Below are 72,089 nucleotides of genomic sequence, written 5' to 3' on the forward strand. Positions count from 1 at the left end.
CGCCTTTATCCTCCTGCGGCCGTCACCGCTGTATTTTTAAAAACGCGGTGGCGCGCGGCTTATTTTTCTCAGGTTTCCCAGGTTTAACCATTAGCACTTATCTGATGATGCGGCCGCCGCGCGGGAAACTCCGATAAAAACGGAGAAACTCCCCGCATTTATCCGGGTAAGTAGGAGAATAAAGGCGGCTGCAACAGTATGTAGTTGGTGCCTATGGAGACTGTAGGAGACGATTGCAGAGGTACAACCAGGTAGACATGTTTGGGGAAATTAAACCATGGCTTTAATTCAGCCATAGCTTCATATAAACCATCTTAAAGCACACAAATAAACAAACAGCCTATCCCTTTGCAAGGGCTCACTAACTTCCCAGTTCCTACTTGCAGTGCTGGGAGGTTATGCCTCTTGCCAACCGCTGACCCCAAAGTCCGAAGACGTACCTGTAAGCAGCAGGCTCTTTATGTCAGTTTCCGGATCTGGGTTGGTGTCCGTTGGTGGGTCACCCTCTGGCAGGCTCCAGGGTCCGCTGTGCCCTGGAATAGAGGGTCTGGTTCCCTGGGAATCTCCTCTTGGATTATACTCCCTCTGTGCTCAAGAGTCCTATGCAGTTTGTGCAGCAAACATTTAAAGCTGCTTGATGAGCCAGGTGGAGACTGGATAATTGACTCTAGCTACAAATCAACCAGTTCCCTGCTGGACGCATCAGCTACAGACAGGCTCTATGTGTTTCCCTTTTAAACCGGGGAAAGGCCCTGTCACAGAGACCAACAGCGTTCTTTGGAATGTGATCTGGGTACTGCAGATGAGATCTTGATTAGTGTACCCATTTTCGGGATTTACAGTAACGGCAGAACCTGTGTGTTGCATGTAGGGACACATTTGAAGAGATGAATTTTCACCAAGCTGTGAACAGTACAGTGCCTGCGCATTGCTCCAGAGAGTGGATGACCGGGAGCTGTGGTTGCATTGTAGCAGTCAGGATCCCACCAACCAGATGGGTGGTCCACCTGCTGCAGACTGTTGCAACCCACAAAAGAGCCTGAACAAAGGGAATGACATGCTAGGAGTAGTACGATGATCTATGCCTCTGCAACTGCATGATCGGGGGCCTGAATTTTACCTTGTTATAAACTCTGCACTAAAGGATCAGAGGCTTTTTCTTTGGCAGAAACCCGAACATTTAAGACATTAGTGACATCACAGACTTTATTGTAGCTTCAGATATATATATATATATATATATATATATATATATATATATATATATATATATATATATATATATATTGTGACAGAAACCAGGGGTTGGTAATAAACTCCATATACAGGGCTCCCAGGATACTGAACAGTTTCTGTCCTGTCTAAGCTGAACAGGGCAGCCTCGTGGTACAGGCACTCCATTCCACAGTTTGTCTGCTGCCTGTTTTCTGTCACCTGTCATGCGGATTAGAGTTCAGGTATATAAGACCTGTTTCCTGTTTCCTCTGAGCCCCGCCCAAGAGCCTGGAAGGCTGCTGAACTGCAGAGGGGTGAGAAAGCCTCTTTCCCAAATCGCTTCATTCATTCTGTTAGTTTGTCTAAAGACTGCAAAGGTACTTATTTTGTTGGTGGAAGTGGACAAGCCACTTCCAACTCTGAGTCAGGGACATCTAAGTTTAAGTTATCGCTCAGACGAGCAGCTTTTTGTTTGGCTTTGTTTTCTGTTTAAACTGTGGCAGTCTCAGTGCCTGGGACTGAATAAACCAGGCATAGCCTGTTTAAAGGAACAGTACGTGACGTCTCATCATTTAACCTACCCTAAAAGACCGTGTTCTAACAGTCCCGGACAGACGGCGGAGCCCCGGAGTAAGCCGTTTGTCACATATGGTGGAGAATGCGGGCAGAACACTGAAAGGTCTGGGGGTTAAAGAACTTTAAAAAAAAAAAAAAAAAAAAAAAAAAGAAGGTTTTTTTTTCTCTCTCTCCAAACAAGATGGAAGACGTGGTGAGTGCGCTGGTACGCAATGTCGCTGTCCAGAAAGACGCGAATGAAGCCCAGCAACAGGCGAGTGAAACCCAGCGACAGCTGTTAATAGCCCAGCAAGAGACTAATGCAAACCAGCAAGAGACAAACCGCCTGCTGAGAGAGGAGCAAAAGCGGTTCGCTCAGGGCTTACAGCAGGAACTCGAGATCCTGAGGGGGACTATCAGTAACCTTCCACTGGCAGAGGCAGCCCCAGTTCCGAAAATGACCAGGGCAAGCCACTACCTTCAGAAGATGGGACCCTCGGATGATGTGGAAGCCTATCTTCTCACGTTTGAACGCACGGCACAGAGAGAGGGATGGCCAGAAGCTGAGTGGGCTGGTCTAATCGCACCCTTCCTAAGCGGCGAACCCCAGAAGGCTTACTTTGATCTAGAGCCAGCCGAAGCTAACGTCTATGCAAAATTGAAGTTCGAGATCCTCGCCCGCCTCGGCGTAACCACGGCTGTTCGTGCCCAAAGGTTTCACGCATGGTCCTTCACGATGGATAAAGCCACCCGAAGCCAGATGTATGACCTCATCCACCTCGCCCGGAAGTGGCTACAACCCGAGATCAACTCAGCAAGCCACATCGTGGAACGGTTGGTCATGGACCAGTTCTTGAGGAAACTTTCCTCTGCCTTACGCCGTTGGGTCAGTCGGAGTGACCCCCACAATGCGGATGAGCTTGTGGCCCTTGTAGAAAGGTACAGTGCAGCAGAAGAGCACCCGCAACCCACAGTCGTGGAGCAACCCCACTATCCGAGGTTCCAGGACTCTTCCAGAGACGGTAAAAGGGTACCGGGGTTAAGGGGCGCTGAAGAGCGGCGACCACCTTCACGCCGCTCCAGCAACAGTGGTTCGCACACTAAGGGCAATAGCCAACATGGGGAGCCGGGAAAAGGCTCTAAGTGGGACACAGACTATGTACCTAAATGTGTAAATTGTCATGAGAGGGGCCACACAGCAAAAATCTGCCCACTAAATGATGAGCCCATGCAATGCAACAGCGTGGAACCTTATTCGCTGTTGTCCCAATGTATGGGCCCTAGCCCAGAGGACCCCTTGAATAACCATCTGTGGGCATTTGTAAAGGTTAATGGTAAGAGGGTTCGGGCACTTCTTGACTCTGGGAGTATGGTCACACTAGTGTCCGAATACCTATTGCCCATTAAGAAGAAACAGGTAAACAGTTCACAAAGAGTGGCAATTTGTTGTATACATGGGGATAATCATGAATATTCCACTGTTGATGTTTTTTTTGAAACAGAATTTGGTTCTTTAGATTTCAAGGTGGGTGTTGTACCCAAACTGGCACATGATGTGTTAATAGGGACCGACTTTCCCCATTTTCTAAAAATGTGGTCCCCAGCTCAGAATAGCGCCCAGAGTTCAATAGCAGACCATAACGAAGTGTTAGAAGAAACAAATCCTTTCCCTTTTTCAGAAATGGAGGTTGACGAGGGCCCAAATAAGAAGGGGGAAAAGGAGGAGTGCTGTGAAATTCCCTTCCCCATCACTACTTTGGTAGGGAATACCCCAAATCAAGATGTTGATCAGGCACTTACCACCCCAGTACAGGATAAGACCCTCGCTGACCTAGAGGTCAGTCCTGGGAGTTTTAAGAAGGCCCAGTGGGAGGACCCCACATTAGCGGTAGCAAGGGGAAATATACGGGACCAGAATAGTACTCATGGCCAACCAGATAGGTCACTTGCTTACCCCTACTTCGAGGTAGAGAACGACCTAGTATATCGGGTTGATAAAAGAAAATCAGTTACAACTAAACAATTGTTGGTACCACGGACATTCCGTAACGTAGTATTACACCTCGCACATAGTCATCCATTGGGGGGACACCTAGGGGTGGAAAAGACAAAAGAAAAGGTTCTCCGAAGCTTTTATTGGCCTGGGGTTCTGGCAGAAATTACAAACTATTGTTCCTCATGCCCAGAATGTCAGATCACCGCCCCGTTCAAAGCATACCGCAGCCCATTGGTACCCCTTCCCATAATAGAGGTACCATTTGACCGGATTGCTATGGATCTAGTAGGACCCCTAATAAAGTCTGCTAGGGGACATCAGCATATATTGGTAATATTAGATTATGCTACCCGATATCCGGAGGCAGTTCCCCTATGTAGCACCTCTGCTAAAAACATAGCAAAAGAGTTAGTACTTCTGTTTTCCCGGGTCGGAATTCCTAAAGAGATCTTATCTGACCAGGGAACACCATTTATGTCCCAAGTAACAAAAGAGCTATGTAAACTCCTAAAAATCAAGCATCTCAGAACCTCAGTCTATCATCCACAAACAGATGGTTTAGTGGAAAGGTTCAATAAAACCTTAAAGAGCATGTTACGCCGGGCGGTCGATAAGGATGGGAAAAACTGGGACTGTTTGTTACCATACCTGTTATTTGCCATTAGGGAAGTTCCCCAGTCATCCACAGGCTTCTCCCCGTTTGAACTATTGTATGGCCGACATCCAAGGGGCTTACTGGATAAAGCCAAAGAAACTTGGGAACACGAGGTTACCCCTTACAGAAGTGTAATAGAGCATGTTGCCCAAATGCAGGACCGCATTGCTGCAGTTCTACCCATAGTGAGGGAACACATGGAGAAAGCTCAAGAAGCACAAAGGAATACGTATAATAAGGGTGCTAGGGTCAGAATTTTTTTTCCAGGTGATAGGGTACTAGTTCTGGTTCCCACCGTGGAGAGTAAATTCCTTGCTAAATGGCATGGGCCATATGAGGTCTTGGAAAGAGTGGGAGAAGTAAATTATAGGGTAAGGCAGCCAGGTAGGAGGAAACCTGAGCAAATTTACCATATAAACCTACTCAAGCCCTGGAAAGATAGAGAGGTCTTGTTAACCCTAGTACCCCCAGGTCCGTCAGAGAATCAAGAAACTGACCCAGAGGTTAGCATAGCTGAAACACTGTCCGTGCATCAAAAACGAGAGGTCCAGAGTTTAGTGAGAAGGAACAAAGAAATCTTCTCTACACAGCCAGGTAAAACTAACGTAATTAAACATGACATAGTCTCTGAACCGGGGGTCCGAGTTAACCTTAAACCGTACCGAATCCCAGAGGCCAAGAGAGAGGCTATAAGTTTAGAGGTTAAAAAAATGCTAAAACTAGGCGTAATTGAGGAATCCCAAAGTGGGTGGAACAGCCCTATAGTTTTAGTCCCAAAGCCAGACGGTACAACAAGGTTTTGTAATGACTACCGGAAACTAAACGCGGTGTCAAAATTTGATACTTATCCTATGCCCAGGGTGGATGAACTTGTAGAGAGACTGGGCAAAGCCCGATATCTCACAACCCTAGACCTAACAAAAGGGTACTGGCAGGTTCCCCTCACAGAAAGGGCAAAAGAAAAAACAGCCTTCTCAACCCCAGACGGCCTCTTTCAATATAAGGTGCTGCCTTTTGGCTTACATGGAGCTCCCGCCACATTCCAAAGAATGATGGATAAAATTTTAAAACCACATGTTCGGTACGCTGCCGCCTACCTGGATGATGTGGTAATCCATAGTGAAGATTGGCAGTCCCACCTTCCAAAGGTCCAAGCTGTGCTCGACGCAGTTCGGTCTGCTGGACTAACTGCTAACCCCGCTAAATGCACTATTGGTCTGGAGGAGGCCAAGTATCTGGGGTATTCTATTGGTAGAGGGTTACTCAAACCACAAACACTCAAAGTAGAGGCGATACAAAATTGGCCAAGGCCAGTCACAAAAAAACCAGTAAGGACCTTTTTGGGGTTAATTGGCTACTATAGGAGGTTTATTCCCAATTTTGCAACTAAGGCAACCCCACTAACCGACCTCACAAAAGCAAGAGGACCGCTAATGGTAAAGTGGTCCCCCGAAGCCGAACAGGCCTTTAGAAGCCTGAAAGAAGCTCTCTGTGCCCAACCAGTGTTGGTCACACCTGACTTCTCCAAAGAGTTCGTAGTCCAAACCGACGCATCTGAGGTAGGGCTGGGGGCGGTACTCTCCCAGGAGTCTCAAGGGGAGGAGCACCCCATCCTTTATTTAAGTAGGAAACTAAATCCCCAGGAGAAAAATTACTCCATAGTCGAGAAAGAGTGTCTCGCAATAAAGTGGGCTGTAGAGACACTCAAGTATTATCTGTTGGGGAGAAAGTTCCGATTGGTCACAGATCATGCACCCCTTACCTGGATGTGTCAAAATAGGGAGAAGAACGCTAGGGTGACCAGGTGGTTCCTAAGCCTACAGCCCTTTAAATTTTCTGTGGAACACAGGTCGGGGCACAAACATGGCAATGCCGACGGGTTGTCAAGGATGCACTCCCTAATATCCATGGTCGCTCACCCCTCGAGGTCTGAGCTGGGGGGGAGGATATGTGACAGAAACCAGGGGTTGGTAATAAACTCCATATACAGGGCTCCCAGGATACTGAACAGTTTCTGTCCTGTCTAAGCTGAACAGGGCAGCCTCGTGGTACAGGCACTCCATTCCACAGTTTGTCTGCTGCCTGTTTTCTGTCACCTGTCATGCTGATTAGAGTTCAGGTATATAAGACCTGTTTCCTGTTTCCTCTGAGCCCCGCCCAAGAGCCTGGAAGGCTGCTGAACTGCAGAGGGGTGAGAAAGCCTCTTTCCCAAATCGCTTCATTCATTCTGTTAGTTTGTCTAAAGACTGCAAAGGTACTTATTTTGTTGGTGGAAGTGGACAAGCCACTTCCAACTCTGAGTCAGGGACATCTAAGTTTAAGTTATCGCTCAGACGAGCAGCTTTTTGTTTGGCTTTGTTTTCTGTTTAAACTGTGGCAGTCTCAGTGCCTGGGACTGAATAAACCAGGCATAGCCTGTTTAAAGGAACAGTACGTGACGTCTCATCATTTAACCTACCCTAAAAGACCGTGTTCTAACAGTCCCGGACAGACGGCGGAGCCCCGGAGTAAGCCGTTTGTCACAATATATATATATATATATATATATATATATATATATATATATATATATATATATAATGTATGCCTGCTACAAACTGTTTATTTACCCTCATATACATGATGATACTTTTTATTTTGTATCCAGCCTTCATGTTCGGATTGGTACTATCCAGTACTCTAATAGTATAGATTTATACAGTTTAGTTGTGGTATGTGATGAAGGTTGTGGATCACATAGCTTTCATAGTGAATTGATTTGTATAGACAGGGTTGCTAGACAACCATGTTCAGGAATTGTGGCCCCGAGAGTTTTGTGGGATTTTTCTCACTTTTTAATGTTCGTGTCCCCTCACTGTATATACAGTTGTGTGAAAAAGAAAGTACACCCTCTTTGAATTCTATGGTTTTACATATCAGGACATAATAACAATCATGTGTTCCTTAGCGGGTCTTAAAATTGGGTAAATACAACCTCAGATGATCAACAACACATGACATATTACACTGTGTCATGATTTATTTAACAATCACCTCATTCCCTTCAACTATTCTCCTCCCTAAAAATCTGGTATGCACCTCTCGCACCTAAGACCCCCTCCCACTTTCAGCCACCACAGACCTTGCTTCCTAATTATCCCCAAAAAATTAACATTCGTGATTAACATGAACATTCTCCAAAACAGAACTAATACTCTTTCCCTCTTCCACTGCCACCTCTAAACCCAAACCCATACCCCTCACTGTCAATAACACCACAATCTCATGAATATTTTAAGCCTGCTGTCTATGGGTCATCTTTGACTCTGATTTCTCCTTTATTCCTCACATTCAGTTCCTCATGAAGTCTTCTCATCTCCACCTCCAAAATATCACAAAGATACACAATTTTCTCACACATGATGCAACTAAAATTCTAATTCACTCATCTTGGCTACTTCTCTCTATTTTTCTTATTGGCATTCCCAACTCAATGCATCCAAAATGTTTCTGCCAGATTCATCTACTTCACTCACCGCTTCACTTCTGATGCTCACCTATCTAAATCCTTAAACTTGTTTCTCATATCCTCTAGAATAAAATTGAAAACCCTCTCTCTGGAATTCACTGCCATGCAACATCAGACTCTCCACCAGCTGTTAGACAATTAAATACTCATTGAAAACTCATCTTTTTAAGGAATTGTATCTTGCATACCACTAACATCCAATCCCACCTTCAAACCTTAATGGGATAATTTTTGGGGGTTGGACCATGCTCCAACATGAGGAATATTCCATTCCACAATGAGCAGCCACTTTACCTTTTTCTTTCATCACTCATTCCCCCTATATAATAACTCTCACGAGAAGGGCTCTCATTAACTTTGTACAATATCTATTTGTGCATGTTTGTCTGTATTTCTATGGAACTGTTTATGTAATAATAAAATCTCTATACCCCTTTGTACTACGCTGCAGAGCATTTTAGTGCTTTATGTGGCCAGGTCCCTCCTGGGTCCCCTTCTCCCCATACCTCATGCTGCGGCTGCGACCGGCAACAGAGACTGGGGAGGTTCGTGGGTGCATCCGGTGGTCAGTGGTACCAGTGCTGGAGCACCTGGAAGGTATCAGACAAGTCATCAAGTGCACCAACTCTACACTCTCACGGTGGGCAGCGCTGTCTCACACAGTTTGGGGGTTGGTTGGCCCCTATGGGCACCAGGGTGGCTAGGTGCCCAGGGCACTTCAGTACATTGGGAAAGACCCTACTAATGTGTGGACAAGGAGGTTAAACAGTGGGATACGATGTGTGGGTAAGGCCAAGCGAGGCCTGAGTTATGCAGTATGTATTATAGTGTTACCAATTGCATGTCAGTAAAACTGTTATTATATACGCTGTGTAATTATTGCATTGGGTCCTGTGACGGGGTTATCCGGAGCTGTCAGGATCTCTCACAGATGAGGCGTCACCAGACGATCCAGGTACACCCCAGGCTCCCAGCAGCGGAGGTTTAGGTCTCCTGTGAGCCGCAGGTAAAGCACCACTTACACTCAGTAGTCGCCACATCTCCCATAGGGTGGGGAAAACAGTTCTACATTTACAAATAAACAATAATAATAATGGTATTGATATTTTTTCTCAAATGTTCACTCATTTCAAATTTTGAAATTATTGGCTAGACAACATACCCCTGTAACATAAACGCAAGCCCACAAAAATATATATTTCCTGAAGTACGCACCCAAAGAAGTTTAAACATTGCTCCAAGAGATGCAGTGCGGAGAGAAATATTTCTGATGTGATCAACGCTGCCCTTTGGTTTCAATCAAGAGAGTTTTAAGGGTTCATTTGTGGCAGTTTTTCTAAGAGAACTTGGTGATGTCAGAGAGACATCTGACGGACGCCATTGCAGAAGTTATTGGAGAGCAGGACAGGGGCAGTTTATACATGGTTGCCAGCTTGTTGGCTGTGAAATGTGACCCACACATTTTCAAGACCTCCAGTCCAAGGAACTTTTTCCATTCAAACCAAAGTGCTGCATTGATCGTGTCACAAGTGTTTCTCTCTGCACCACGTCTCTTGGAGTGATTGATTGTTACATATTTTATGTAATTGAGCATTGTGTGTTACTATTCATTTGAAGTATTCTTTTGTGGTCTGCTTGTCTGTTTTCTTCTTTCAATCTATGCAAGGATCCCCCTTGGGGGAGACAAAAGTGAAAAAAAACCTAGCTCTAATAGACTGCGCACACCATTTATCTTTATTGGACTGATATTGTTTATGTTCCAACTCACATTAGGAGGTTGAATTGAGCAGTTTTTTTTCTAAGTCTAGACATTGGTAATTTGTTTTGTTTTTGCCTATTCTGGGAATCACCTTTTCACAGCCAAAGGGCACTTGTTACCTCCAAGTCAGAAGAAGTTTTAGATGTTTCCAATATATTTTTTAAAACAAAAAAAGGGAGAAAACAATTCAGATAAGGAAGTACTCAACCCCCTAAGTAGTAGTGCAAATTAGATGGGTAGTGAGGTTATCAAATTATTAATTATTTTAATGTAACTACTATTAAAATGTAAGTATTAATAACCTCACTACCCATCTCATTTGCAGTACTACTTAGAGTTTTGCTTGCTTCCCTATCTGGGATGTTTTTCTCATTTTTTTGTTGTTGCTGTGGTCACTTATCCCAGCATAGCACCACTCCTATATTGTACTATGTACCTAAACTGAGTGAGGGTCCCCTTCCCCTATTCCCCTAGCGTATATTTCCATATATTTTTTTAACCATGTTCCCTAGTAAGCAATACTGCTTGTAGTTGGTCACTGAAATGTAAAGGAGGAAGACTCCCCTTTAAAGTTTGGTGATGGTGGAGATGAGTGTGAGGTGATCAACGTTGTCAAAGGCTAAAGAGAAGTCAAATAGGATGAGGTTGAAGGACAATTTGGAGTGGTGAGCTTGGGAGAGAAAGCTGTGGATGGTGGATGGTGAGGAGGGCACTTTCAGTAGAGTGTGAGGGACAGAAGCAAAACTGGATAATGGGAAGGAGGGTATGGGTGTGGATGAAGATAGAAAGTTGATTGGGAACAATGCACTTGTGACGGTGAGGGGATAACCATTAATGGTGGCCCCTGATCCGAGTTTAAGGGTACAAGAGAGTTAGCTCTTGAGCCCAGTAACAATGTATGCTTTACATGTACTTTGCGTTAAAAAAGAATTTCTGTGTTTTTGCCTTTCCATTCATGCCAGTAATTGAGTAGTTAGGAAAAGCACACCCTTTTGAAAGCACTCGTATAGTATGATATGATAATAAATTTAAAATCTATTTTAATGATATTAAAGTAAAAAAAGGGGGGGAAGGGTAAATGTATGTGTGAACTTAATACAACTAAGGTGTATTATAGTGAATATATCACTATGGTGACCAAACATATAAAACAAAATTAGACGCTACATACATTAATGTCAAAAACTGAAACACAAGGGATATCTAGATACTGCTGCGGCACAGTTTATTCGAGCATTTGCCCGTTCTGTGCCGCAGCAGTAGCCTGGCGCGCGCCCGAGTGTGACGGGCGCGCGCCGAAGCAGCGGAAGAGCGCCCTCCGATCGGGGCGCTCTCCCTACCGCTGCCGGGTCCGCCGGGTCCCCCGGAACCCCCTGCCGCTGTCCCGCGATCGCGGGACACCAGGGCTCCCTCGGGGAGCCCCTGGACACGCGTGCAGGGGGCGCACACTCCCGATGACGCGTGACCGCGCGTCTATGACGCGCGGCACGCCGAGGGGCGGCCACTAGCAAGCCGGGAGATTTCCCGGCTTGCGGTACCGACCACACTTCAATAAAGTGTGTCGGTAGTGTAGTGAGTGATAATTCCACTGATGGTATTTAAAACCTAAATATGTCACAGTTATTCATGGATGACCCTTGGGTACCGCAATACTAGTATTGTTTAAAAGAGAAAACCTGTACTGTATATAGTGAGCAGGTAGCATATAGACTGAAAATGTCAATTTGTTAAATAGTAATTCACGTACAACCAAGGTATTTTACCATTCATTGATCATTTGCAGTTCTTTGAAGGAACAAGCATACGTGAATTACTCTACTTCTTCTTTTTCCCAGGCAGGATCAAAAACCCGTGTAGAACAAGAAGATCCAAGAAGAAACGGGGAATTCAGAGGACGGACAAAGAGGAAGAAATACGATTAAATTCAAACACTGATAATGTTATCAATCTTTCAGGGATTGAAATCTCTCTTTATCAGCAATCACTTCTCAATAGAGGTTTGGGGTTTGCTCCTGTATAAAATTTTCAACTTTTTCAAACAGTTATTGATTTACAAAAATTTACTAGGAAATTGTCTTTAAAAAAAAAAATTTCAAACAAGAGTGAACATAACATATTAATTCATGAAGATACAGATTCTCAGTCACTATTGCCAAATTCTGGTATAGATGTTGTAACTAACATAGAATTATCATCTAATGATCTTAATTTCAAAGAATGTTGTATTTTGTCAGATCTAAATTACCTTTTACATCAGCAGGGAGAACCATTAAATACATTCTCACAACCTTTTTTTAGGGACATAGATTCAGGGTACAGGAATAAGTCATTTTTTTGTCCGAATTCAAATAGAGGTCCTTTCATCACCACATTTGAGAGGTTAGTGGAAAGAGATTTACGATACTAGCTAATGGTTTCTCCTATGCACATATTCACTCTAATAATCTTACATATTCTGAAAGTGTACAAATAGATCATCTTAAAAAGAATTACAATCTTATATTCAAGAATGCAGACAAGGGAGGTGCCCTGGTTGTTCTGTCAACTGACCAATACCAACGAGAGACTTATAGACAACTAGGAGATATCAATAGCTATGAACGTTTGAAGGGTGATCCAACCCCGATGTATTTGAAAGCATTTGATGAATTAATTGATTTTGACAAAATTCTTACTGTCATTAATAGTAAAGAAATTGAGTTTCTGAGCCGTCCACATCCCGTGATTCTGGTATTCCACCATCTCCCAAAGATCCATAAGTCGCTGGTCGACCCTCCTGTTCGGCCAATTGTTGCAAGTATTGGATCTTTGGAAGATGGGTTATTGCGGTATGTGGACAGCTTTCTACAACCTTGGTTTGTCACCTACCATCGTTCATCAAAGATACAGCAGATCTTATTGCTAATCTACAAAATGTAACCTGGAACAAGAATTATAGCTGGGTCACACTAGATGTGAAACGCGTTAGAGTATACACTACTTGTGTGTTCTTTCGTTTTTTTCATGAATAAATATTAATTTTTATTATACTATGCTTGGTGATTCCTGTTATCGGAAGGCAGTGACCACCTCTTCCAACATTTTTTCATATACAGTATCAAATGTGTAATGCAAAAGGAGGAACTATGATGAGGGTTAGGGATTAACCCTTACCCTATCGAAGGGAAAAAATGGGGCTCATTTCTACATAATAAGACAATGGACATATAGTAAAAAACCCTTCTACTAGCTGTCTAAATCCAAAATCAACTAGGAGTGCAGAGGGATATAGAATGGAGTTAAATGTGGAAAATAGGCATTGCGAGTTAGAGGACAGAGTTTGTATGAGTGAATAAAAGTAGGTTTGCTTGGCAAGCAAACGGCAGTGTTAAAGGACAAGAGCATGAATTTATAGTGGAGGAAGTCTGCTTTAGAGTGGTATTTTCTCCAGTAATTTTCTGCAGTATGTGACCACTTTTGGAGGTAGCGGGTAAAGTTCCATAATATCTTTTTTAAGAATTGGTGGCCAAAATTGTACTCCATATTCAAGGTGTGGTCTTACTAATGCTTTGTAAAGGGGCATAATTATGTTTACTTCCCTTCCATCCATTGGCTGTCTAATGCAAAATAAGATCTTGTTTGCCTTTGCAGCTACTGTATGACTTTGGGCACTATTGATATGCCTGCTGTCTACAAGCACTCCTAAATCCTTCTCCATCTAGGATTCCCCTAATTAATCCCTATTTAATTTGTAAGTCGTCTGTTTCTTCTTGTTTCACAAATACATAACAATACATTTATCTCTAGTAAACCTCATCTGCCATTTACCTGCCCAAGTTTCCAGTCTATCTGTCCTTCTGGAGATAAATTACATCATGCTCTGATTTTACTACTGTAGCCCATGTACCCCCACCCAATCGCAGATCGGGTACCCTAGGGTGTCTCAAGGTCTGGCTACATGTCTCTGTGTGGTGCATACCTGCTGGCAACAGGAGGGTCTTAGTCTCCCGCTATGACATGGGGGACAACAGGACAGGTTTCTGGGGTGATGCCTTTGTTCTCCTTCAATGGTGCAGTGCCTCCATCTGTAGTAAGCCCCAGGGATATGGGATGGAATCCCTACCACAGAATCCCTTCCCAGGGATGAGAGAATCCAGTCTCCACACAAGTCTCTTTCTATTAGCAGCAGCTCTTTATTTGTCTCTTTTATCCAATTGTATACAGACAGGTATCACATAGGAACCAGCAGCCAGCTGTACTCCTGTAGGATGTCCCTGCCTCCACTCTGGGCCTCAGGGGCACCCAGAGTGGGGTTAGCTCTTCCCTTACCCCCTAGGCAGGGTAAGAGGTATTTGGTCCACCTAACTATCAGCCCTACTCATCAGGCTCTAACCTTCTACGTCACTTGCTTAGACTAACACTAGAATTCCTTCTCACTCACTTAGACTAGACTAGACCACACTAAATAGGAAGTGCACTGCTCTTTATGGTTTCAGCAGGCACCACCCGGTGTCTCTTGATTGGACACTGGGTCAGGTGACCTACCTTCACCATTTCAGAGCAAGTGCTTGAAGTGGGGCAAACCCATGATAGCTCCTGGCAAAACTGCCCTTAACAGGGATTACTGCACAAGAGGAGGATAGAAATATAGCCCAAAATCTTACCAGGGCTACACTACCTTACACAATTTTGCGTCATCAGCAAAGATGGAGCTTTTCTCTCTATGCCAACCTCAAGGTCATTAATAAACAAAATTAAAAAGCAGGGGTCCTGGTACAGATTCCTGAGGTACTCCACTCACAACTTAAGCCAAACTTGAAAAAGTTCAATGTATGACACATCTCTGTTGTCTATCCTTCAACCAGTTCTCAATCCAGGTACAAATATTTTTACTGAGTCCAATTTGCTTTAGTTTGTACACTAACCATTTGTGTGAAACCCTATCCAAAGCCTTTGCAAAATCTAAGTAGACAACATCAACTGCATTACCCTGGTCTAAATTTCTACTTACCTCCTCAAATAAACTAATAAGGTTAGTTTGACATGGTCTATCCTTCATAAATCCATGCTGACTATTACGAATAATTTGGTTTTCCATTAGGTATTCCTGAATATTACCCATACTAAACATTCAAGTAGCTTCCCCTTATTGATGTCTGGCTTACAGGTCTGTAATTCTCCGGTTTTGATCTTGCTCACTTTTTAAATATACAGTAGGCACCACATATGCTTAACGCCAACCTTGTGGTACTGAACTTGTGGAAATTGAGTTGTCAAATATTAATGTCTCGCAGGATGACACAAGGTGTGTCAGAAGAGAGAAAGTGAGGAAGACAGGCAGAAAAGTTGTGAAGAAATTGAGATTGTGATTATGGTATGATATATGACAGCAACATGGAGGGAAAAAGCACAAGAGAGACAGACTGAGTCTGTTCAGTAATATTCTCCAGCAGCTACATTTGCTGTAGGATCCTGAAAGACTGAAGTCCACCTCTTGTCTGACTCCTGCATAACTCCATAGACACATACAAATATTAACTTTAAAATGTGAACACTTTAAATGTTATGCCTACCCCTGCTATGCTTCCCCAGACTTGGGTCAAAGTTATACTTTTAAACAATCACATGACTCCCAAATAAAACTGCCCAATTGCCCATTACAGACTGGACAATTGGCAGACAAGAAATGTAAGGTAAAAGCATACTAAACCCTAATCACTAACTTACCAGATATAAACAAACACATTCAGGAAGGGGGATTGATCTCTTCCAGTGTGGTTAACAGATTATTCAGATTATTTAAATTAAGTTCCTCCCCGAGGATGAAGAGATGGTGCAATTAGTAGCAATTAGACTACCCCTGCTAAGACCATTACCTTGCTAGAAAGATTTATAAGGAAATACATTACCCATGTCTTAATGACTTGTGGTGTCTATCTTCAGAAAATATATACTGTTTGTGTGTGTGGGGAGGGGTGGGGGGAGGGGGGATCTGCAGGAGGGTAGTTTTGCTGAGCATTACATTTGAGAAAATAGTATGTAAACCTACATATATCTGGTATGAATGTACTCAGGGAACTTAGAAGAATACAATGTACAGTAGTACTCCTTTCAATGATTTCTCTAAGATGTTATGAGAAATTTTAATCCAAAATTAGTAAGAAAAATCAAGACCGCTGTTTAAAACAATGGGAACATGTTGGGCTTGGGGCGAGCATCGTGTAATATGGCCGTTTCATAGATGACATTATTATTATCTGGAACTGATGAAGAGCCTGACAAGCAGGGTACGGAAAGCACAGTGGAAAATACAAAAAAAAACATGAACCAAACCGGAGTGCCAGAAAAGAAAGGTAGGTTTTATTCTTATACAGGAATCCTCTTCAACATCATGATTTTATACTGAAAAATCCTCTCGCGCGTTTCGCGCACCAGGCGCTTTATCTTTGATAAATCAAATCCGAAGTCGGATTTCTCTATTTTTATGTGTCATATGTTTTTGTGTCATTATTAACTTATTTTGATTATCACTATAGGACTCCATAATATACCTTCTAAGATAAGCTTGCTTTTCCATCCTATGTGTCTAAGGCTGTGTGTTATTGTTTAGCCATATCATTTGTGCTACTGAGCATCTTTTGTCTTGTCTATATCTGCCTTTCTCTTTCTTTTGGAGTGACAGACAGTGGGGAGGTTTTTTGGTGTGTCTGTATGGGGTTTTTCCCCACGTGTTGATGGGTGCTTTTGAGAAGAGGAATTACTGATCTTGTGATCCTTCTGCTTTCTCTATTTTTATGTGTCATCATTTTTTGTGTCATTATTAAATTATTTTGCATTATCACTAATTTTGCTTTTTTCCTTTGTATTCCCTCCTGTGCCCTTTTTTGTGTTTAATCTAGTCACTGTACTCTTGTACACAACAGGGACCCTCTGTCATTAAAAATGATAGGATTAGAAACCATTTCTCCCTTTACATTGGGGGGTGACAGATACACGTTCCTCTGTTGAAAGTAATCTTAAAAGGTGGATAGAGAGGATGCTAGTCGGGTATTGAGGGGAAGGGCATTCCAGAGGAGTGGGGCAGTCAGTGAGAAAGGTTTAAGACGGGAGAGGGCTTTACATACAAAGGGGGTAGAGAGAAGACATCCTTGAGCAGACCGTAAGAGTCGGGATGGTGCATAGCGAGAAATTAGGTGTGGGATGTAAGGAGGAGCAGAAGAGTGTAAAGATTTAAAAGTGATGAGAATTGAGTGTGAGATGTGGGATTTGATAAGAAGCCAGAAGATTGATGACAGCAGGGGAGACACTGAGACAGATTTTGGAAAAAGTAGAGTGATTCTGGCAGCAGCGTTAAGGATAGATTGTAAGGGAGACAGGTGAGAGGCAGGAAGGCCGGACAGCAGGAGATTACAGTAATCAAGACGGGAGATAATGAGGGCCTAAGTCAGAGTTTTAGCAGTCGAGTAACAGAGGAACAGGCGTATCTTTGTGATATTGCGGAGGAAAAAGTGACAGGTTTTAGAAACGTTTTGAACGTGAGAGAAGAATGTGAGAGAGGAGTCAAGTGTGACCCCTAAGCAGCATGCTTGGGTTATTGGGTGAATGATCATACTTCCAACGTACTTCCAACTTCCATATGTGTCCTGTCTGACAACCTTTGAACGGTTGGTCGACAGAGATTTAAAAACCTTAGCTAAAGGTTATACGTTTTCTAACACACTTCATATCCCTGATAATCTCACTCCACAGGAGAGATTGGATCTAGAGGAATTGAAAAAGAACAAAGACGTTACCATCAAAAATGCCGATAAGGGGGGCGCCATAGTTGTTCAATCATCTAAAAAGTACAGAGATGAAGCTTTGAGATTACTCAATAACTCAGATTTTTATGTTAAATTAAAAACAGATCCTACGAAAATGTTTCTCGGTGAGCTCAATGAACTACTTGAATTAGGTGACACATTGTACGTCATAAGTAACAAAGAAAGGCAGTTCCTGGCGTGTGAGTTTCCCATTGTCCCTGTGTTTCACCATCTCCCAAAGATCCATAAATCATTAGAGGACCCCCCGGGGCGACCTATTGTATCTAGCATTGGATCTTTGGGAGATGGTGTTTCACAATACGTGGATAAATTTCTGCAACCGATTGTAAAAACATTACCATCATTCATACAAGATACCACAGCATTATTGGTATCTCTCAGGGACATTGTCTGGAAGGAGGGGTACAGATGGGTCACCATGGACGTCACATCACTGTACACTATAATAGAACACCAACACGGCCTTAGGGCCATTTATCACTTTCTTCAACTTTCTTCACTTTCAATTGCACAGATCACGTTTATTAATGATGCAATTCTTTTTTTACTAACACACAATTACTTTCTTTTTGATTCACAATTTTTTCTGCAGAAACAGGGCACAGCTATGGGGACTTCTTTTGCACCCTCATATGCTAATCTTTTCATGGGTTTGTGGGAATCGGAACACATTTATGGTAGCACTAATCTATTTCATTCACATATTATTTATTATAGACGTTATATAGATGATTTAATTTTCATATGGGATGGTGATCTTAATAGTGTTCAATCTTTTATTCACAATATTAATTCTAATGATTTGAATTTACAATTTACTTTTGAAACCAACGTTAAGACCATAAATTACCTTGATGTGACTATCCATGGTGATCCATCTGCAGATATACAGACGGACATATATACCAAACCACATGCCAGGAACTCATACCTACATGCAGACAGTAGTCACCCCAGGACATTGATCCGTAGGATACCAAAAGGGCAATTCATGCGATACAAACGCCTTTGTACCTCCCAAGAAACATTTCTGGAACACTCCAAAGTATTGAGTTCTAAGTTTATCTCTAGAGGATACACTCAGGAGAATATAGACATGGCATTTCTGAATGCTGACTCAATGGACCGTGAAGAATTATTGACACACAATAAAGAAAGAGATAAACTTAAAAAAGCCAAGTTCACTGACGGTCCACTGTTTATTACAAAATACAGTAAACAGGCATCGCAAATCAGACAAATTGTCTATAGACACTGGAATATATTGAAATTGGACCCCGACCTGGAAGCATATACCAGATCGGGTCCAAAATTTGCATTCAGAAAGGCCAATACACTAGCCACGTCCATCTCTAGAAGTATGTTTCAATCTAAAAAATCAAACATTAGGAATATACCAAAAGGTTTTTTCCTTGTGGTTTCTGTAAGTACTGCAAATATGCATCTTCCACCAAAAGAATACGTACAGTATTACCCAATAGCAGATACAGGATCAATACCTTTATAAATTGTCAAACTACTCATGTTATATATGTGATTACTTGTGGTTGCAAATACAGATACGTAGGTAGAACTATCAGATCATTATATGTTAGAATCTCTGAACATATCAGATTAATAAATAAACATGACCTTTTTCACCCGGTTGCTAAACACTTTGCACAATGCCCACTCGGGGGGTTAAAGAATTTTTCGTTCTTTGGTGTAGAACATGTCTCTGTTCATGTAAGAGGAGGAGATAGGCTTAATCGCCTCAACAAAAAAGAAATGTCTTGGATTTTCTCATTGAATACTTTGCAACCTTTTGGTTTAAATGTTGAATGGGAATTGAAACATTTCCTTCATGATTGATTTATCCCATACCTCCCATTACTTTGTACCATTCTTTCCCCCCCCCCCCCTTTCCTTTCCTTCCCTCCCTTCCCTCCCCCTTCCCTCCTCCCCCACCCTCCCTTTCCTTTCCCTCCCCCCCTCTCCCCCCCCCACCCCCCCTCCCTTTTTCTCCACCCTCTCCCTTCTCCTCATCAATTCATGTATTTAGATTACACATTTAATAGATTGTATGCTTTATTCCATTGTTTAGGAACATAGATGCTTACAAATTAAAAAATTCAGAAATAATATTTCAATATTTGTGTAGATTATGTATTATGAATTGCTATATCCTTTTATTGATTTTGTTACCCTTTATATATATACATTGTTTTCGTCATCCAAACTCATGGGTATATCATAACATTATTGCAATATGTTTATTAACTCATTGCTTGATCCAGACATGAATTGTGCATATATATATATGTTTTTAATATAACCTGAACACTTAGACATTGCCTTTCATATTTAGTTATAATATGAGGATTTATGGCAGAAGTAATGCTGCTCAGGTTACTATGATGATTTTTGTGTATCACCATGTTTTATGTAACGTCTATGACATGGGGAGTGTGCTAATGGACACCTGTTACTCGATTGTATTGGGAAATGGGAACAGGTGTAGCAATTTGGTAACACCCTATAAGTAGATGGTTTTAACACAAGCGGATCACTCAAAGGCCCCACGGGCTGAAAAACGCGTCAAGAGGATCCGCTTGCACATTCTGTGTGAATAAAGCTATTTTTTGAGTCACCTATCAGCCTTCTCCATTATTGCGGCTGTGCGGCGTCTTCACCCCCCTCGGGAGGATTTGCTTACTTCCATATGTGTAGCACTGCTTCTCCCCACCCCTACCTCTGGGAGATCTGCCCGTGCTACAGGTGCCTGTGGGTGCAAGTACATGTTGGTGTCCAGGAGATTCTGAGGGTCCATGATGTTGTGGGGAAACAGGACAGGTTTTCAGGTGTAGGATGCTCAGTTCTTTCTCTGTAGTGCAAGTGCCTCCATCCACCACAGGCTATAGCTTTGCTGCAGACAGTCCCCATGGTGAAACCAGTTTTTCATACACCCGATGGACTGTGTTGCGCAGGAGTGGGGGTTTCCTTAGTAACCAGGATGCTTCTGATGGCAGGTTGTGGATAGCCTCCTCCAAGATGGTGGCTCCCGTTTAGCACAGCAGTGTCTGATTTTCGCGGGCTTCCTAAGGGCAGGTAATTGTACACAGGTGTGTTTGGCACATGTGGTGAGGGTATATATATTATGTCTGTCAGTTTGTCTTTGCTCCCGCTTGAGAAAGATCCCATTCCAGGACCGAAACGTCGGTTTGGGCGGTCTATTTTTTAACTACATCCCTAATACAGATCTTTTTGGAATATTGGACTTGAGTGCAGTCTTTTCTTACAGGACACAAGAATGGTAATATTGTTTACATTATTTGTTTGAGACTATCACCTGCTTTACAGCTAATTACTTTGAGTGCAAGCTATGGATTTTTTATGTATGTATGTATGTATGTATGTATGTACGTATCAGATTTCCCATTAAGCAGATAGGCCTGTGCTTAGGGCAGCAAAATGTTGGGACAGCAAATTTCCCTTTTTTCCCCCATATACAGAGACTTCCTCACTGATTGCTGGGGGAGAGCATGGTTGCCATGGCAACATGACAGTGTGACATTACAGCGTCATTTGACACCATGACACTGAAGAAGGAGGAGAGCAGCACGAAGACGGAGCGTGGCACCAGGTACAGTAAGTATCAATGGGCGGCAGATTTGTAAATTCGCCACTGCCATCGCACAACTCAGTATGTAATTGTAAACTAACTGTATACAGACAGGTGTATTGCATCTTAGAGAATAAACCCTAAATAAGTCATTTTTCAATGTCAAACTGGGGTGTAGCTTAACATGAATCAATTACTATTTGTCGAGATTATGCTTACAGATATTCAAGCACACTATAGCTACTAAATAAAAATAGTTTAACGTCCTCATTTTATGCAATTAGTGCATCTATGTTTGGATTGGCTACTGAGCCAAGGATTAAGGATTTATACTGAACTCTATTATTAAGTAGAAAACACTAAGTATTACTAATGTTATTTCAACCTCTTGCTTCTCCCTTTCTTCTGATGTCACTTTGCCTTGCATTAGGATTTCCATGGACAATACTCCATTTCTTTTTCTCCTTCATTGTATTTCTGCTAAGGGCAGTGTGAGATAAGGGTAAAGGAAACACTTAATTGACAAACAGTTCCCAAGAAATGCAATCGGTAATTCCTTTCTAGAGAAACAAAGAAGACAAAATCTTTGCTTTAAGTATGAATTGATTAAGAAACCAATTTGATTGTTATTTTTTTGGTATCATATTATTTATTTTTGACATGTTTATTGGATTGTACTGTACATGTAGGTTACTATATTATTGTATGTACGTGATTACAAAATAGAATTAGTCTTACATGCAACAGTAATTGAGTGGATGAAATTTCATTGTGTGAAGAAACATGCCCTCTGTAAAATGTGGGGACCATTGAGCTTATTGCTAAACCCTTTGCCTAGATCTAGTTACCTGTGTGCGAGACCTCAGTAGTATTCCAGGCTGTTTCCACCTTGAAATTCCTTGCAACACTAGGTGGATCGTTCTGCTAATACCACAGCCCTCTATTTTATTCTTCAGGGCAAAATTCAGTAGGGGATCTTAAACTACTCATGTGAGTCCACACGTGTATGCTATGAAAATCAATATATTTAAATAGAAGCAATACAAATTACTACTGTATCTGGAAATCAATATGATGTTTCACTTACTGCTGTATGTGAGGTTTAAGGAATTACAACTCTAAAAATGTTAAATGAATTGCATTAATGTACGCATGCATTATGATAAACCTAAAATACATATTGTAAACAGAGAAGTTTAATGATATAAACATTGCTGGATCAGACGTTAGAACTAGAAACATTTCAGCCACTAAGGGATGATAAATCTGTACACATAATACATTTTTATTACTCAGTCCTAGAAATTAAGTCTAGGAGACTAGTGTGGGACTTCTTTGTCCATATGCAACAACTTTATATCTCCAAGTCTGAAGTCATGATCACACAATTCTTAAGAAACATAGTATCTGTAATGTATTTGTGTATGCATTCATACTGAATACACATTTCAGTAAGCTTACCCAATATGTAGTAATTTTAAACAGAATACTTTCTGTGGGAGTGTTGATGGGGTGTGATCTTGTAAGCAAGGGCTGGGGTACGATGTAAATAAGTATTATTAGTGTACATTATGACCTGCCTTTATGGGGTTGCTCCTGAAGCCATTCCTTCACTATAACCCCTACAAACAAATTTGGAAGACAGTATCTCTGCCTGTTTTTCAAACAAATGGATAATATATCAGTTTTCTTTAACACTAAGAAAGGAATAAATTCCCTTTAGCTTTGATTTGGGGTGTTACTTTCTTTTACTATTGTCTATCTTTACATTTAACTCTCAACACATCTCTTTCACTTTTAAAAACATTACCTTTCTAAAGTATTCTCCCCAGCCTGTTGATTATCACCTACCTTTCTTTCTCTGCTATTCTACTGCCCCCACCTCACATCTGCCTGTTCATTAAAGGTACTGCCTCTCTGCTTTTTACTTAGTAAAAAGTTTTTAAGACAGATGTAACAAGGTATGTCCCATAATAACTCTCTTTCCCCATAGTATATCTGTTATGTAAGCCCCTAGTAAGTTAAGGGCATTAATGGGTTACTCTGTGGGCTATTGACCCACTTATGCTCCTCCTTGATGGACAAGAGTGCGGTGATGACTCATGGCCTGTGTGTAGCCTATCAGGGATAGGAGGTGCAATCCGTGGGCCCGCCCCTGCTTGCTGAGGAAGAGGAGTATCCAAAAGTTAGTTTGGAGTCTTGCTCTGGAGAGAGAAAAGAGAGCATGGGCTGTCAGACTCTCCCATTGCGAGGATGAGCTGGCCCACTCCAGGCTCAGGCCTAGAGAATATCAAGACTCATTGCACCATCTAGAAGTCTGGGACTTGAAAAGACCTTACAGCACTGTAGGAGGAATTGCAGTGGCTGTATATCAAGATGCATAATAAAGATCCTTGTTCACTTTTCACCTGCCTGAGTGTCAGTTCCTGTGTAGAGTAGAGTAAGTGTGCAGTGGTGGGAACTGATCTCCGGAATACCCTGGAGCCCACTACAGCTGGAGGCGCTGAGTACCATGAGAAGAACTGCAATAACAAGAACCCAAAAGTCTGTCCTCTTTTCCCTGTGACAACGCAGCAGCTCAAGATTTCCTGCTCCAAACAGGTATGCACCATGACACCCCACATAGCAGTAGAATTTCCCAGAGAAGGGGGGGGGAAGGGGCTACACAGGTAATTCTTCACCTGAATAAAAGAGCAGTGGTGCCCCAGAGTGGGTGAGTGGATTTAGGCAGTCAATGGGGGGTGGGAGAACATTCCACATTGTAAAATTCTGTTTTGTGTTTGTTGTACTTGTATTGAATATATTTACGTCTGAGTTGTCTGTTGGGGGTATATTGCCTCTGTCTCAGCTGATTGTGCTTTGAGTACCTGGGGCCCATGTCGCAGCAGGCATGGGGTCAGCTGAGCGGCTAGGATTTTGGACGGTCCTGGCTAGCAGGCAATGATTTAAGCTTCATTGGCATTACTTGTAGGTGAAGCAACTTGGCATAGTTAGAACCTCCCCTTTGCTGTATGTGTAAAAAGCACAGACGTGTGTGTGTGTGTGTGTGTGTGTGTGTGTGTGTGTGTGTGTGTGTGTGTGTGTGTGTGTGTGTGTGTTTGTGTGTGTGTGTGTGTGTGTGTGTGTGTGTGCTTTATTTGTGGGATATTGCTGGGGGAGGTGGGCAAGAAGCTTTGCAGGCTCTGAAGTTATTTACCAATATTTAGTTCAAATACATGTACTCCTGTCCAATCTGAGAGGGCAAATTGAGAAGTCAAAAAGTTTATGATCAGGAATATCAGTTGTTGAACAATCAACAACAATACATTTATCAGCACAGAACTGATACCGAAATCCATTGAATTAAATAAGCAATCGCGTTAGAACTTTCCCTCAACCATGTGAAAAAGTATTCATTATTTTCTAATCCAAAGGGCTTGAAAAGCTTGATCAGCTATATAGCAAGACAGAAAAATGTGCACTTTACACCCAAAACTTCAAGAGAAGAGTAAACAATCTAGATTGACAGTCCCAAAGCAGGTATTAAATCAAGCAAAATTAGAAGCGTAAACTCAGAATTATATTTAGCTTGCAGAATTGAATTATGAATATACATGAGAGTAATATCAAGAGAACACTGTGTGCAATATTCTGAATGTTGCAGATCACACAGCATCATGCCTTTGAGAAAAGTGCTAAATTAAATGTTTGCAATGATTTACATGATTTTGGACATCATTGAAAAAAAAAAAAAAGAGATTGATGCCAGGGTAAAAGTAACACATCAAAATTAGATTATTTTAAAATTAAAGCAAATAAAAAAACTGAACTGTTAGACAGTATAATTAAAAAACGAAAAACTTGCTTAAGTGCTAGTCTAGGAAATGGATCTATAATCGGATTGGGGTTTTACAGTAGCTTTCAGGATAATGATGAATATGATCAATGTTTAGAAAAAATGGTAGTAATTGTGGTTGCTTGAAGTACAGAGGTAATAGATGACATTATTAAAACAGCCAAAAGTGACAAATATTGTAGAAAGTTTCATAGAGTATACAGAAGTTGAAACAATTATCCCTCCAAATTGATCATCAATTAAGAAACAGATAATGGTATGTTATGCAGTAATTACATCAGCAGATAATAAATGTGGCAAGTTCAGTGTAATGAGAAGAATACCCAGAGAGGATACAGTCCATGCAAGCTAAATATCAAAATGAGTAAGTTAGGAGTGTGTTTCATTTCATACTTGGACATCTTCTGTCGTTGTTCTTTGCCATTCTGAGAACAGTTGGTTATATTTTAAAAAGCAAAAATACAACTTAGATTCAGAAGAAGCGAAATTGTGCTCAGGACACTAAATACAGTACGTCTTGTAAATGTGATATCAGTGTCATTATTTTTAAATAACATATTTTTCCAGATGGCCACTGAAATATATATATATGCATTACTTTATTTTTCCATCTTTAAAGTCAGTTGTATTATTCATTAAAAGTGCACTTTGTCTAGCATAATGCAAACTCCCCACCATAAATATATATTATGCACATAATAAACCTGCTTAATATCCAGAGATAGTAATTCCACCTTTCTAAATAGCTATAGCCACATAAAGCCAGCATATTTTAACTAGATACACACTGCTCAACGATCCTGCTTGCATCTGTTTGTATTTAATTGGATGGAAAAATGACCTGTGCTGTAACTGAATAGATATTGACGTGAAACACTGAAAAGGAGATGTGTGTTAGTTTTGCCCAGGTTTACATTAATAAATGTATTTCTTACACAAGCCCCCCTCTTGCAGCCTGTTAAGTGGTATGATGTATCCATGAAGCGTGAATAAGTAAATATCTTTACTGCAAAAATTGTAACATGCTAATGGTTAATACTGTATATCACTATAAGCAAAAGAACTAAACTATGAATACGTGCTAACTTGCATCAACAATATAGGTTACTGGGTGGGTTGGGAGATAGCAAATAGGCTTCAGGGGCGAGGAAGAAAAGAAGCAATGACATCTCTGTAATAAGCAAGAATTTTCTACTCAGGACAATAAGTTCCAAGTGGCAACAGGGAAATTTTCCTCCTGTATCTCCAAGGTCCACAGACCTACTCTTCTCTGCTACAGATGCAGCTGCATCTGCCAGTATTAGACCACTTGCCTGGGAAAATCTGTGGCTATCTTGCAGTAACTCATGAGATGGTCCACAGCAGGTTTAAATGGCCCATCAGATTAACACAGCGGGGGTCCCTGTATTTGAATGGGACTCGCAGCCTGGTAGGATTCACACAGTGTGAGTCCCATTCAAATGCAGGGACCCCCGCTGTGTTAATCCGATGGGCCATTAGTCTAGCTGTAGAAATCTTGCAGAGTTACTGTGAGATAGCCACAGATTTTCCAAGGCAAGTGGTCTAATACCGGCGGCATTCCAACAGTCAGGCATGACATGATCAGAACCCATAGCTTGTGCTATTCAAGGCAGCGGCTCTAGCAGTGAGAAAAGCCAGCTACTGGATAGTTCTACTGCCACATCATACTTTTATGCTCTGCCTTTTCACTGCTCACACATGTTGCATTGACACCTTCCACCCCCCCCCCCACACCGGGTTCCTTTATAAGCATATTTTCTTCACATCAAAGTGGCAAAACATAGGAGGAAATAGAAATAATATAGTGTAGATAAAAAAAAAAGTGAAATAGGAAAATCTTTACTATTATGCACTTATGTGTAAAAGTGGTTTTCTTATATGGTGTGAAATGAGATTACCCTTTTGCTCATATCTCATGTAGTGGAAGAAAGAAGAGGAAAAAGACAGTGCAGCAAATTGAAGGCTACAAAGACAATGTATTTTCCATTTATTGGACCAAGACTAAAATAGATTTGTAGAGACTGTAGGAGGAATGTCCTCCAAACCAAGTGCATCAAAGTGCGAGATCTGATAGTCATAAATGAATAAGCAAGCTTAAGCAGATCCTGGGATAGGTAAGTAAGCACAAACAACTAGGAGTGTCTTGATTGCAGAGCTCAATAACAGGTTACCTGCTGCCAATGGTATAACAAAAACCTAATCTGAACTAACCGGTGTATATGAACATCAGTGTGAACAGCAGGTCTCTATCTGGCAGCAACCTTAGTGCAAGATATGAATATACAGTGATATAATGATGTAGTTCTTACTCACATGGGTGTTGTTTGTATGCCGTCCCAGAGGCGTGCGTCCAGCTGGTATACAATGCAGACAGGAATTCTTGTGGAAAAAGTGAAGCACAGCCGGTCCAAGAAGAAAACAATCCGGGGCTAAGCGAATGAATTAAAAATATCCTTTATTGGGGGTGCACAGCATGGTGGGGCAGGGGATATGCCTCTGACATGTTTCGCGCTGAGATAGCGCTTCCTCAAAGAGTATCCTATCAAAGGTAATGGTGTTATGCTTTAAATACCTTGCAACAACCGGATACATATGTAAGGGTGTGCTAAAACCCGGTATGTGTGTATGGCAGGTTCTCTGACGGCACGGTATAGAGGGGGCCGCCATGTTGTTGCGCAATACTGTGAGGACGCGGACAAGGTCGTAGGTCGCGCATGCGTAAGGGGAGCGCGCGAACGCGGGGCCAATAAGGAAAGGCTCTGATAATGGATGGAACTCCCGCGAGCTCTGGGGGCAATCACCTGATTCTAGGAGCCAATGAGAGGGCGGGAATTACGAGAACGGGAACAGGAAGCGTGGGGGCAGAGACCACGTTAGCAGAGGAGCTCGGGACCGAGCGAGAGAAGGAGTGTGATTGCAGGGGGTCCGTGACCCGCCTGCATAGGCCAGACATAACTCCCAGGCCCATAGGAGATTTTCCCTGAGTCACTGTAGGCTGCGGTACTGTAGGGACGCCTGGTAGTGGAGAGTATTGTCATCTTAGAGAGGGACAGCGCACGGAGTTGTGGACAGTCATCCGGGAGCAGACGGCTGGACATCTCGGCGTCCGGAGGATCCGAGCGGGAGCAGCAGACCCTTTGTGAAGAGGCGCTGGTCACCACCGTGACCGGGAGGTACTATTGTAAATTACGTGCACCAACACCGGTCATCAGGCGCTGATCCCGCCTTAGGAATAACTCTAGTAGGACAGTAGCAAGTGGCTAGCGGACTGCGTACATTAGCTAACCTATTGCAAGGACAACCCTCTATAGAGCGTGGCAGAGCCACAGTTGTACAGGACATTTTCATTAGGAATGCGGCCGAGCCACCTATTACAAGGACTCCAATGTATAGAGCATAAGTATAGTGTTGTAAGATAAGCGTATGTATATTGGGCGATTGCCACGGTTCATATAGAGTATAAGTTCATGATTGCGCACAGAAAACTTTGTTGCACGCATTGTTGGTGTATTTCTTGCCCAGGGCGATCTTACGTAACGGGCATCCTGGGTAAGTGGAGGCGCTGCGCTAGACTCATTACCCCAGGCTCCCAGCTAGCGGAGGCTCATATCTCCGGGAGCCGCAGGTTAAGTACAGCACTAGTAGTCCCTTAGGAAGGTGTTCAGAAAAAGGGCTACATTTGGAGGCGCTACTGAGATTCAGACCTGGGGTGCCCCAATTTTTTTTTTCTCTCAAATTGTGCAACCAGTATTCCACCATGTCTGTGCCCTCGCCGCTCGAGGTGCGCAAGTGGGCCCAGCGGCACGAGGTCCCTCTGACACGTGTTTTTGGCCTGGGGCATGTCCCCACCGTTCTCTCACTCGGCACTGTAACAGACCATGTCAGGAAACTCCCGCTTATGGACACTGCCCGAGTGCAAGACCACTACTATGATCGGGACCAGTTGTGGCGCAAAATATTCTATGTCACGGAACAGGTACTGCCTGAATGGTCCTGCACTGACGCCGTCCGTCGACAGCATATCGTGGAATGTCTCCGACCCCCAGCGTCCCATATGGTGCACTGGTATCGGGACGATCACCCGGATGCTGATGCAGCGGGACTCATTTACTGCCTTACCAAGGCCTATGGAGCCCCTGTGGATGTCTATGCCCTGATGGCCAAGTTTCATGCGTTGGCCCAGAAGGAAGGAGAAATGGTGTCCGACTTTCTCAGACGTCTGCATCTGGAACTGTGGACCCTGGTGAGAAAGGGCGTGGTACCGAAGGTGGATGCCGACGGATTGCGTACTACCCAGCTACTTAGGGGGCTCCTGCCCCTGCATCCGGTGTCTGTACGTGTCAGCGGCTGCCTAGTACCCGGACAAGCCTTGGCATTCAGTGATCTAATGGACCGAGTACAAGCGCATGAGCCTGTACTGCTGGGGCGTGACTTAACCCCTGGAAAGAAGGCGTTGGGTGTAACCAAGGACACCAAAAAGCCCGAAGCTAAAGCCGAGGCCTCGGAAAGCGGGGACCCAGACAAAGAGAGTTTGGAGGCCGCAACCGGTGCCCGGCACCGCCCGGTGTCGGGGCGGAACTCACCTCCCGCCCGAAGTGACACCTACCTCAGTCAAATTCAATGTTACACGTGCGGGAAGATGGGACACCTTCGCGCGCGTTGTCCTTCCCAATGGAGAACGACGTCTGGACCAGCTCAGTCTATGCCATGCGCTCCCCAGGACAGTGGAGTCGGGGCCCAGCCCTCAACGAACAATCAGATCGGACCCGCTGCCATCGTTCGAGTGGTAATAGAAGGCATCTACGCTTCGGCATTGATGGATACAGGATCCCAGGTGACCATAGTGTATCGGCCCTTCTATGACCAACACTTACATCGGCTGCCGCTGTTATCCGCTGACTCCTTGCGGTTGAGGGGGCTGAGCCACGAAGATTACCCCATCGATGGAGTGGTAAAAGTACATCTGGATATCCCCCAGCTGAACACCGGTAAGTACCACCCCATGGAAGTGGAAGCCTTGGTGTGTCCCGAGCCACAAGACCACCCTAGCGCCCCGATAATCATGGGGACCAACACCGACATTGTGCAGGCAGTGATCCGCATGTACCTACAAGAAGCGGGCGAAGCCCCGCTGCTAGCCCTCGCTGCGTGTCCGGCCCTACAAGAGGCTTGCGGTAAAATTGCGACTGAAGAGGAGCATGGGATGCTATACAGTCAAGAGTGGGGACTGACCCAGATCCCGCCCGGGAGAATGATGATCGCTGGCTGCCACTACCCGGACAGACGTCTGGAAGACCAGCTCTTCTCCTTGGAGAGCACGACGAGGGATGATCAGCGGCTTGGCTATGAACTATTAGCATCCGTGAAAGAATGGCCGGGGAAGATTCCGGACAGAACCTGGGTGTATGTGCAGAATATCTCCCCGTACCCCATGTGTATCGATCGTCGGCTGCCGCTGGGCAGAATATACCCGGTAGTACCCGAAGAGAGGGCTGTGAAAGGCCGGCCGGCGGCCGCCACTCAGGCCGTGCCCCCCCTATTGGCCTTTGACTTCGGAGACTCACCGCTAACGGCAGACTGGAAACAGAGATTGCAGACCCAACTAGGAGAACGACGAGGGGTGTTCTCCACTAGTGATATGGACGTGGGGTGCAGTCGCAGCGCAAGACATACCATCCGGATGAACGACACTGCACCGTTCCGGGAGCGCTCCCGCCGTCTAGCCCCCCGGGATGTGGAAGAGGTGCGGAGGTTGATAGCCGAAATGGAGAAGGCTGGTGTTGTTCAAGGATCCCACAGTCCCTATGCTTCTCCCATTGTGGTGGTCCGCAAGAAGAATGGGGCGGTGCGACTATGAGTAGATTACCGAACACTGAATAACCGCATGGTGCCCGACCAGTATACCCTACCGCGCATTGAGGACCTACTGAACGCCTCGACGGGAAGCAAATGGTTCAGTGTACTAGACCTACGGTCCGGATACTATCAAGTACCCATGGATCAGGAAGACCAGGAGAAGACGGCCTTCATCTGTCCACTAGGGTTCTATCAGTTCACGCACATGCCGCAAGGAATCTGCGGGGCCCCAGCCACCTTTCAGAGGTTGATGGAACAGACCCTGGGGGACATGAACCCACAAGAATGCCTAGTGTACTCGGATGACATTATAGTGTTCGGGAAAACCCTGGAGGAGCACGAGGAGCGGTTACAAAGGTATTGGATCGACTGCAGAAGGAGGGCTCAAGCTTTCCCTGGACAAATGCAAATTTTGTCGTACGTCCGTGACCTACGTGGGCCACATTGTCTCCGCTGAAGGGATTTCCACCGACCCAGGGAAGATTGAGGCCATAGTGAATTGGCCCCGGCCCAATAATGTCCAGGAGCTGCGGTCCTTTCTGGGGTTTTGTGGCTATTACCAACGTTTCATGGAGGGCTACTCAAGTAAAGCCAAACTTCTGAATAACCTGTTAAAGATTTACCCTGAGGATGCCGGTCGGAAAAATGTCACAGTGCAAACTCCTTTTGGAGAGAGGTGGACCCCGGCTTGTGAACAAGCGTTCCTAAAACTGAAAGCCAGTCTAACACAGGCCCCGGTACTGGCCTATGCCGACCCGGATCGCGAGTATGTGCTACACGTGGATGCCAGTTTTAGCGGATTAGGAGCAGTGTTGCACCAGAAACACGACACCGGGCTCCGCCCCGTGGCGTACGTGAGTCGAAGCTTGACCCCCAGCGAACAGAACTACCCTGTCCACAAGCTGGAATTCCTAGCCCTCAAATGGGCAGTAGTTGACAAATTACATGACTATCTGTATGGGGTACAGTTTGAAGTGTGGACCGACAATAATCCCATGACGTACATTAATACATCCGCCAAACTAGATGCGACCGGTCACCGGTGGTTGGCGGCCCTGGCCAACTACCGTTTCAACCTCAAGTATAAACCAGGGCCCACCAACGTGGGGGCCGATGCCTTGTCACGAAGACTGGGGCTTCCACCTGTCCGAGATGAGGAGGTGTGGGAAGAGATTCCAGGGCCTGGTATACAGGCGCTATGCTCTACAGCCGCAGTAGTCGACAATCGGATCACCTTTTCAGAACTAAGAGTAGCCAACTCATTGGGGTGCCAACCCCGGGCTGTTCCGCGGGCTTACCGAAGTGGGGACGGAATGAATATTACAGAAGACAAGATTATTCCCTGGAACAAGCTAGTGCAGTATCAAATTCAAGACCCCGTGGTAGAATTAGCCCGACAAGCTTTGCAGCAAGGGAACCCCTCTATTCTTAAGCAAGCCCTCAAAGAATTGATGAAGCTCCTGTTAAACGAGTTCCGGAAATTCGAACTGGACAATTGCCTCCTGTATCGGGTCATACCCTACCATAATCATCCCGACCGACGACAGCTATTCCTGCCCCAGATTCTGCGGAATATGGTTCTTCGAGCCCTACACGATGATCATGGCCATCTGGTTGTCGACAAAACATTCGGGTTAATTCGGGACCGGTTCTACTGGCCAAAGATGAGAGACTCCGTAGAGGTTCACTGCCGACAGTATACCCGTTGCATACAGAGGAAAACCTTACCCACTCGAGCTGCCCCCATGGCGCATTTGAAAAGCTCGGGCCCCATGGATTTGGTGTGTATGGACTTCTTATGCATCGAGCCAGACTCCAGGGCCATCAGTAATGTACTAGTGATCATGGACCATTACACCCGATATGCCCAATCATTCCCCACCAAAGATCAGCGAGCAGTGGCTGTGGCTAGAGTATTATGGGAAAAATACTTCATGCACTATGGGTTACCGAATCGATTACACTCGGATCAAGGCAGAGACTTCGAGAGCACTCTAATTAGGGAACTGTTGAAGTTGTTAAATATAGCCAAGTCACGTACAACTCCGTACCACCCTGAGGGGGATGCTATGCCTGAACGGTTCAACCGCACGCTGCTTGACATGCTGGGGACACTAACTGGCTCTAAAAAGACAGAGTGGAGCAAGCATGTGGAGACACTGGTGCACGCATACAACTGTACCCGCCACGAGTCTACTGGGTACACCCCCTACTTTTTGATGTTCGGACGGGAAGCGCGACTACCTGTGGATGTGCGACTGCGGATATCTACCAATGGGGTATCTAACAGAACGCATTTCCGATATGTACAGAGACTAGTCTGCAGCAGGCGTATAAGTTAGCGGAAAAGACGGCGGCACAATTAAATGCGGGCAACAAAAGGCGTTATGATCACAAAGTGAGACATAAAGAGATTCGGCCGGGGGATGCTGTTCTTCTACGTAATTTAGGCATTCCGGGGAAACACAAGTTGGCTGATAGGTGGAGAGATGGGGTGTATGAAGTAGAATCACAGATGCCTGGTCTCCCGGTGTACTGCATCAAGGATTCAGAAGGCCGAGTAAAAGTATGGCATAGGAATCATCTGCTCCCCATACCTCAAGTAGGGGACAACGAACTGGAAGTGCCCATCATTTCAATAGATGGAGAAGATGGGAATACAGAGGATGGCCTAGAGACTGTAATAAATGCCACCTCTGAGAATCCGATGGAGGGAACTTCTCAAAGGGGCCTTCCGGCCGCGGGGGAGCTACGGGTAAAGAGCCCCTTGGTCCAACGACAGATACGCTGACTCCAGTGAGCCAGCCGTTAGATCCAAAGAGCCCGTGCTTTGTGCCGCAAAGAGACTTTGTAGATTTGTTGAACCCCTCAAGGGCGGAATCGGGAATGCCCAGTGAAACTTGCTCTTCTCCAGAGGAGGTAGCTGAAGTGCTACCTCGCCGAAGCCAAAGAACTGGTCAACCTCCAATGAGGATGGCGTATGACCAATTCGGGGCACCCCATTATGAGGCTCAGCAGTGGGCTCGCCGCAGAGTACAGTCGGTAGTAGTAATGTTTACCGAGCTGTGCAATTTAATCTAGAGTGTCAGTAATGTACTGTGTGCGTTAACCTGTGTGTAAAGTTTTGTAGATACAGCCCAAGCGGGGACGTTGGGTTCTGCGGGGGGGAGAGTGTAAAGGTGTGCTAAAACCCGGTATGTGTGTATGGCAGGTTCTCTGACGGCACGGTGTAGAGGGGGCCGCCATGTTGTTGTGCAATACTGTGAGGACGCGGACAAGGTCGTAGGTCGCGCATGCGTAAGGGGAGCGCGCGAACGCGGGGCCAATAAGGAAAGGCTCTGATAATGGACGGCAACTCCCGCAAGCTCTGGGGGCAATCACCTGATGCTAGGAGCCAATGAGAGGGCGGGAATTATGAGAACGGGAACAGGAAGCGTGGGGGCAGAGACCACGTTAGCAGAGAAGCTCGGGACCGAGCGAGAGAAGGAGTGTGATTGCAGGGGGTCCGTGACCCGCCTGCATAGGCCAGAGATTACTCCCAGGCCCATAGGAGATTTTCCCTGAGTCACCGTAGGCTGCGGTACTGTAGGGACGCCTGGTAGTGGAGAGTATTGTCATCTTAGATAGGGACAGCGCACGGAGTTGTGGACAGTCATCTGGGAGCAGACGGCTGGACATCTCGGCGTCCGGAGGATCCGAGCGGGAGCAGCAGACCCTTTGTGAAGAGGCACCGGTCACCGCCGTGACCGGGAGGTACTATTGTCAATTACGTGCACCAACACCGGTCATCAGGCGCTGATCCCGCCTTAGGAATAACTCTAGTAGGACAGTAGCAAGTGGCTAGCGGACTGCGTACATTAGCTAACTTATTGCAAGGACAACCCTCTATAGAGCGTGGCAGAGCCACAGTTGTACAGGACATTTTCATTAGGAATGCGGCCGAGCCGCCTATTACAAGGACTCCAACGTATAGAGCATAAGTATAGTGTTTTAAGATAAGCGTATGTATATTGGGCGATTGCCACGGTTCATATAGAGTATAAGTTCATGATTGCGCACAGTAAACTTGGTTGCACGCATTGTTGGTGTATTTCTTGCCCAGGGCGATCTTACGTAACGGGGATCCTGGGTAAGTGGAGGCGCTGCGCTAGACTCATTACCCCAGGCTCCCAGCTAGCGGAGGCTCATATCTCCTGGAGCCGCAGGTTAAGTACAGCACTAGTAGTCCCTTAGGAAGGTGTTCAGAAAAAGGGCTACACATAATTGTGTAGATGGCATTGTGCTCTATGGTACAAACAAAGCCTTCCAGTCCTCCACAAAGGAGGTAGAGTCAGTAGTGACCCCTAGTGGATGGCCAAAAATGTGTATTTACATGTAAACAAATAAACTGCAAAAAACATTATTTAGACAAACATAATAAATAAAAAAATACATAAGGTATTACTAAAGGGTAAGAGAAAATTAAAAAAACACAGTACAAAAAGACGTTGGTATAGTTGTAGAAATACTTATGGTTGTGAGAACAAGTACATAACAGTGTGGAACATATAAGGAGCAGCAATCTGGCAGTAAAAAGTGAAATGGATATAAGTATTATAATAAAAATTTGTTGATACTTGGACAGAAAAATAAAGGGAGTGTAAATAATAATACTAAAGTTATAAATATAAAGTCACAATCAAGGTAACATAAATATTAAGGTCACATGTTTACAAATCTAAATTTTTTTTGAATATACAGTACATTAACTATGTATGAAGAGCAAATATCAATAGTTGAAAATGTGCATATAAGGGGGGACTCCATTTTGATTGCTGGATAACCATTTTTCTATAACTATTCTGTACTAACATTTAAGTCTCAGGAACTAACCACATGCTATATGCCATACGTAATTGTGCCGTCCAGGCAGATCTGAGAAAATGACCTGACCTATCACCCACTTATCACTAGCTGAACTGTATTTGTTCAGACTTATTTTTTTGCCCTGTAGAAACAGGAACTTCTTCCCAGCCATATTGAGCATGAGTTACACAAGAATGCATTACTCAACATACTGTCCTAAAGACTGACATTTCCTTTAACTGCCTCCAAGTTCGGTATTAAGGCCCCTTCCCAGACTATAAACTGTCTATGCTGTCTAACTGTTATTTTGCTGAGATAGACAGACTGTAAATTAAAAGGGGAAGTATGTTCTCATATGTGAGTTTTTTCTTTGCTCAAGTTTGCTATGTAAACTGGCTGTATACCCTTCAATAAACAGGAGAACAGTTTTTGACAAAGCTTCACTGTCTGACTCAATTACTGCTTTCCTCCGAGCTCGTCCACCATTTTGTTTTCCCAGATCATCAGCGCTATAAGAGTGGGCTAAATCCTCCGGAGGTTGAAGTCATCCCGAGTCGGGCAGCTGGTGTATTTTCACGCTAAAACGTTGGAGAATACAAGGGCACATTTTCACTACCAGTAATACATGTCATAATTGATACATCTATATATATATACAGCTAAACCCCGTTATAGCGCGGTCCTCGGGGCCACCCGATCCGACCGCGCTAGAACCGGGGTCGTGCTAATTTTTAAAAAAATGGCCGCCGTGCTTCTGATCGGGGAGGAGGCAGTAAGGAGGGAAGGAAGGAAGGAAGGAAGAGGTGGCCGGAAGCCCTACACGTCCCCCAGTAATGGCCCTCCGAGTCCAGCCGCAACCTGCTCCTTACCTCCCACCAACGGCATCCATTTCCTCCCCCCTGAGGCCCCTACACCTACCGGCCTAATTAGTTTTGGGCCTAGCCCACGCGGCCCTCCGAGTCCCAGCCTGCTCCTCACTCACCCCACCTACCGGCATCAACACACCCCCTCCTCCCGACACCCCCCTGCTCCCAACACCCCCCTCCTCCTGACACCCCCCCCTCCTCCCGACACCCCCCTCCTCCCGACACCCCCACCTCCTCCGGACACCCCCCTCCTCCTGATGCCAGCTCCGATCTCAGCAGCCGACACCAAAGGAAGGGAGGGGGAGTGGGAGGTGTGGTGTGCTTTGCAGTGTAGTGTGCTGTGAGAGTGTGCTGTGAGTGCTGTGTGCTGTGAAAGTGTGCTGTGAGTGTTGTGTGCTTTGAGAGTATGCTGTGAGTGCTGTGTGCTGTGAGAGTGTGCTGTGAGTGCAGTGTGCTGTGAGTGCTGTGAGTGCTGTGTGCTGTGAGAGTGTGCTGAGTGCTGTGAGTGCTGTGAGTGCTGTGAGAGTGTGTTGTGAGTGCTGTGAGAGTGTGCTGTGAGTGCTGTGTGTTGTGAGTGCTGTGAGAGTATGCTGTGAGTGCTGTGAGTGCTGTAAGTGCTGTGAGTGTGCTGTGAGAGTGTGCTGTGAGAGTGTGCTGTGAGAGTGTGCTGTGGCAGTGTGCTGTGAGAGTGTGCTGTGAGAGTGTGCTGTGAGAGTGTGCTGTGAGAGTGTACTGTGAGAGTGTGTGCAGTGTGCAGTGAGGGTGTGTGCAGTGAGAGTGTGTGCAGTGTGCAGTGAGAGTGAGTGCTGGGAGTGTGTGCAGTGTGCAGTGAGAGTGTGTGCAGTGAGCAGTGAGAGTGTGTGCAGTGAGAGTGTGTGCTGTGAGCAGTGTGCAGTGAGTGCTTGGAGTGTGTGCAGTGAGCAGTGTGCAGTGAGGGTGTGTGCTGTGAGCAGTGTGCAGTGAGTGCTGGGAGTGTGTGCAGTGTGATGTGTGCAGTGTGCACTGAGAGTGTGTGCTGTGAGCAGTGTGCAGTGAGAGTGTGTGCTGTGAGCAGTGAGTGCTGGAGTGTGTGCAGTGAGAGTGTGTGCAGTGTGCAGTGAGAGTGTGTGCAGTGTGCAGTGAGAGTGTGTGCTGTGAGCAGTGTGCAGTGAGTGCTGGGAGTGTGTGTAGTGTGGAATGAGAGTGTGTGCAGTGAGAGTGTGTGCAGTGAGAGTGTGTGCAGTGTGGCAGTGTGGCAGTGTGGCAGTGTGCAAAAAAAATGTAAAAAAAAAAAGATATATTTTTTTTTTAAAGGGGAGCCACGTGAAAACCGCATTATAACCGAATTCGCGTTATAACGGGTCGCGCTATAATGGGGTTAAGCTGTATATATATATATTTGATAGTAGGTTATAAGTTGTAAATCTCCATGAGTCTATACACAAAATAAAATATAAAATACATCAGCATTTATCAGCGATCTTATATAATCATATGGTACATAAGCTCTGACCCAACATTATTTCCTCTTTTACATATATATATATATATATATATATATATATATATATATATATATATATATATATATATATATATATATGTAACACAAAGATGATGATATATATTCAACACTGGAGAGTGTGACTCCAAAGAGAAAGCAGTATTAGGAAGCATGATTTCAAGTGAGGAAATGTTTCAGCTCCCAGTCTGTGTTGATCCCACGAGGGGCCATAGCCCCCAGTGTGTGGATCCAGTACATCTCACGACGATTAAGTATATTTTCCCTGTCTCCTCCTCTAATAGGTGCTGGAATATATTCCACAGCACTGAAGGAGAAATTCTTTGTGGATCCTGATTGACAGGTTGAAAAGTGTTGAGATACTTTTGGCTTTTGGTATGCCCTTAAGTGGACTCCTTATGGCTAATAGTGGACACTATAGGCCTCTACTTAGGGGCATACCAAAAGTCCAATTTATCAGACTAAGAAGAATTTGTTCAGATGTTTCTTAGACAATCTAGGAAACTAATATTGAGATTTAAAACAAGGGGATACAGTGACGAGGTGATCCAATCGGCATTTGAGAATGCATCAGATATGTATAGGTTAACCCTATTGCATTCTACAAAAACTAAAAATGATAAGAAAATGTATACTAATATAGACAGTAATAAGTTTACACAAGATTCTGTACCTTTATTTATTACTAATTTTAGTAAACAGGCATATCAGGTTCGCAACATTGTTGAAAAACACTGGGGTGTCCTGAGATTGGATAAAGATTTACAAAAGCTTACAGCAAAAAAAAACTAGATTTGTCTATCGTAGGGCAAAAACCATTGGTAACTACGTTTCCCCAAGCTTATTAAAGACTGAAAGAATTCCCGTAAAAAACAAGGCGCCTCGAGACTTCCATAAATGTGGGGTTTGTTCGGTCTGCAGATATGCTAAACCCATCATCTCAGTCAAAAATATGCACACTAATACCACACAAAAAATCAGTTCCTTTATTACCTGTAAAACAAATATATAATCACTGCGCTTCTCCATGTAAAGAGCATGCAGCTAGTGAAGGAAATGGCCATACAAATGTGCAAAACAGAAAGTGAATCCCTGCGCTTCTCCCTTTGGGATAGCAATCAATGGGGAATATAAATATATGTATGGTGTAAATACCTATAAGAAAAAAGGAGATTTTGGGTATACATCCTTTGATCAAATAATGCCAAGCCTGCTAACCACGTCAAGGTAAGTCTCATTAGTATGTCCCTACGCTAAATGCATACTAGTGTTATGTGAAATAAGCCCAGAAGGGGTTAAAATATCAAAGCGTATGCTTATATAACCTAGTGCAATTAAAAACTGGTATATACCAGTACAGATACTCTCATGTAAGTGAAGTGAAATAAGGGGACCTTGCTAGGAGATTTTATATATATATATATATATATATATATATATATATATATATTTATATATATATATATATATATATATATATATATATATATATATATATATATATATATATATATATATATATATATATATATTATATAAGAGAGGCTAGCTGAGGACAGGATGTCACAGGGCAAGGAAGGGACAGGAACAGGGATATGTAGAGGAGAGGGAGAGGTTGAGGGAGAGGGCAAGGAGATGAGAGAGGAGAGAAGTTGTGCCTCATCCACGTTTGTACAGGGAGAGAACCATGTTAGATGGGATGAGTGAGGAGGAGATCATAAGTCGGTATCGTTTGAGTTCAGCAGCAATCGTATCTCTTTTTGAAGAGATACAGGTAGATTTAGATTTTGTGACAGCCAGAGGTCGTGCAGTCCCTGGGCTTGTTAAAATGCTGTGCTCATTACATTATCTTGCTTCTGCGTCATTCCAGACAACTGTGGGCATAGTGGGCGGGGTCTCGCAATCTACATTCTCGCGGGCCTTTACCCAGTTTCTATGTGCACTGAATAGACATGTTAGGAATTATATTCATTTTCCTACAGAGCACACAGAGTGGCTGGAAGTGAGGAATGGCTTTTATGCCATAGCCGGGATACCATGTGTGATGGGTACAATAGATTGCACCCATGTTGCTTTGATCCCGCCTAGTAAGAGTGAGCATGCTTACCGCAATCGTAAGCACTACCATTCCCTGAATGTACAGGTGGTATGCGATGCCACGATGAAGATTATGCATGTGGTAGCCAAATTCCCTTGTTCCAGTCACGATTCCTCAATCCTGAGAAACTCATCAGTCTTCCTTGCTTTCGAACAAGGCTATTTTGGACCTGGTTGGCTGGTGGGTGAGTACATATTATGATGTGTTAACAAACAACTCTTGTTTTTCTCTGAAATGTTGTATGTAATAATGTTAACACATATTGTTTCATATTTATGCACGATAGATTATAGGTAACTCAGGATACGGAATTAGGCCATGGCTGTTGACCCCGGTGGCAAACCCTCAATCTGAAGCAGAGGAGAGGTATAATGTTGCACATATATCTACAAGATCCGTCATAGAGAGGACATTTGTGCTTCTGAAAACAAGATTCAGGTGTTTAGATAGAACTGGTGGGGCACTTCAATATAAGCCTGCTAAAGTGTCAGATATTGTAATTGCTTTTTGCATTTTGCACAATCTGGCACTCCGCCATAATTTAGAAACCGACATACATCAGGGCTTGGAGGAGGAGCATCCCGTACATTTAGCAGCTGAGCAAACAGCCTGTGGTGTGGAGACACGTCGTAATGTGATAAACACATATTTTTCATGTAAGCAAATACATATATGTTCATAGTACTATATAGATGTATTAATTCAATGTAATGATAAATACATGTGTCCAAATACCATTTACTTAGGAAACAGATGAATATGGTTCTCCCACCTTTCTGTTCTCTGCTGTGTGGATAATTGCATGTGGCACCGGTATGTCATTCATCAACAGGTTGTATTCTACTTCTTACCACTAAAAGATGTTGTGTGTACGTGAGGGAATAATGTGTACTACATCTATATTTTCTGCCATGCTATTTTTGATTATACATAAACAATAAACCTATTATGTCGATAGCCAATATCTAGTGCAATATGGTTACATACAATTTTTCTTTTGGAGTGTGACATGTGTGTCACAATGATGTGTAGACTATTGCGTATGTAAGATCATATTTCACGTATTCTATATTTTGTTTCATATCACATAGATAAGTGTCACTTCAATGGGATAAGTATTAATATTGTAATTTTACAGCATTTATAGTTATAGAGAGTTTCAGTGTCACTTTTTGCCTCAATAACCATTTTTAACATGGTTCCCTATAGGCTTAAGCTTGCTGCATGGTCACAGCTTTGAGCACAGCCAGGGTTAAGGTGCATACCCAGGCAAAAAGTGACACTGTGTGCTCATTTGCATGTCATTTCCCAGAATCCCTTGCTGCAATGGAAGTGCTGTATGCTGAGTGATAATGGGGAAAGGCGGGGTTGCAGACCTGCCTAAGACATGCAGATGAGCATACAGTTATATTTGCATATTTGCTTTCCTGTGGAGGGTTTTTGTCACTTTTTTTACTCACCATAACTTAACTTAGTATTATGGTTTAGCCCAGCGGTGCGCAAACTGTGGGGCGTGACCCCCAGGGGGGGCGCGACACTGCTGACGGGGGGCGCAGGGTTTACAGAGGCCCCGCGCGCTTCCCGAAGGCACTTAAATTAAGTGCCGGGGGAGCTGCAGGGCCTCTGTAAACCATACTTACCCGTGGCTCCGGCGGCTTCCTCCCGGCGTCGCCATGGCAACGCGGCGTCAAAATGACGCTACGAGGTCATGTGACGTCACGTTGCTATGGCAACGTGACGTCATTACGCCGGAGCGAGGGTAAGTTGGGGTTGGGGGGGGCGCGGGAGTGAGGGGACAGCCGACAGGGGGGCGCAGGGAAAAAAGTTTGCGCCCCCCTGGTTTAGCCTATCCCATAGCCTCTCTTGCATTCCCAGTAAAATCAACCCCACACTGATGAGACCCATCAAGGTCGAAACGGCTGTCTGTGGGTGGTTTTCTGGGTATGCACCTTAACCCTGGCTGTGCTCAAAGCTGTGACCATGCAGCAAGCTTAAGCCTATGGGGAACCATGTTAAAAATGGTTATTGAGGCAAAAAGTGACACTGTGTGCTCATTTGCATGTCATTTCCCAGAATCCCTTGCTGCAGTGGAAGTGCTGTATGCTGAGTGATAATGGGGAAAGGCGGGGTTGCAGACCTGCCTAAGACATGCAGATGAGCATACAGTTATATTTGCATATAAATATATATATATATATATATATATATATATATAAAAGAGAAAAAGCGCACTCCCCTAGAGCATTATCATATGATGCAGATGAAATAAAATGTATTTAAATAAATGTAAGGTAGATAACACAAACTTGCAAGACATAAAGAGTACAAGTCATGTAAAGGTATCTTTACACACAGACTCCTGGTACAAATCAGCTGAGATGGATGGGGGAGACCTTTATGTATACCCGCTGAAAGCCAGTTGCCTTTAGACCTGCTGCTGGAACGCTCACACACAGCAGAAACGACCGCAGACAGAGTCACAGTAAGAGCAAGCATCAGCTGATCAACATGAGGTGCCAGAGGCAATCTCAGTATACAGGAGTCCCTTAGTTAGCAACGGAACACCACGCACACTACGTGCTTGCGCAATGACGTCACATTTCTATGAGTTTCGTCAGCGCTTGCCGACTTCGGGCGCTTGAGTGACTGTTGCTAACAATGCCCAATAAGTGGTGGAATGTGACGTGAATAAATCTTACCCAATGTATCAATAAATCATAAAAACTCCACTAAATATCAAACATAGATGACCGAGCATGAAATGCAAATATTAAAAAATAAATAAAAAGTAGTTATAAATAGTACTGTGGATGCCTAGTAAACCCAAAGAAAAAATGAATAAAAAAATACAATAATTAAAAAAATGTGTCCTTGTGAGTCCATGAAATGTAAAGTCCAATACAGCAAAAAACGCACACTAATACAGGAAACAGGAAGCCTTCTGATAGGGCCAAAGAACTCCCCACTCCACCTTTATAGAAAAAAGAAAAGAAAAAAAGTGCCCAATCCTAGTGCATTACTGCAGAAAAAATGGATTTAATGTTCCAAAAACTCAATGGTTAAACTCACAAACAAAGAATGTTAAAAGGCATATATGAGATCAATACTCATGCTCCAAATGGTCGGCAAGAAACCGCTCCTCTGCTCAACTGATCCGTAGTCCGGTGTGACCCTCGTGAGTCTCCGTCCAGCAGGAACTCTCGGCGTCAGTGGCTCCACGTACATTTCCTCCGGGGAACATGCACCGGATGTCCCTGGTTCCAACCAAGGGGGAAAGAAGAAGGCAGATGTAGCAGGACCGTTGGTATTTACAGTCTTTTGGTTTAGATTGCGGCAAATCACCAATCAAACGCTAGGTCATCCACAGCACGTGTACCCTACGCGTTTCATCTGACAAGCTGATTTCATCAGGGGATGGACTCAGGGTATACCGACCGGATGTATATATACCATGAGTCCAAATTGATTTCAGTAAAATTTTAACTGGAGGCTCTTCTGTATAATTAACTCGTATCCAAAAGTGTAAATCTCAATGTCAGAGAACCTACGACATATAGAGACAATTTGCATGGATCTTAGAACATGTACACAAATCCTTAATATAACAAAAAAAATGCATACATACAGTAAGCAAATAATATAAACATATGTAGCCAGGTCCCCCGTGGCATAGTTGCCTTCCCCCCTTCTGCCAGCACGAAGCAGCTTGTACCTGGGAGTTGCGGCCGGTTGCCGGGAACGCGAGCGGAGCGGTTGCTAGGCACGCAGCGGGCCGGTTGCCGGGGACGCGATCGGGCCGTTACTAAACGGGTCCGTACGACTGTGTATCGACTATCGGACACTGAACAATCGCACGATCCCGGATCAATACAACCTTCCGCGCATTGAAGAAATCCTGAATGCGCTGAATGGGAGTCACTGGTTTAGCGTGCTTGACCTCCGATCCGGGTACTATCAGGTGCCCATGACGGAGGAAGACCAGGAGAAGACAGCTTTCGTCTGCCCCCTGGGATTCTATCAATTCACCCGTATGCCCCAAGGTATATGTGGGGCGCCTGCTACGTTCCAAAGGTTGATGGAAAAGACTATCGGGACATGATTCCCCGGGAGTGTCTGGTGTACCTGGACGATATCATTGTCTTCGGAAGGACTCTGGAAGAGCACGAAGAGCGATTGTTTAAGGTGATCGACCGTCTGGGGAACGAAGGGTTGAAATTATCCCTAGACAAGTGCCGATTTTGCCATACCTCGGTGACCTACGTGGGGCACATCGTGTCCGCCAAAGGGATCGCCACCGACCCTGCCAAGGTAGAGGCCGTGGTGAACTGGCCTCGCCCAGAGAACGTCACAGAGCTGCGATCCTTCCTGGGGTTCTGTGGGTATTATCGCCGCTTCGTGGAAGGGTACTCGAGTAAGGCTAAACCCTTGAACAATCTGTTGAAGATATACCCTTCCGAGACCGGGAAGAAGGCTGTGCCAGCCCGCCAACCGTTCGGTGACAAATGGGACTCTGAGTGTGAGCAGGCCTTCCTGAAGCTGAAGAAGTGTCTGACCGAAGCGCCTGTACTTGCTTATGCGGATCCCGAACAGCCATACGTCCTGCATGTGGATGCCAGTCTAAATGGACTAGGCGCCGTCCTGCACCAGAAGCACCCGGAGGGCCTGCGGCCGGTAGCTTACATCAGCCGCAGCTTGACCCCCAGTGAGCAGAGATACCCCGTCCACAAGTTGGAGTTTCTGGCTCTCAAGTGGGCGATCACCGAGAAGCTCCACGATTACTTGTACGGTGTCACCTTCGAGGTAAGGACGGATAACAATCCCCTCACGTACATCAATACGTCGGCCAAATTAGATGCAGCCGGCCACCGATGGCAGGCCGCCCTCAGTAACTACCGCTTCTCCTTGAAGTATAAGCCGGGGCCATTGAATATTGGGGCGGACGCCCTCTCCCGAAGGCCAGGACTACTCGCTACCCCCGATGATGAGGAATGGGAAGAACTTCCCGGCCCCGGAGTGCGGGCTATGTGTAAAACTGCAGCCATAGTTAATGACCAAGTGGCCTTCTCTGAGTTACGAGTGGCCGACTCTTTGGGATGCCAGTCGCAGGCTGTCCCCGCCGCCTACTGCGACCCAAAGGGGATGCACCTCACGCACGACAAGGTGTTCCGGTGGAAAGATCTGGTAGACTACCAAATTCGAGATCCGGTCGCTAGTATCATCCGGCACGCCGTTGAAAAAAGGAACCCAGCCCTTCTGAAACGTGCGCCCAATGACTTGGTGGCCTTGCTCATGCGAGAATGGGACAAATTTGAAATAGACTATTGCTTGCTCTATCGGGTGGTGCAATACCATAACCACCCAGATAGGAGACAACTAGTCCTACCTAAGAACTTACAATACCTGGTGTTGAAGTCTCTACACGATGAACACGGGCATCTCGGTGTAGAGAAGACTTTTGGGCTAGTCCGAGACCGGTTCTTCTGGCCCAAGATGCTGGAAGCGGTGGAACAACACTGCCGCCGTTGTTCCCGGTGCATTCAACGCAAAACGTTGCCTACCAGAGCAGCTCCCATGGCCCATCTTAAGAGTTCTGGTCCAATGGACTTGGTGTGTATGGACTTTTTATGTATCGAACCCGATAGCCACGGCATCGGTAACGTGCTGGTCATCACGGACCATTACACCCGATATGCACAGGCCTTCCCCACAAAAGACCAGAAGGCTATCACGGTCGCGAAAGTTCTATGGGAAAAGTTCTTCGTTCATTACGGTCTTCCAAACCGACTTCACTCCGACCAAGGGCGAGATTTTGAGAGTACTCTGATCCGAGAATTACTTAAAATGCTGAACGTCGCCAAATCCCGGACGACTCCGTACCACCCCGAAGGAGATGCTTTGCCTGAACGATTCAACAGGACCCTGTTGGACATGCTTGGAACTCTGAAGGGAACGCAGAAAACAGAATGGAGTCGTCACGTAGAAACGTTGGTACACGCGTACAACTGTACTCGCCATGAGTCCACTGGGTTCTCTCCGTACTTCCTCATGTTTGGGCGGGAGGCAAGACTCCCCGTAGATGTGCGTCTTCGAGTCTCAACGGATGGGATACACAATGCTACCCATTTCAAGTATGTGCAAAGGCTAAAGGACAGTTTGCAGCAAGCTTACCAACAGGCTGAGAAGTCTACAGCTAAACTGAATGCTGGCAAAAAGAGACGATACGACAACAAAGTCAAGTATCGAGAGTTACGTCCTGGGGACGCTGTGTTACTTCGTAATTTGGGAGTCCCCGGAAAACATAAACTGGCAGACCGATGGAGAGATGGCTTATATGAGGTAGAGTCACAGATGCCCGGCCTCCCGGTCTATCGCATCAAAGACACAGATGGCCGGGTAAAGGTTTGGCATCGTAATCACCTTCTCCCTATCCCCCAAGTGGGAGACGAAGAAGAAGAAATACAGGCCACACCGCTCAACGGTGAGTCCGATCTAGCAGAGGTGGGTCAAGAGACTGTAAATAATGAGACCCACTCTGAAACTCCTGAAGATCCTATGGAGGGACCCTCTCAAAGGGACTATTCCACAGAAGGGGCATCTCCCGGAGGAGCTACGGGTAAGGGGCCCCGTAGGCCAATGCCTACTAAGGTGGCACCAACAGGCCAGCCTTTGGAGCCACAGAGCCCGTGCTTTGTGCCTAACAGAGACTGTTCAGAGACATTTCTCCCCTCAAGGGAAGAGGCTGAGCCTCAGGACTGTACTTATTACTCCCCAGAGGGAGTTGCTGAAGAACAACTCCGTAGGAGCCAAAGGGTCAGGTACCCTCCAAATCGGGTAACCTATGATCAAATGGGGGCACCCCATTATGAGGCTCAGCAGTGTTCTCGAAGTAAGATACAGTCTGTGATTGTGATGCTCACCGAGTTATGCAACCTCGTTTAGAGTTATACCTGTGCTAAGTTATATATTTTGATGCATTTTTATTATATAATTTCTGTACGGTTTGAGTTATTTATCCCAAGCGAGGTCGTTGGGGTTTTTCACCAGGGGGAGGATGTAGCCAGGTCCCCCGTGGCATAGTTGCCTTCCCCCCTTCTGCCAGCGCGAAGCAGCTTGTACCTGGGAGTTGCGGCCGGTTGCCGGGAACGCGAGCGGAGCGGTTGCTAGGCACGCAGCGGGCCGGTTGCCGGGGACGCGATCGGGCCGTTACTAAGGCCGCGGTCGCGTTGCGAGGGTACCGGCGGCTCGGGAAGCAGGGCGCCGCCATGATCAGCGCTGTTGCGTATGCGCAGGAGGCCAGCTAGCGCGAGAGGCCCCCACACAGCTCACGCACACGCAAGGCGGGAAGGACAGCCCCCAGGGTGCACAGGGGCAGAGACACGTGACACCAGGGAGCCAATCGGAAGGCCGGATTCCCCTGCTCCCAGTTAGATACATTTCGCGGGGTTTTGGCAGCACGCAGGCAGTCAGGATCCGGACCAGCTAGGGGTAAGAGGTAGATGCAGGGGTCAGTGACCCTCTGCATTAGGCCAGCAGCCCCAAGGCCCCAGTTAGGTCCTGAGCCACCTAATAGCTTGTGGAGTATAGGGACAGGCCCTAGATAGGGACATTGCCCCATTTATTGGTAGCTTAGTCAGGGACACAGTGCCTAAGTCGTGCGGCCCTGTGAGGTGGGTTCTGGGCTCAGAACCCCACTAAAGACCCTGGGACTAAGGTGATATTATCCGCGCTGGAGGTCACCCAACGCGGTGTGGAGGACAACGTCGGATCGGGCGGATCTTCCGTGATATCGCGGTACCCGTGGCTGGAGCCGCGGGCAGGTAACCTACCATTCACGTGCACCAACAAGGCCTAATCACCAGACATAGTGGCTGCGCAGTCACACATATATACAGACATTGGTATATGACTTTGGGAGTGCGAGACATTTGGGTGGGGGTTACTGGACATAGGGTGGGGTCACTCTGCGGGAGGTTAGCGTCCGCCGTGACGCCTAGAGGTGGTAGCGTCCGCCGTGACGCCTAGAGGTGGTAGCGTCCGCCGTGACGCCTAGAGGTGGTAGCGTCCGCCGTGACGCCTAGAGGTGGTAGCGTCCGCCGTGACGCCTAGAGTGGTTAGCGTCCGCCGTGGCGCATGGAGGTTGTGTTGAGATGTGATGAAGTATGTTGTTGCATGTAGTAAAGTCAATAGTTATATATTGCTGTCTGTGTGGTCATTGTGTATTGTCCTGCGAGGAACTACTCCCCCTCTGGTGGGAGCCATCGCAGGTGGAGGCGCTGCATCATTAGTATTCGTAATATATTGCCCCAGGTTCCCTATAGCGGAGGCTCAGCCTTCTGTGAGCCAACAGGTATAGCACCAAATACCGCGTAACATTATATGTTCCTTGCACTCACGAGGTATATACGATTGGGTGGGGTGATATGACCGTTACACATATGAAATACAGTCCAATGAAATAACTAACATTATATACAGGTTGATCTCTTTAGCATAAACTATAAAGTGTACCTATCTAAAATCAACTGCTTCATTGAGTTTTTGGAACATTAAATCCATTTTTTCTACAGTAATGCACAAGGATTGGGCGCTTTTTTTCTTTTCTTTATATATATATATATTTTTTTCTTTTTATATATATATATATATATATATATATATATACACTGCCGACACAGTTTATCCGAGTGCGGCTCATTCCGCAAGCCGGGAAATGTCCCGGCTTGCGAGCCGCACTCCCTCAGCGTGCCGCGCATCACCGATGCGCGGTCACGCATCATCGGGTGCCAGCGCCCCCTGCACGCGCGTCCAGGGCTCCCCGAGGGAGCCCTGGTGTCCCGCGATCGCGGGACGGCGGCAGGGGGTTCCGGGGGACCCGGCGGACCCGGCAACGGTAGGGAGAGCGCCCCGATCGGAGGGCGCTCATCCGCTGCTTCGGCGCGCGCCCGTCACCCTGCGGCGCGCGCCAGGATACTGCTGCGGCCAAGAACGGGCAAATGCTCGAATAAACTTGGCCGCAGCAGTATATATATATATATATATATATATAAAACAAAGCGTAAAATTACAGCGTGAAACAAGTATTGAATAATCAATAAATGTGAGGGAATACCTACTTAAATAAAAATTGCCATAAGACAAACCACAATAAACAGACAGACACACAACATATATGACAAGGAAAAAAAGGGGGAATGGAATAGGGAATGGAAACAAGAGGAAAGAAGGAGAAAGGGAAGGAATGGGAAAGGGAAAGCCAAAAATAAAAGATAAAAACCACCGGAACGCCCAGAAAGCTATCCGAGCTGTCCTCTTTTGTTTTATATATATATACAGTGGTCGACAAATCCCCCAAAAATCTACTCGCCGAACCAAAAAATCTACTCGACGCCTTGCCCCGCCCCTCACCACCTAGCCCCACTTTTAAAAAATGGAATAAATTCCTAATAAGAATTATGTGTGACTAGTCTAGGTGGGTAGGTGACTGGGTGGGTAACTTGAGTAGTCTGCGTGGGTAGGTGACTAGTCTGGGTAGGTGACTGTGTGGGTGACTGTGTGGGTGACTGACTGGGTGACTGACTGACTGGGTGACTTACTGACTGGGTGACTTACTGACTGGGTGGGTGACTGACTGGGTGGGTGACTGACTGACTGGGTGGGTGACTGACTGACTGGGTGGGTGACTGACTGCCTGGGTGGGTGACTGACTGCCTGGGTGGGTGACTGAGTGACTAGGTGGGTGACTGACTGACTGGGTGGGTGACTGACTGGGTAACTGGGTGGGTGACTGACTGGGTAACTGGGTGGGTGACTGACTGGGTAACTTGGTAACTGGGTGGGTGACTGACTGACTGGGTTGGTGACTGACTGACTGGGTGGGTGACTGTGTGGGTGTGAGAGGTATGTGTCTGCTGCCTAATAGCTCCCTGAGAGGCAGGGGTGCGCGGGGGTCAGGTGGCTCCTTTATGACAATAACTACACTTACTTCTGGCGCTCCAGCAGTGCTCTCCACTGGCCTTCCCATCCTCCGGATCAGGTCCTGCCAGCCGGCACGCTTCCTCGGGGCTCACGTGACCCGGATCACAAACAAGCATGATTCTGGGGAAGAGGCATGTCAGCAGGCACTTCACTGGCTTGGGTAGGGTAGGTGCATGTTCTATAGTATTCAATAGATAAACAGTGTAACCCAATGGGAAACAAAAACAGCACTCAGGGTAATAATGCAAAAACAAATATATTTAAGAAAGACAGGAACAACAATTCCAACATTTCGGTCCTGTATAGGACCTTCCTCAGGGGGGGGTGTTCTCTAGCACGCTGTTTATCTACACTTTATATATATATATATATATATATATATATATATATACTAATACTCCTTATTTTTCCATCCATATACACCAATAGGGACCACATAGTATCCACACACACTTTTAGTTGTGCTACAAACTCTCACATTTCCACACCCACATACACCATTTATATCCCTCTCACTCCACACACACCTTGTGTAGAGCACTGTTTATACTGTGGGCTCTCCATTCATTTTTATTCACACTGATACACATACACACTCTTTCTTCACTTGCTTTCAGTTACCCTTTGACACCTCTAGCCATAAAACACATCCACACCAGGGGAAGGACAAGCACAGATAACATTCCAAGAGACACTGTTTTTAAGTTATCCTTGCTTCATTCATTGTAACATCGCCGGAAGAAGAGATCAGTGTATCTCGAAAGCTCGCACAAATAAAAGCATTTCGTTAGCCACAGAACGGTATCATCTATTTATTTTTTGATTATATATATATATATATATATATATATCTTATTATATATTTGTGAAAGCACTGTATGCCTGTCTGCATCTCCTGTGTCCCTAGGGGAAATCTCATTGGTCCCTTGGCCCGCCCGCCCCCGCACCTCTCATTGGCCTGAGGCGGAGTGACGGGCCAACACACACACACACACACACACACTCACTTTGCGCGGCGCTCATCAGGACCCACATGCACCTCATCCTCTCCCCGGGTCTCCCGGTTTCCCACGCTTTTTCCGACCCTCCCCTCCCCCCCCCGGCGCCGCTACAGTCAGCGGGGGAGTGGAGCGAGCGCCCGGGACACAGCGGGGGACTCTCACCTCCCCACGATTCTCACCACCCATAGGCCACTCTCTCACCCGGCGCTCACCCCCCCCCCGGCTCACCCCCCCACCCACACACACAGAGCACTGAGCGGCTCTCCCCTCACCCGGCGCTCCCCCCCCCGGCTCACCCCCATCCCCACCCACACACACAGAGCAAAGAGCGGCTCTCCTCCCCCACGGTGCTCCCCCCCCCACACACACAGAGCACTGAGCGGCTCTCCCCTCACCCGGCGCTCCCTCCCCCCGGCTCACCCCCCTCCCACCCACACACACAGAGCCCTGAGCGGCTCTCCCCCCCGGATCTCCCCCCCCACACACACACACAGAGCATGCGGCTCTCCCCTCACCCGGCGCTCCCCGTCCCAGAGGCCTCTCCTCCGGCTGTCTCCGCCTCTCCCCGTGAAAGGCACAGCACCTCCTCACCGGAGCATCTCAGCCTCTCCGCGGAAAAGCCCGAGGTGGAGGAGGAGGGTGGCCGGTACCCGGAGGAAGAGGAGCGCGGCCGTGTGCAAGGTGAGTAAACGCAGGGGAATGGGTTATTTAATGCGTCCAACACTCACCCTGCCCTTTGCCCCCCTGCCCCCCTGCCCTTTTCCCCCCCTGCCTTTTGCCTCCCCTGCCCTCCTGCCCTTTGCCCCCCCGGGCCTTTGCCCCCCTGCCCTCCCTCCCCCTGCCCTTTGCCCCCCCTGCCCTCCCTGCCCTTTGCCCCCCCTGCCCTCCCTGCCCTTTGCCCCCCCTGCCCTTTGCCCCCCCTGCCCTTTGCCCCCCCTGCCCTCCCTCCCCTGCCTTTTGCTTCCCCTGCCCTCCCTCCCCCTGCCCTTTGCCCCCCCTGCCCTCCCTCCCCCTGCCCTTTGCCACCCCTGCCCTTTGCCCCCCCCTGGCCTGCCTCCCCCTGCCAATTGACCCCTGTCCTCCCCCCTGCCCTTTGCCCCCTGCCCTTTTCCCCTCTGCCCTCCATCCCCTGCCCTCCCTCCCCCTGCACTTTCCCCTTTGCCCCCCTGCCCTTTGCCCCCCTGCCCTTTGCCCCCATGCCCTTTGGCCTATTGCCACCTGCCCTCTTGCCCCCCTCCCTCCCTGCCCTCTTGCCCCCCCTTCCCCCCTGCCCTCTTGACCCCCCTGCCCTCTTGACCCCCCTGCCCTTTGCCCCTCTCCCTCCCTGCCCTCTTGCCTCCCTGCCCTCTTGCCCCCCTGACCTTTGCCCCCCTCCCTCCCTCCATGCCCTCCTCCCTCACTCCCAGCCCCACCCCTCACTGCCCTCTTGCCCCCCTGCCCTCCCTGCCCTCTTGCCCCCCTGCCCTCTTGCCCCCCTGCCCTCCCTGCCATCTTGCCCCTCCCTGCCCTTATCCCCCCCGCCCCTCCCTGCCCTTTGCCCCCCCCCCACGCCCCTCCCTGCCCTTTGCCCCCCCCACCCCTCCCTGCCCTTTGCCCCCCCCACCCCTCCCTGTCCTTTGCCCCCCCGCCCCTCCCTGCCCTTTGCCCCCTGCCCCTCCCTGCCCTTTGCCCTCCCTGCCCTTCCACGACCCTTGGCCACCCCCCCCTACCCTTCCACACCCCTCCCCCCTGCCCTTCTACTCCATGCCCCCTGCCCTTCCACACCCGGGCAACTCCGGGTATATCAGCTAGTATATATATATATATATATATATACAGTGTTCGACAAACCTATACATTTGCACGCCCTGGGCGTGTGGATTTAACATCGTGGCGAGCTCATATTGGCCCAAGCAGCACACGTGTGGTACTAGGTGGCGAGTAGATTTTTTGGTGATTTGTCGACCACTGTGTATATATATATATATATATATATATATATATATATATATATATATATATATATATATATATATATATATATATATATATATATATGCAAATATAAAATATATAAAATATAAAATATATAATATATAAAATATATAAAATTGGAAGTTGCCACCAGAATAGGACCAGTGCAGAACCATACCATACTGCTTAGATACTGCAGGTTACTGTATAGCTATTTTATATACAGAAGACTTTGTTTTCTAAACACTATTGTATCTGTAAGATATGAATAGTCACGGTAATATTATTATGACCTGTTTTACTATGCATTACAGTTATATATTTACTTACCATTTTATATTAAATCCTGCAAGATATAGCGAAATTTGTGAAGTTCAAAGTCAATACTCTACATGTACAGTTCCTGACCGTAATGAAAAAGAAAACGGCTGGTGGATTTGTTAATGAAGTGGAGCTAAAAGACAGCAGTGAATTTATTACAAGAGGACAGCTGAGGGCAAGAAGTGTTAGGGTAGAGGATAAACACAGCTGTAACAGATAGGAAGGGAACATCTCAGGTGGTCAATGTTTGTACTGCCAGATCATTCATGCCCCATATCAGTACTGAACTAAAGCCCATGGCTGAAATTGTCAACCCATTTGAATAAAGTGAAATCAATCAGAAATACTATAGCAGCACAAAGGTAATTTCCATACTGCAAAACATAATTCTACTTAGACATAAATAAGATAAGCACATACAGTACTAGAGAATGTAGTGTACACCCTGTTATATAATGATACAACTGTGCAGAATGCCAGACCACATAAAGCATCTGTATAGTACACTAAAGCCTCATGCTACCCATAAAAGCCGTGTTCTGAGATATTTATTGAAAGAAAGCTCTCCATACATTTTGAAAAACCCAAACTTATACTTAAATAGCAAACTATATGACAGGGTTAGAAGAAGACAAAGAATAAATAACTTCTCACTGGGTGTTGCAGAATTGTTAAGCCTATGAAAGAGTAAATGATGAGGGGAAAAGGTTGGCCGTCTGGGGAAAGGTGAAGGATGATTCTATTGTATACTGTAACAGCAATGAATACATGATAAGGCATCCAGATAAAGTTGATGGCATATGAGTACACCACAGGGATCTAAGACTCACACAATTCATAAATTTAAAGGTCTGTCATAAATAATGCAATCAAGAAATATAGATGCAACAAATTCCAAATTGCCCCCAGTGACTGAATCTCCAACAAGTTATCTCCCAAAGAACCAAGTGATTATAAAGAGAGGCATATGACATTTGATTCCTTACATTATATATCCTGCAATTATTAATAAAAATTCATTCTGTTTTATATTTTTCTTTTTTATTTCAACCCACATCACAGAAATAGTTCATAAAAAATGTGATGCATCCTACATACTCTATATTGTGGAAGAATCCTAATTAGAGATGTGAAAAACATTTGCATATTAGCATATCAATCATAATATTACCATCAGTGACAATATGGGCAAAAGTTGGCAAACAACACAATCTCTGTCTACGATAAAGACCCGTCCATACATTTGCTGTTTCTTTGTGTCTTTTGGAAAGTTGGCATTTTTTGCAATGACCTTCCTAAAGTTTGGCTAAGCCATTGATGAAGTTAAAAATAAACCTACAAAATTTCACCTGTGTTAAAAAAGGAAAACAATGCAAGAATTGACAATATTTTTGCTACCATGTGAATTATTTTATGAATTTACAGTAGACAGCAAACTGGGACAACATTGCACATCATCGTGGGATTTACTGTAGCTGAGTAAAATATTTATTTTCCATATCCTACCATAGCACATACATATGAAAAAGATTTGCGGCTGTACTTACTGTAACTTCTTGGCAAAAATGGAAAACAATGGAAATCCTCTCCTGCGACCTGTTTAACTCCCTACTTAGTTCTTCATGCTCCTAATCACAGTTATACTGTACACTACATACTACAGTATATTGTTGCTCATGCAATTTGTAATGTTATTTTTCATTGAGAATTGAAAGGTAGGTAAAGGGTGGAGGAAGATTGAAAAATGTAAGCAGAATATTAATAAACTTATAGTGTCAAATAAATGTCTGTCCTGTTAGGTTCATAGTTATGAACCTGAAAGTTATTACTACACTATGGCAGATTGAGTCTTGATTTTGTTGTTTGGCATACTGTACTGTAGGTAACTCTAGTATGTCTCTCTTCTGCTTTATTTCATCATGATAGTAATACAGTAGCATCAGGATACCTGATAATGTACATCTTCAAAGAAACAACAGTCAGTGCATTACTCATAGCAGATATGTTTTTGTTGTTGCAATTTTAAATAGTTTTAGACCTTACATCTATAATATATAAAGGTTTTTTCATGATGGAACTACAATAAGATAGATCAGTTTGCCCTTTGGTTTCTGATTAACTCGCAATTTGGGATGATGACACAATAGGACTCAATCTGTAACATATTCAAATTTGAATTAAACGTGTATATGCAAAAATGTGCTACTATATAATTTGACCCACTTTCCTCAGAGATTTATAGTACATATTGCATAGATTGTCAAATGGAAAAAACTGCTACATAAATTACATTTTTCAAAATGCAATAATTATTTAATGAGTATCACTGAAAAGTCAAAATCTCACTTTAATTAATAGTTCTTTATAGTACAGTAAAAAATCATTAAGTTCTTCATATAAAGGGCAACTCATCTCCCCTTTCTCTCCACTCATTCCTTTCGGAATAGAGTAACCTGGTTTAGCGATCACAGTGGTTTTCATTATACAGTACATGTACAGTTCAATGGTTCAGTAATAGCCACAAGATCCTGGTCATCCCCTGTCATTATTTTGATTGGTTCTAAGAATGTTTGCATTTGTACTGTACTGTACATGTAGCCTTCAAACTCTGACTCACCAAGCTGGTTCATAGTGTTGCATGTAACATGAAAATGATGGCTGAGTTCAATCTCAGTCGGAGGAAAGAAAGAAGTGGACTACTTTTCTTTCTAATCCCTTCTATTTTACCCATACGTTTTTCCCTTTTATGACTGTATTGCTTCTGTACTGTTGATACTGGAACTAGAGATGGGCAAAATTTTCCCCATAATTAGAATCCGCCGCGGATTGGCGATTTCCTTCCATCTGCGGAATTCCGCAGATCAGTTTCAAAAAAGGCAGATTCGATTTTTTTTTGTTTTTTTACTATTACTGTACCTAAAATCTACCAGACGTATTCGGAATCCGAACTTGCAAACTGAATCCGCATCCGTCAACAGAATTATTATGGGATGAGGAGTATATCAATAGGGGTACAACCTCAATTTTAAGCTATTGTGTTGTAGGGAGGGTTAGATGTGGGTTTGTTAGGCTGCTGCTATAGTACTATAGGTCATACATTTATACATTATTTACTGTCTAGGCAGGAAGTGGGAGTGGCAGTATTTCTACCTCCTGTTTCAAAATGTTTGGAATATGCGGAATGGTTTCATCTAAAGATATTTCGCGGACTAGGATTTAAGTTGAATATGTTGGCAGATGCTATAAAATCAGCAAAGCCAAGACCAAATGACAGATTTTGAAGAATCTGGGCCGCCTTAAAATTAAGTAATGTGATGCCAATCGGATTTGGCCTCGAAAGCTTTGTGAAAATCCATGAAACCAGACTTTTACACCTTTTTTTACTATTGGACAATACACACTGAAAACTATTTATAAAAATGTAAAAAGGGTTATTTATTAGGAGACTAAACATAGCAGCGATTCAACTAGTCTGAATAGTCGGCACTCAGCACCAGAGCGTTCCACATAAAGGGAAGGAGACATAACATGGGTTATGCTTGTTGTGATATGTCTCTGGAGGGTCTTCTTGGAATCTTAAACTCTACAGTACTTTAGAAGGAAGTTCAACTTGCAGCAAGAAACTTAATTTTTCTACCTCCTCTTGGACAAATCTTCTAAACCTACTCTAAGTTTGCCCACACATTTAGTTGCTACAATCCAGGAACAGGGATTGTATTGTATTGTATGTTTTTATTTATATAGCGCCATTAGTGTACATAGCGCTTCACAGTAGTAATACATGTGGTAATCAAATAAATAACAGATAATATAAATAACAGATCATGGGAATAAGTGCTTAAGACATAAAAGTAACATTTCGGAAGAGGAGTCCCTGCCCTGAGGAGCTTACAGTCTAATTGGTAGGTAGGGAGAATGTACAGAGACAGTAGGAGGGAGTTCTGGTAAGTGCGTCTGCAGGGGGCCAAGCATTATGTATCGTGTTTAGAATATCCACAGTGCTATTCATATGCTTCTTTAAGCAAGTGTGTCTTAAGGTGGGTCTTAAAGGTGGATAGAGAGGGTGCTAGTCGGGTACTGAGGGGAAGGGCATTCCAGAGGTGTGGGGCAGTCAGTGAAAAAGGTTTAAGGCGGGAGAGGGCTTTAGATACAAAGGGGGTAGAAAGAAGACATCCTTGAGAAGAACGCAAGAGTCTGGATGGTGCATACCGAGAAATTAGGGATGAGATGTAAGGAGGGGCAGAAGAATGTAAAGCTTTAAAAGTGAGGAGAAGAATGGAGTGTGAGATGCGGGATTTGATCGGAAGCCAGGAGAGGGATTTCATGAGGGGAGATGCTGAGACAGATCTAGGAAAGAGTAGAGTGATTCTGGCAGCAGCATTTAGGATAGATTGTAGGAGAGACAGGTGAGAGGCAGGAAGGCCGGACAGCAGGAGGTTACAGTAATCAAGACGGGAGAGAATGAGGGCCTGAGTCAGAGTTTTTGCAGTCGAACAACAGAGGAAAGGGCGTATCTTAGTTATATTGCGGAGGAAAAAGCGACAAGTTTTAGAAATGTTTTGAATGTGAGGGGCGAATGTGAGAGAGGAGTCGAATGTGACCCCTAGGCAGCGTGCTTGGGCTACTGGGTGAATGATTGTAGTTCCAACAGTAATGTGGAAGGAGGTAGTAGGGCCAGGTTTGGGAGGAAGTATGAGGAGCTCTGTTTTAGCCATGTTGAGTTTAAGGCGTCGGAGGGCCATCCAGGATGATATAGCAGAGAGACATTCAGAAACTTTGGTTTGTACAGCAGGTGTAAGGTCAGGTGTTGAAAAGTATATTTGTGTGTCGTCGGCATAGAGGTGATAATTAAACCCAAAAGATGTTATTAAGTCACCTAGAGAGAGTGTGTACAGAGAAAAGAGAAGAGGTCCCAGGACAGAGCCCTGGGGTACCCCCACAGAGAGATCAATAGAGGAGGAGGAGGTGTTAGCAGAAGAGACACTGAAAGTACGATGGGAGAGGTAGGATGAGATCCAGGATAGAGCTTTGTTCCGAATACCTAGAGTATGGAGAATGTGGAGGAGAAGAGGGTGGTCCACGGTGTCAAATGCTGCAGAGAGGTCGAGTAATATGAGCAGAGTGTAATGACCTCTGTCTTTGGCAGCATGGAGGTCGTCAGTTATTTTAGTGAGGGCTGTTTCGGTGGAGTGAGCAGTGCGGAAGCCAGATTGTAGAGGGTCTAGGAGAGAATAGGTGTTGAGAAAATGGAGCAAGCGAGAGAATACAAGACGTTCAAGTAGTTTAGAGGCAAAAGGCAGGAGGGAGACAGGTCGATAGTTAGAAAGACAGGTAGGGTCAAGCTTGCTGTTTTTGAGTAATGGTATGACTGTTGCATGTTTGAAGGAGGATGGAAAGGTTCCAGAGCAGAGGGAGGAGTTAAAAATGTGTGTAAGCGTAGGGATTATAGTAGGAGCTAGAGGTTTTAGGAGATGGGAGGGAATGGGGTCAAGAGGACAAGTGGTAGAGGGAGAAGAGGAGATCAACAGCGACACATCCTCCTCTGAGACAGTGGAAAAAGACTCAAGGAAGGCAGTAGGAGAGTTAGGAAGAGGTGTAGGATGGGGGGAAGAAACAGAGGGGATGTTCTGCCGTATGGATTCCACCTTTTCCTTAAAATAGTCAGCAAAGTCCTGAGCGGAGATGGAGGAAGGAGAGGCAGCTGAGGGTGGTTTGAGTAGAGTATCAAAGACAGAGAACAGTCGGCGTGGGTTAGACTTGTGCATGTTGATTAGTGCAGAAAAGTAGGCTTGTTTAGCTTGCGAGAGGGCAGAGTTGAAACAGGATAGCATAAATTTGTAGTGAAGGAAGTCTGCGAGAGTGTGAGACTTCCTCCAGAGGCGTTCAGAGGAACGAGTGGAGGAACGCAGCATGCGCGTGTGGGAATTTAGCCAGGGTCTAGGGTTAAAAGGGCGAGGGCGGCAGAGAGAAAGCGGGGCATGTAGATCAAGAGACGAGGACAAGACAGAGTTGTACTTTCTGACCAGGTTGTCAGGGTCTGTAGCAGAGCTGAGAGAGGAGAGGGAGGAGTGTAAAGTGGACTCAAAGTCAGGTAAGTGAATAGAGCGCAGGTTTCTGCAGAACCGGGGGGTAGATGGAGGTGGAGAAGGGGAAAAGCGAGATAAAGAGAATGAGATGAGATGATGGTCAGAGAGAGGAAAAGGGGAAATGCAGAAATCAGAGAGAGAGAAGTTTTTAGTGAAAACCAGGTCTAAGTAGTGGCCATCCTTGTGGGTGCTGGCTGCAGTCCACTGTTGAAGGCCAAAAGAAGAGGTAAGAGAAAGAAAGCGGGAAGCCCAAGAGAGAGAGGGGTCATCAATGTGGCAATTGAAGTCCCCAAGGAGAAGAACAGGGGAGTCTGAGGAGAGAAAGAAAGAGAGCCAGGATTCAAAGTGAGAGAGAAAGGCAGAAGGGGGATAAGTAGAGGTAGGTGGGCGATAGATGACCGCCACATGAACAGGGAGAGGAGAGAAGATCTGGACAGTGTGAGCCTCAAAGGAGGGAAAAGCAAGAGAGGGGGGAATAGGAAGGGTTCGGTAACGGCAGACAGAGGAGAGCAGGAGCCCCACGCCTCCACCCCTGCCATCAGGGCGCGGAGTGTGGGAGAAGGAAAGACAGGAGATAGGAGAGGGCAGCTTCCAGAGCAGAGTCAGACTGAGTGAGCCAGGTCTCAGTTATAGCAAAGAGAAGCAGGGAGTGAGAGAGAAAGAAGTCATGTACAGAGAGGAACTTTTTAGAAAGAGAGCGTGCATTCCAAAGGGCACAGGAGAAACGGAGAGAGGAGGGAGGGTGGCAGGGGATGGGTATGAGGTTGGAGGGGTTGACACCAGAAGGAGTAGAAGTTGCATGTGGGAGGCGAGGACGAGAGCAAGAAGAAATAAGACAGGGACCAGGATTGGGAGAGATATCCCCAGAAGCAAGGAGGAGAAGCATGGATAGAAAGAGGATGTGTGAGGAGGATTTGTAGGGGTGTTTTTTAGTGCAGGGGATATAGCTGTGTGGTGTCAGGGGACGCAGATAAGAAAGGAGTTCATGTGAACTGAGAAGTGGTGAAGAAAGGAGAGATGGAGATATATGAATAGAGTTTGAGACATACTGAGGCTGGTAAAAAGAAGTGCATAATTTGAGAAGAAGTGAAGTCACAGCAAATATAAATGGTAAAGGCAGCATCACAGCAGTAATGATGCAGTCTGGTATTGATGATATCCTCCTTTCCAGCGTAGTTCAAATGCAGGAATCAGGGCCAGATGGGGTGTCCACTTCTTCCTCACTTCTTTTGTCCTTCCTTTTAAACTTCAGTTGTTCAATAGTCATGCCACTTATAATGGGCCACTTGGATATGGGCTGCAAGCAGACTAGCTGTTCTGACTGGGTTTATATAGGCCTAAAAAGTCACCTGACAATGTTGTTCTGTCTGCTTAATTAGCACATCTGAGGCACATTCAAACAAATGGTTTTCTACACAGGGTGTTCCCTGCCTAGGTGGCAACACTTAATTTGATTAGGGGTAGACAGAAAACAGCATTCAAATATGGATTTTACCTAGCATTGGATCACTTGCATATACTATATAATACACACAGCAGTGGATTTAGAGATGGATTTTACCTAGCATTGGATCACTTGCATATACTATATAATACACACAGCAGAGGATTTAGAGATGGATTTTACCTAGCATTGGATCACTTGCATATACTATATAATACACACAGCAGAGGATTTAGAGATGGATTTTACCTAGCATTGGATCACTTGCATATACTATATAATACACACAGCAGAGGATTTAGAGATGGATTTTACCTAGCATTGGATCACTTGCATATACTATATAATACACACAGCAGAGGATTTAGAGATGGATTTTACCTAGCATTGGATCACTTGCATATACTATATAATACACACAGCAGAGGATTTAGAGATGGATTTTACCTAGCATTGTATCACTTGCATATACTATTGTAATTACTATAACCACAATACTGTAGAACAACAAAACAAAAGCAGAACTGACTTCAGGTCAGCATCTTATTTATAACCCTTTCCTCGATAACATCTGAGAATGCTAGCAACCCCTAGATCTTCATGGCAGCCTCCAAGTTTACCAAGACAACATACAAGTGATAAAATGTTGCAAAACTTTTAGTCCTGAATCCATGTCCCCATAGCAACTAGTCAAAGACTCTTTCACAAAGAGCTATAAGAGCGCGAAACATGTTAGAGGAACACTTTGTCCTCACCTGTATATTCATGTGTGCCACATTCATGGATTAAAAACCTTGTCTTCGGCATATTATCGTTTGGTCCCCACTTTTTGTTCCTGTGCTTTCTTGCTTCCCTGCGTCCATCCGGATCAACAAGTAACTCTTTATCTACACTTACTGCCACAGGAGATGCACGCTACATAGAGCTGGCAGATGGTTACATACTGTGAGTACAACCGTCATTATCAAGATTTATTCATTATTGTGGCTTGTCCTTGGATGAAAGGATTATATGATTACTGACTGCAATTAATTGTCCACTTGTACAATAGGGGTACAGAAGCAACTGCTACCACCCTCAAGTTTATTGGATGACCAGTATATACTCACTTACTGATTGTGACCACATAGCTCTTTTTCTCTTTCAAGATTATTTGAATTGCATTGATTTTGTTTGGGTGCTGTGGTTTGAGCACTAGTGAAGACTCAGTGGTCTCTTTCTCAAACGTATAAGCAATAGTCAACAGTCAAAGATTGCTAAATAATAAAATGACAATATCAGAGCTTACAACAGTTTTTTTTTTTTAATCAATCTATTTAATAAAGTCTTATCACCAATGGTAAAGTAGTCATAATGGGCTTTTTACTATGGCAATATGTCAGCGATATTTGTACTAGTGTAGCCCTTTTCCACCTAAACAGATGGCTACTGGTGCTGCCCTTTATCTGTTGGCTCACAGGGGCCTCCGCTACGAAGAGCCTGGAGTGATATACTTACAACCTTGGTGCAGCGCCTCCACCTGAGAGGGATCCCAATGTAGTGGGAGGAGCCCTCACAGGACCCAAGCAATGAACACACACACAATGAAAAATAGAAAGGCCTTTACTGGAACACAGATATCTTATAATCTATGATGTCTATAACGCTATAAGACTAAATGTACAACTACCCACACACCTCACATGGCTCTATCCCACCACATCGTGTCCTGAGAATCCCAGACCCACAATGTTCCAACCCAAACCCAATGTGTATGACTGCGTGGCCCACTAATATGAGTGTAGTTATATTTGGTTCACTTTCTGTAAGGTACCTGCCGGGTGCTCCAGTATCTTGGCGCGCCAACAAGAAACCAGATAGGGATCCGCTGATCCAGCAATGTCCTCCATGGTGCGTCCGCCTCCGCGTGGAGTGGAATCCCGTTGAAGTCTCCCACCGTGATGATAGTCTCGGATTCTGCCACAGTAGCCTGGTCCCAGACCACCGGTATCAGGGTCGCGCAGCGTAGCAGCTGTGTCCCTGAATTATAGATAGCTACTGTAAAGTGGTGCATGGTTCCTACCTAAGGGCCTGTCCCTGTAGCAGCCACAATCTATCAATGTGAGTCGGGCCTAGCTGGGGCCTAGGGGGAAATCTGGCTAAGGGCAGAGGGTCACAGACCTCTACACACCCCTTACCCCTATCCTGTCCCATCTCCGACTGATTCCTCCTCTTCCAGTGCGCGAATATCTATCTCCTGTCTCAGGAAACCTAGCTGCGCTATTGGCTCCCTGGCGTCACATGGTATCCTTGCCACTGAGCACTATGGGGCTTGTAGTCCCCGCGGAACCTATTCCTATGGACCGCCATGTGCGCTCACTCCACTGCGCACGCGCAACCCTTCAATGGCTGCCACAAACTCTCTGTGCATGCAATCCAACATGGCGGCGCCCTACAGAGTGGCCGCTGGTGAGCCTGCCGCTACCCGGCAGCTGCAGAGGTAAGGAAGGGAGAGGTGCAACACCGGGGGAGCTGGCTACATCCTCCCCCTGGTGAAAACATCAATGACCCCGCTTGGAGGACAGCATTAACTGCATTGATTATATAATAAAAATGCAGGGTATGATATGTACAACTTATCATAATCGACTCTAAACAATATGATACAGTTCAGTAAACATACAATATTAATGACGGAGGCCAGCTTAGCTTTAGCCGGTGGCTGAGACTCATAATGGGGTGCCCCTAATTGATCGTAAGCCACTCCAGTGGGTGGACGCCTCACTCTTTGACTCAGACGAGTCTCAGTCTCTGTAACTTCATCAAATGAGATATGTTCTGTGACTTGAGGCCCCATCTCTCTAGCAGTAGGTGAATTGGACGGAACAACATCTCTGTTAGGCACAAAGCTGGGACTGCTGGGGTTGAGAGGACGGCTTGCTGAAACCGTGGATGAGGGTACTTGAGACTCAGGCCCATTACCGGTGCTCCTTCGGGAGGTGCCCACCAGTCTCGGGTTTGATCAGTAGAAGTTTCGTTCCCAGATTCTGGATCACTCTCGGTCATGGGACTGAAAGTGTCTGTAGGTTCGTTGGGCTCAGAGTTATTTACTACACTCTCTCGTTCTGAGCCAGCATCGCCCACTTGTGGTACGGGCAATAAATGGTTTCGTTGCCAAACCTTTACCCTGCCATTGATGTTACGTATGCGATACACAGGGATGCCAGGCATCTGGGACTCTTCCTCAAAGTATCCTTCTCTCCATCAGTCGGCCAATTTTATGCTTGCCGGGAATTCCCAAGTTACGTAAGAGAACAGCGTCTCCAGGCTGAAGCTCCCAATAGCGAAATTTATGATCATACCTCTGCTTGCTATTGGCGTTTAACTGGGCTATGGCCTTTCTGCTAAGTGATAGGCTCGGTGCAGACTATCTTGTAGTCGCTTCACATAGCGGTATTGCGCCACATTGGATACCCTGTCGGTAGATACCCTGAGGCGGATGTCTACAGGCAGTCGAGCTTCTCTCACGAACATCATAAAGTAGGGCATATACCCCGTAGATTCATGCCGAATGCAATTGTATGCGTACACCATTGCCTCAACGTGCTTGCTCCATTCTCCCTTTTGAGAGTCTTTTAAGGTGCCTAACATATCAACAATGTTCTATTGAATCTTTCAGGGAGAGCGTCCCCCTCAGGGTGATCGGGAGTCGTTCTAGACTTTTGGATGTTTAATAGCTTGAGGAGTTCCTTGATTAGTTTGCTCTCAAAGTCTCTTCCCTGGTCAGCGTGCATTCGGTTTGGCAGACCGTAGTGCACAAAATATTTCTCCCACAGTACTTTGGCTACTGTGATAGCTTTCTGGTCTTTTGTTGGGAATGCTTGAGAGTAGCGGGTGTAGTGATCTGTCACTACCATTACATTGCCTATGCCTCTGGAATCAAGTTCGATACACAAGAAGTCCATGCAGACTAAGTCCATGGGGCCAGAGCTTTTTAGGTGGCCCATTGTGGCTGCACCATGGGCAGTGTCTTTCTCTGGAGACACGGGAGGCATCTTCTGCAATGCCGCTCCATGGACTCCCTCATTTTGGGCCAGAAGAATCGGTCCCGTATTAAACCGAATGTTTTGTCCACCCCCAAATGTCCATGGTCATCGTGTAGAGATCTTAGGACATGGTACTGCATACTTCGGGGTAGGAACAGCTGCCGTCTGTCCGGATGATTGTGATAGGGGACGACCCGATAGAGAAGATCACAATCAATTTCAAACTTGTCCCATTCCCTCATCAGAATAGCAACAGTATTAGCGGGGGCCCGTTTCACCAAGGAGGAATTATTCGGATGTAAGGCCTCACGGATAGCATTAGCCACTGGATCGTTTATCTGCGCTGTCACGATCTCTTTACATGTTAGGAGAGTGTTTTGAAGGATTTCCAAGATGCCCAGGCTACAGGAAGCGGCCACCATCCCAAGGAATCAGCAACTCTCAACTTGGAGAACGTCACTCTATCGTCTACAATTGCTGCGGTGGAACACATTGCCTTCATCCCTGGCCCAGGGATTTCTTCCCAGGGGCCATCATCTGATGTCGGGCTCAGCCCCGGTCTCCTAGATAGTGCGTCTGCTCCTATGTTTAGAGGTCCGGGCTTATACTTCAAGTTGAACTGATAGTTGGGTAGTGTGGCCAACCATTTATGGCCGGTGGCATCCAATTTTTCTGTCGTTAGGATATAGGTCAACAGATTGTTGTTCGTTCTTACTTAGAAGGAAACCCCTTATAGATAGTCATGCAGCTTTTCCACCACGACCCATTTGAGGGCGAGAAATTCTAATTAGTGTACTGGGTAGTTCCTCTCACTAGGAGTTAAGATTCGACTCACATATGCCACTGGTTTTAAGTGGGCCGCATACTTCTGGTGTAACACGGCTCCTAGCCTGTTGAAGCTAGTGTCCACGTGTGAGACGTAAGATTTCTCGGGTTCGGTATAGGCCAAGACCGGGGCTTCCATCAGACTTTTCTTGAGTCCGATAAAAGCGTTTTCACAAGCAGGAACATAGTGAAGGAGTAGAGCACTGCCAAAAAGAGGAAAATCAAAAAAAGGGGGCCTGATGCAAAAAATGAATTATTTATTAGGCATAATAGCCAAAAAAAAGGACAAACACACTAACGTTAAAAAACTCTGACGCGTTTCCCGCCGTGGAGGCGCTTTATCAAAGAGTACTCATGCTCTATACAAGTCGGATTATATAATGGTCAGAGGCAAGTATACGCCCACAATTAGGTAAATGCTGAATGGTATATGCTGAAAGATATATGCAATCAGCTGGATCCTTAGCCCAGCAAAGATCTACAATTAGAAAAGCGCCCTGAACCTCTGCACATAATACAAATCCGATGGAGCTTCACATTATACAACAGTTAACATGTAAAACAATAATCAAAACAGAAGACTAATATCTCTACAAAAACAAGACAATTTCCAAAGGAAAAATCAACATATCTAATAAATAAATATTAAACACTATGTCTAAATAGACAATATATTTTGAATAAATGTGAAAAAATAATAATGATTTTATCCCTTAATCTTAAAGAATGATCTAATATAAGTGTGGTATAGTGTATGATAAGAGAAAACTGAAATAGTTGTGAGTATGCAAAGAAAGATGTGCAAATAACAAAAAGAATTAATAATAAAAATAATAACAAAAACAATTTGAATAAAGGTATATAACATAAATATTTGGAATCTAATAAAAAATAAACATTAGTCTTACAGATAAATATACAAACTAAGTGAAATAAAAACCAAAAAATTAATTAAAAAAACCCTGATATAAAATACAATATATTATATAATAGTTACCAATGTGTATAATGATATAATATGATATATCTATATAGTCCTAAGCTAATAATTCATAAAGTGAAAAATAATAAAAAATAATAATAATAAATTTATATATATATATATATATATATATATATATATATATATATAATACGTGTATATATTGAAAGATAAATTTATATATATATGATTGTAATAATAAATCAAAGATATATCAAATTAAGGATTAAAAATCATAATATGGTGACATATCCCTAAGTATTAGTCAGAAACAAAAAATGGTAAAGGAATGTGGCTATAGATAGTCATATAGACAAAATATCCAAATGTAATAATAAATTAAATAAAGACATAATCTTAGAACAAATTTTCAAAAGAAATATAGAATAAAAAATATATATCTTAGCGTAATACATAAGTAATCAATAAGAAAAAATGAAAAAAGATGAAAGCTGTTGAATAAACATATTATTGTAAAAAATGCTTCAATTCCCAGTCAACATTGATGGTCAGTGGCCACTCCGTCTGCCGACATAATGTGACCCACATAGGTTACGGAGGTTCTGCAGAACCGGCACTTATCCAGGGATAATTTAATGTTCTTCTAGGGTCTTCCCGAATACTATGATGTCATCGAGGTAAGCCAGACACTCACAGGGGTTCATGTCCCCAATCGTTTTTTCCATCAATCTCTGGAAAGTCACGGGGGCACCACAAATGCCTTGGGGCATTCGGGTGAATTGGTAGAACCCGAGGGGGCAGACGAATTCCGTCTTCTCCTGGTCTTAAGGACTCATCGGGACCTGGTAATATCCCGACCGCAGGTCCAGCATGCTAAACCACTGGCTTCCCGACAGAGCGTTTAGTATCTGCTCTATGCGCAGTAATGTATACTGATCAGGTATGGTACACCGGTTCAGTGTTTGGTAGTCAACACATAGACGGACGGACCCATTCTTCTTCCGTACCACCACTATTGGAGAGGCATAGGGACGTCAGGTTTCGGTTACTATGCCGGCGGTCTCCATCTCATTCGGGACATTCCTCACATCTTAACATCTCGGAGGGCAATACGCCGAGACCGCTTCCCGGAATGGCGTGGTGTCGTTCAGACGAATGGGGGGATAAGCGTTCCAACTACAGCCCACATCCATTTCACTAATGGAGAACACTTCTCGGCGTTCCTCCAGCTTAGCACGTAGCCAATTCTTCCATTCTTCAGACAGGGTCGATTCCCTGAAGTCGAAGTGCATCCCATCAAGCTCTCCCTGCATGGTTGCGGCATTCACATGCGCTATAGTCTCCATGGCTTCGACAGGGTATATCCTTCTCAGCCTCTGCCCAACTTCAAACGGCAACGGGTGCGTTGAAATGTTTTGAATGGACACCGTGATCTTCTCTGGGATGGTGGAGGTCTATTCCCTCATTTCGGGTATCATCTTATATCCTCTCTTGAGATGGTCGGCAGGGGTGGTTTCGAGAGAGAAATACAGTAGAGGCAACGTTTATTCTAACATTTGCCGTAAACTAGCCGGGTTACATTCTGGGTATGTGCTGGGTATGTGCTGGGTATGTTCTGGGCTAGTTTGAGGCACGTTTAAGGCATTTCTGCATTGACTAACGACCCATAGGATTAACACAGCAGGGATCCCTGGCAGTCCAATTCAGTTTGAATGGGACTGCCAGGGACCCCCGCTGTTAATCTGACAGGCCATTAATCAATGCAGAAATGCTGGGGCTAGTTTAAGGAAAGTTTAAGGCATGTATTCAGAATGTACCTGGGTGATTCCTGGGTTTTTTGGGGAATTGCCACTGGTTTTTGTTCGAATAAGAGTTGCCTCTACTGTACGTGTCGGCTTTAACACGGCACAAGTACTTGACCACGGTGGTCAAGTGTCTCACTCCCCCCGGTGGAATCTCTATCAACCCCTTCTCTAAGTTTAAGATCTCCCCATATTCCTCCTGCGCCGCGGCCTTAAAGCACTCATCCTTTAGCACCGTATGAATTCGTAACGCGGATAGGGGTCGTTTGCCCGCTTCATACAGATAGGCCCTGATCACAGACCATGTCAGCATTAGTTCCTAATATGATCGGCGCACTCGGGTGTTCGCGGGGCTCGAGGCAGATGAGAGCCTCCACTTCCATCTGATGTGTCGGATTAGTATTCCATTGCAATATGTTGATCCGCACGGCCACCACACCGTCTACGGGGTAGTTCTCTTGACTGAGGCCTCACAACTTCATATTTTTGGCCAATTGCAGAGGCAGATGTTGGAGATGCTGGTCATAGAAAGACCTGTAGATAATGGTCACCTGGGTCCCAGTGTCCAGCAATGCCGAGGAAACCCTCAACAACGACTGTTATGATTGCGGCTGGTCCTATTCTTCTGTAGGCATCTGGTGGGGAAGCAGCATCAAGACCGGTCTTAGACTCATCTTCCTCCTCTTCCGGCAGTTCCGGAATAGCTGAGAGGGATCGTTGTAGTCGTACGGTGAAAGATCCGGCCCCTGTGGGGGATTTCTTGGACTTTGTGCAGGTCCTGGCGAAATGCCTACTCTGGCCACATTTGTTGCAGCGGTGATCGAACCGGGGGCCCGAACTGTCCTGGGGCTTGGGAGCAGCCTCGGGCACTTCGGTAGCAGGAGTATCCTTCTCACCTTTGTCTCCCTTAGCTTTCGGAGCCGTTTTCTCCTTGATCTCATCCTTGCGGGCCTCTTTGGTCTTTTTGGGAAGGTGCAACGGCGTGTAGGCCTCATGCCCCTTCACCATGCCCAGCAGGTCTTCCAGTATAGGTGGGTCTCCTTGCAGTAGAGAACATCGGATCATCACAATGATATGATGGGTGGGGATGGCCCCTCGCAGAAATTGTTTCCGCCGTTATTCATCTACTTCAGAGGCCTTGATGATCTGGTGTGAACGTAAGTCCCACAATATCAACTGGATCCATTGGATGAAGTCAGATAGGTCTTCCCCTTCCTTTTGGCGAAGGTGATAGTATTTAGACACAGCTCACTTTCGTCATCTTCTATACCGTAGATTCGGGTCAGGGAAGCCATCAGCTTTTGCGCCGTGACGTCAGTGTGTTGGTCCCGGTACATTCTTACCATGGTGGACGCAGGAGGCCGCAAACATTCCATTATCCGTTGTCTTTTTACCATGTCTGGACAGGACCATTCCTCAAGGACCTGTAAGGTGTAGTCCTTCCAGGTATCGAAAATCTCTTCACCGGCAGGGGTAGGTATGACGCCTGAAAAGAGTTTCAAATTGCGATACAGTTGTGGTGGTTGGGGTTAATTCTTGGTGACTCCCAGCTGCTGTAAGGCCTGGGCCAACATTTGTATGTCACCCGCCCGGCGGGGGCTAGGGCTGCCTATACTCATGCCGGAGTTGGAGCAGGATATGACACTAGCATTGTCTCCACAACGAATCTCTGAGGGGAGTCGCATAGAAACCTCCTGCAAATCCGTGCCAGGACTACGGGGTTCCAACTTTACTGGCATTTCGGGGTAGATAATGGGGCACACGTGACTGAGCGCTCCAGGGAGCCATAAATTGGAGGGACCTCCTTCGTCTGCTAAATCTTGTCCCCCACTCACTAACACTGAACACCATACCCCGTCTGTGTCGGTGCAGCAGCCCAGGATTTTTGCCTCCTGTAAGCCTGGGTATTGACCCAGCAACAAACATATGTCGTAAGAGGAGGTGTTACCTGGGACTTGTCCAACAGCAAGCGTCTGTAGGGGCGGGACTTGCCTTTTTACCGCCCACTCATACACCTCCTGGCGTGAGGGGAATGAGAGAGTGAGCGACATAATTACACTGAGTTCGGGCACCCCAGGTCTTAATCTCAGCAGCGCCTCCAAATGTAGCCCTGATTCCCCCTAAACAAGATTGCTACTTTTGCTGCCCTTTACTGTTGGCTCACAGGGGCCTAAGCCTCCTCCACGGAGAGCTTGGGGTGATATACCTACAACCTTGGTGCAGCACCTCCACCTGAGAGGGTTTCCCAACATATGTGGGGAGGATCCCCTCACAGGATCCAAGCAATGAACACACACAATTTAAAGTAGAAAGGCCTTTACTGGAACACAGATATCTTATACTCAATTATGTCTATAACTCTATAAGACTAAATGTACAACTACCCACACACCTCACACTGCTGTTTCCCACCACTGTGTAACCCACACCGTGTCCTGAGAATCCCAGACTCACAATGTTCCACACCCAAACCCAATGTGTGTGACCGTGCGGCCCACTAATTTGAGTGTAGTTATAGTTGGTGCACTTTCTGTAAGGAACCTGCCGGGTGTTCCAGCACCCTGCCACGCCGACAAGAAACCAGATAGGGATCTGCCAATCCAGTAATGCCCTCTATAGTGCGTTCGCCTCCGCATGGGGTGTTATCCCTCTTGAGTGTCCCACCATGATGATAGTCTCTGATTCTGCCACAGTAGCCTGGTCCGAGACCACCGGTATCAGGGGCGCGCAGCGTAGCAGCTGTTTCCCTGAATTATAGATAGCTAAATGGGGGCAGGGTTCCTACCTAAGGGCCTGTCCCTGTAGCAGCCACAATCTATTAATGTGAGTCGGGCCTAGCTGGGGCTTAGGGGGAAATCTGGCTAAGGGCAGAGGGTCACAGACCCCTACACACCTCTTACCCCTATCCTGTCCCAGCTCTGACTGATTCCTCCTCTTCCAGCGCGCGGATATCTATCTCCTGTCTCAGGAAACCTAGCGGCGCTATTGGCTCCCTGGCGTCACATGGTATCCTTGCCACTGAGCACTATGGGGCTTGTAGTCCCCACGGAACCTATTCCTTTGGGCTGCCGCGTGCGCTCACTCCACTGCGCATGCGCAACTCTTCAATGGCCGCCACACACTCTCTGCGCATGCGTGAGCCTCCGTGCATGCGTATACATCCAATCCAACATGGCAGCGCCCTGCAGAAGGGCCGCTGGCGAGCCCCCCAACACCTGCAACCAACCGGCAGCCGCAGAGTTAAGGAGGGAGAGGCACAACACCGGGGGACCGGAGGGGAACTGGCTACACTAGCATATACAAATGAACATGCAAATGAGTTACTCTTTTAAAGCAAAATTACTTATTCATGCTATTCACTAAACTCCGATACCTAGCCATATTGTATTGATTAAATTAATGTCACTCTTTTATGTACACAAATACCAGATACCCTGCATGAAGTTCATGCTCATTTAACAACGAATAGTAGTTTTTCCTTCATACAGACAAGACCAAGGCTATTCTAAAGCTTGCCTTAAACTAGCCCGGTTACATTCTGAGTATGTGTTGGGCTTGTTTAAGACAAGTTTAAGGCATTTCTGCATTGACTAATGACTCA

General features: G+C 45.3%; 1 protein-coding gene across 1 annotated transcript; it reads left to right on the forward strand.

Moving 5' to 3' along the window:
- Positions 1-21,062: 21,062 nt before the first annotated feature.
- LOC142492433 (uncharacterized) lies at positions 21,063-53,583 on the forward strand. Its single transcript, XM_075595073.1, is given in 8 exon segments — positions 21,063-21,112; positions 26,869-26,923; positions 28,696-30,050; positions 30,162-31,181; positions 31,183-33,109; positions 44,287-44,965; positions 45,899-46,191; positions 53,443-53,583. Coding segments are annotated over 8 exon segments (5,520 nt in total).
- Positions 53,584-72,089: the final 18,506 nt, after the last annotated feature.

The sequence above is a fragment of the Ascaphus truei genome, chromosome 4 (assembly GCF_040206685.1).
Source record: "Ascaphus truei isolate aAscTru1 chromosome 4, aAscTru1.hap1, whole genome shotgun sequence".
Classification (NCBI taxonomy): domain Eukaryota; kingdom Metazoa; phylum Chordata; class Amphibia; order Anura; family Ascaphidae; genus Ascaphus; species Ascaphus truei.